Source organism: Quercus robur, chromosome 2, assembly GCF_932294415.1.
Source record: "Quercus robur chromosome 2, dhQueRobu3.1, whole genome shotgun sequence".
Classification (NCBI taxonomy): Eukaryota; Viridiplantae; Streptophyta; class Magnoliopsida; order Fagales; family Fagaceae; genus Quercus; species Quercus robur.
Genome location: NC_065535.1, coordinates 87330268 through 87402356, shown reverse-complemented (window position 1 = coordinate 87402356; position 72089 = coordinate 87330268). Strand labels below are relative to the sequence as shown.

Sequence of the window (72089 nt, the reverse complement as noted above, 5' to 3'; positions counted from 1 at the left end):
GCAAGGCTTAGGTATTTGTCAAGTCATTTTAAAGGAAGTTTACTTTTTTTAAAGGAAAGTTTACAAATAATTATTCTAATTTATGTATTTTTTTAATTGATTTTAAATTATATTCTATATATATATATATATATATATATTGAACTATTGAATTAAATCTATATATATTGAACTATTGAATTAAATCTCACCACATTATTTATATATTTTTAATAATAGAATAGATAGTTGCATAACATATACAAATACAATCACAATTGTAGGCCCCAAACCCCCTTTTAGACTTGAAAGCAACAATTTGACGATGGTGTAAAGTAAACACCACATTCTCTAGAGTCATCGGTCCCAATGAGAAACAACTCCAGCCATTACCAATTCAATAAAAGAAGGCTCTACCCCATGGACCAAGAGAGCTTTTTCCATAAAACACCTAGGTTCTTAATTTACAAGAAGTGGCATATGCCTTTTCCATGCAAGCATATGCCAGCATGAGGATGGCATATGCCTTCTCTCAACAAAAACCCTAATTTTCTTAAAATCACTCTCATTTTTATTTTGATTGATCCTCGTTTCCACCAACCCTAGAATTTCATAATTCTATAAAAATAAAAAACCTTTGCACACTTTTAGATATCATCTTTTGGTGATGAGTGCACTTTTAACAATGGTAAAAAAAGGAAGAGTTCTTTTGCATTTTCTACAGAAGGGTTTTTCTTGAATAAAAACGTCCCCTCAAAAGTGAATCTCCCAAAGTCGAGCCGTGGTGGTGATCAGCTGAAGCACTAGCCACTAATCAACTTTATACATACAATACAAGTACCTGATTGATCTGCCATGGTCCTTTCCTCCACCTGAATGTCTTATTTTCATTTTTACTTTACTATTTCGAATGCTAATAATGTATGATTTATGATTTCGGTTTGTTTTCTCTTATCTGCCATTCATTTCATCCTTTGCATGCTCACAATACCCAAATGGGTTGTTATTATCATTATTATAAGGCCAAAATATATCGTTGATTCCTAAAGTAAACTCATGAGCCATTTTAGCTTCTTAAGTTTGTAGTGGTCACTTTTAATCATTAACAAACTTAAAATGATCGTTTTTATTACCTAAAAAACTTAAAACAATTAATTTTAGTCCCAAATAAATTTAAAAACAATTGCTTTTAGCCTATTGACAATTAAGTGATGACGTGAAAAATTTTAATTTGACCAACACATCAAAGTGAATAAAATCAACCACTTTAAATTTTAAAGACTAATATCTCTCACATTAGCTAAAATTTAACGACCAACTTTAAGAATTTAACGACCAACTTTAAGCCTGTTATTGATGAGTCCAAATCTTCTATCTCACTTTTTCTTCTCCACTTTATACTCCACCAATAAAAACTTGCCACGTATTCACCTAATTAATCAAATACTACTATTAATTAATAACGGTAGTATTAATAAGTCAATAATGATAGTATTTAATTAATTAGGTGAATACGTGGCAAGTTTTTATTGGTGAAGTATAAAGTGGAGCAGGAAAAGTGGGACAGAAGATTTGGACTCGTTATTGATATCCTTCTTTTTGTTCGGAAGAATATGCATTGTAGCAAAATCTAGTCAATCCTAAAACAAGCAATAAAGTTTCTCACTAAACAATGGGTACATTTTATATAATACTTAAATTAATAATAAAAAAGGTACAGATTATAGTCCGCACTAAAATTCATTTTACTCTATTCACTTTTACTTAAACTAATATGTAACACGTGCTTACACATGAGGATTGTTGGGGACATATTTTTATGTAATTGGCATATCTTTTGACAAGACGCACTTTATTTGTATTTGGGTAAATCTAAGTAGGTTCAAGATAATCATTACAAGTGGTTAAATTGAAGACATGAAGACTACTCAAGAAAAGTGCAAATCTGCAGGCCTCGATACCTCCTCGATAAAAGCTCGATCTGTCGAGATTCATTAAAGCTCGATAGATGCTCTGATCGATTGAGCTTACGGGTTTTCAGATTATAGCCAACAATGTTTTTATTCTAAAAAACTATTTGTTTATGGGTTTGTATAATCCTTATTGGACTAGGAAAACCCAAGGTTTGTGTAAACCTATTTGGAATAGGAGAGCCCATTAATCTCCTATTTAAAGGAGGTGGGAAAAAGAAAAATCAAACCCTAGAGAGCTTCATAAGATTTTCTTTTTGAAACCCTAAGCCTCCTTCTACAAAAGAAAGAGTTCTTGCTGCGTTTCTTGTACGCCTTTGGGTTCTGTAACCAAGCAAAGTCTCTTACACCAACATTGAAGATCTTATTGGTGTTTCTATGTGAAGCTACTGTAAATCAACTACAACAATCAAAGAGTTACTGTGGAGTTAGTCACGTACTGGGATTCATGCAAAGGAATTAGTCATGTACTTGGGAGCTGTGCATCAGAAAAAGGAACTATCACTACAGAAAAAGTCCAATTGGGTATTGGGGTAAGGGTTCAACTATAGGTTGGTAAGGTACTTGGGATTCCTTTACTTGTAACCGCTTGTTGTGATAATAGTGAAGTTTCGAGAGTGGTGACCTGAAAATCACCCGGTGGGGTTTTTGCCGTTAGGTTTTCCCCATTCGTAAACAAATCACCGTGTTATTTATTTTCCGCTGCATATTTAGTTTATTGGTGAGTTGTTTGTGCTACCATGCGTTTGCATGATAAATTGATTGATTAATAACTTGGCTAATTAATTAATTAATTTCTATCACAATGGGTCATTCAGTTTGTGGCCTATCAAGTGGTATCAGAGCAGGCACATTCTGATTAGGGTTAATCTTTGCTGTGTGATCCATTGACCCCTGTTGTCATGGAAACTCTTAATTGTTTTGATTTGCATGATCTTATGTTGAATGATGATGATGATATTCAAGATGCCTATTGCAAGCTTTATAATTTTTGTATGAAATCTCTTGAATATTTTGCAAAATTTAAAAAGGTCAAGCTTGAAAAAGATGATTTGATTGCAAAATTGGATGAAGCCAAAAATTTGAATGAGAATTTTAAAAATCAAATTTCATCTCAGGTGGACAAAATTAAAAGTTTGGAAAAGCAACTAGTTGAATCTAAAACTGAAGTTGAAAAATTAACTAGTGCCAAACTTGTTGTTAAGCCTAACTCAAAAGAAAATGATTTTTATATTCCTCCATTTAAAAGGAATAATGAAGAGTTGAAGGCTAATATTGCTAGGATAGACAAAGGTAAAAATTCTGATGTTAACGCTGAAATTTCTAAACCTATGTCTAAAACTCCTCCTAGGAAGAATGAAAATTCTGAATTTGTCCCCACTTGTCATCATTGTCATATTGTTGGTCATATTAGGCCAAATTGTCATAATTTGTCAACCTCTAAGGTTAGACCTCCTCCTAGGAAGCATAGTAGTTCGCAAACTACTCATGTTTGTCACCATTGTGGTGCTTCCGGTCACACTTGTTCTAATTGTTTCAAGTTGTTTCCTCATAAGCGAGTGTCAAATAAGTCTCGTCCTTTGTCTAAAGGCTCTATACCTATTCTTGGTGAGTTATTAAAAGTTTTGAGCTTTTTAACTCAATTTCAGGGGAATTCTAATTCCTCTATGTCCTATATTAGTCATACTAGGACACGTGCCTTTTCATCTTCATGGCCAAAGACTCGTGCTGTGTGGGTGATAAAGGATCCTAAGACTTAATTGTCTTTTCTGTCTGTCCTCTACTTTAATTCTTTCTATCTAAAGTAGGACTCTCTTTGCTTGATTTCTTATCTGCTTTTAGAATCATGCTTTCATGCATCTGCACCCTTCTATCATGCCTTCATGCATATGCATATTTCTTTCATGCTTTCATGTTGTTTGTTTGTTTGTTTTCAGTTTTATTTATTTTGTTTTTGATATAAAAAAAAATTGAAAAAAAAAATACAAAAACAGTGTGTGTTTTGTGTACATTGGTACTTATGTACCTTGGATGGCCATTGAAACAAAGTCTTCTAAACTTTGTATCATTTATAGCTTAGATGAGCATTTCTATGCACAACTAAGCAAGTGAGTTTTGTGGCTCATGTTTGTGATGAGTACGATTAAGTTGTCTCTTAAACTTAACACGCATATCATTTTTTTTTACGGGAAGGACTAAAAAAATCCTAAGAGAAAGGCATAAATAACCATTTCATCACTGTTGCCCGCCAATCATAATAAGTCACTTGTATGCTTCGGCATAGCAAAAGTGCAGTGTCAATGACATTTGTGTGCTTAGGCATAGCAAAATTTGAATGTCAAATATCATTGGGTAATTCTTTTCTCTCTCTAATAAGCCCATGCATGATATGTTTAAAAGAAAAATATGCAAAGAAAAATCAAAAGCAAAAAGATCAAAAATGTTTTAAAAATGATTGCAAGCGTGTATTCTAGGAGATGTGGGAGTTATAGGATGTACCTCAAAGGTGATAGTCCCCATCAAGCAGTTATGATTGTATGTGAGTTAAAGTGATTTTTTCATATCTCAAATTGTCATAACATGCATACACTTATGCAATCTTGTGATGTTTTTCACACACAACACGCAATATTCTTTACTATTCTTGATACATGTGCAGGTACAATGTGATTTGGCCATCACAAGATTTTACATGTGTTAATGTATGCTCACTAAACTGTTTTGACTTGTTTTTGAAATATAAAATTGGTTAGACTTGTTTAGTGTGTGTGTGTGTGTTTTTGAAGATCCATGTGCTTAAAATTTTTATTGAGAGATGATTTTGAAAGTTTAATATGTTGATTTGATCATTGGTTGAGTTGCATGTTGAATTGCATTCATGTTTGTGTTTTTCACATCTCGAAAAACGGGTTTTAAAAGCTATCTCGACACCTCCTCGATACCTTGCTGTCTGTCGAGCTTCTTTAGCTTTTTCTTATCGCAATCTCGATAGCTTCTCAACACCTGGTGGATCGATTGAGAATGCTTCTGCCTCTTCGATAGCTTCTCGATACCTGGTGGATCGATCGAGATTTCTCCTACCTCCTCGACGGCTTCTCGACAGCTGGGTCGATTGATTGAAATTATGTTCTTGTGTCTTTGGTTTGTTCCTCGATACCTTCTCGACACTTGCATCTGTCGACGTTCTTTTCTCTCGACACCTATCTCGACACCTCTCGATCCATCGAGATTCCCTTGCATGCATTTCATTTTTCTTTGTTTTTCATTTTTTTCCTTTGTGTCCATAGCATCTTGTTTTTCTTTTTCTTGTAGGTCTATGGTTCCTTGTTCTCCTCGTTCCCTCTATGTCAATTTTCTGTTTGTCTCCGTCATGTCTGTCGGCTTTTTATACCCTTTAACAATCATGTCAAAAAGGGGGAGAAATTTGGGAATTGAATGTCATTCCTCAAGGAGAGTAATAGACTTAGGGAGAGAACTTCGTGTTAAAGGAAAGAAAGTTTTTGATGTAACTAACTTAGGGGGAAAGTTAGTTTGATACACATTGATATTGATATATTTTTCTTGTGTTGTGTATCTTTTGGTTTTGTAACCATTTACATACATCATGTGTTGTTTCTATATTTGATGATGATGTATGTGTTTCACTCTTTATCTCACATGTGTTGTTTCTTTTCTCTCTTTATACACATGTTTCTTGTTTATTTAACTTGTCATTATTTTCCACATGGTACCTTGATGTGTTTTGTTTAGTGCCTTTCAGGAAAGATAAGTTAAAGCCAAGTCAAGATTCCAAACCTTCTTCTTGCAGCAACTTCCAAGGTTCAGATATTTTAGACTAGGCTTATTTATTCTGTAATCTTGAGTAGAATGTATTCTGGACATTCAATGTACTCTTGTGATTTTGTCACGGATTGCCAAATGGGGAGATTGTTGAGGACATATTTTTATGTAATTGGCATATCCTTTGACAAAACGCACTTTATTTGTATTTGGGTAAATCTAAGTAGGTTCAAGATGATCATTACAAGTGGTTAAATTGAAAACATGAAGACTACTCAAGAATTGCTCAAGAAAAGTGCAAATCTGCAGGCCTCGATAGCTTCTCGATAGAAGCTCAATCTGTCGAGATTCATTAAAGCTCGATAGCTGCTCCGATCGATCGAGCTTACGGGTTTTCAGATTATAGCCAGCAATGTTTTTATTTTAAAAAGTTATTTGTTTATGGGTTTGTATAATCCTTATTGAACTAGGAAAACCCAAGGTTTGTGTAAACCTATTTGGAATAGGAGAGCCCATTAAGCTCCTATTTAAAGGAGGTGTGAAAAAGAAAAACCAAACCCTAGATAGCTTCATAAGATTTTCTTTTTGAAACCCTAAGCCTCCTCCTACAGAAGAAAGAGTTCTTGCTGCGTTTCTTGTACGCCTTTGGGTTCTGTAACCAAGCAAAGTCTCTTGCACCAACATTGAAGATCTTATTGGTGTTTCTATGTGAAGCTGTTGTAAATCAACTACAACAATCAAAGGGTTGTTGTGGAGTTAGTCACGTACTGGGATTCGTGCAAAGGAGTTAGTCACGAACTTGAGAGCCGTGCATCAGAAAGGGATACTTTCACTACAGAACAAGTCCAATTGGGTATTGGGGTAAGGGTTCAACTGTAGGTTGGTAAGATACTTGGGATTTTTTTACTTGTAACCGCTTGTTGTGATAATAGTTGAGTTTCGGGAGTGGTGACCTGAAAATCACCCGGTGGGGTTTTTGCCATTAGGTTTTCCCCATTCGTAAACAAATCACCGTGTTATTTATTTTCCGCTGCATATTTAGTTTATTGGTGATTTGTTTGTGCTAGCACGCGTTTGCATGATAAATTGATTAATTAATAACTTAGCTAATTAATTAATTAATTTCTATCACAAGAGGTCATTCAGTTTGTGGCCTATCAAGGATGATTAATTTAATTGATGCTATTGATGTTAGTTTGTGTTATTAAACATAAAATGTACCCATTAGTTAGACCAGGACATTTAGAGGTACTAATTAAAATGATTTTATGCTGCAATTTTTGTGATATTAGTTACACCAAGTTTCTCATTAAATTACTACTATGTATATAGTTTTGAAAATCACTATTAGATACTACATATACAATATCAATCCACAATCATTGTACGTGAAATTTTACTAAGTACAAAACAAAATAAAAAGAATAAATTGATCCAAAAGTATCTCCTAAATTGAACGATGATAGGTGCATAGGATTGTTCAGCTCAATTACAATTTTTTAGGTTCAAGACCTTCGCATACAAAATATCTTAACAGAAACAGTATAAAAAATATGCTAATTAATTTAGAGAAAAAATAATAGCAAAAATCTAAACAATTTAATCTTTATGGAAAGCTAACAAAAGCAAAATCCAATTTTGATTCTAATTGAATTTTCTCTAAACTTTGGTTTAATATATATATATATATATATATTACCTATTTAGTAATGGACCATACATAGTCATGGTATATTACATAAATAACTTATAAATTTGAATTATTTTTAGTTACACAAAAAAATGGCTCGTAAATATAAAATCATTTAAAATCTCTTTTCCTCTAATTTTATATATAGAGTTAAATATATTATTAGGTTTTTTTTATGGTTTATTTATATTGGACTCCTCATTTTCTACACTGAATTAATTCATTCAGAACAAAAATTTAAAAAAACTTAAATTAGATGGGACACGTGATGCAAAATTAAACTCTAATTAAAATCCAATTTTTACACTGAATTAACTCACTTAGCACAAAATTTTAAAACTTAGATTAGATGGAACATGTGACGCAAAATTAGACTCAAATTGAATTTCAATTTGAAATTTAATTAGATTTTCTCTCAGTTCTGACTATATATAAATTGTCAAATTAGTCTCTGTGGCGGGCCAAAATTGGATAAGTAAGATTTCAATCTCACACAATTAATTTGTAGAGATGGCATGTCAATCAACCTTGTTTACCCTTTTTAACAATTCTATGAAGTGATCTTGGAATGTATGTTTGATTTATATAAGCCAGGCAAAGTAAAACACCTTATGTCTAGGATTAATACAACAATGCTCCTCAGTTTTAGGTTGAGGTGTAGGTTAATACTTGTTCTTGAACTACAATGTTCCCACTCTCTCTCTTTTCTGCTTTGATTCTTGATCCCCTATCTTGTAGGGTTTCCTTTCCTTTATATAGTCATCCAGATTGCGTCCTAGCCTTCCACTTGGACAGCCAAAGCTTTTTCTTCAGATGCTTGTCCCATTAAGGCCTTATTAGAAGGTTTCTCTATTAGGTTGTGAGCTATGATAACATTATTCAGGAGTCATTCCACTATTAATGCGGCCAGCTAAGTTGGTGCAGAGCATTAAATGCGAAGGTAATGAATGTTTTACCTGTACCCTTCCTTCACCCACTCAATGACAAACCTTCCTTCCTTTCCTCAATCACGTGTTTGGTGGTCTTCATGGCCAGAACTCGACCCTTCTAGGAATGTACCCATATCCTCGAGTTTCTCGGGCACCCCAGTCTTCTCAGGTTTTGTGATTGTGTTATCATGTTTGCTCCAAGGCTTCCTTGACAATTAAAACCTTCCAAAGTGTACCCCTTTTGTCTTGACCTCTTCCTATTTATTCTTGTCCTTGGTTTGCATGCTCTTGTCCTTGGTTTCCCATTCTCCCATAGTCTCTATAGTTTAACTATTAACTTTTATCTTTTATCAAAAATTGGAATCTTAAATGCCTTAGCTTATTTATATTAGAAATTAAATTTTGAGATAGAAAAATCATGGCATAACGTGGATGTTCTGAAAAACTCGCATTTTGGCCATTTTCTGCACGGTGCCGAAGTCCGAGTTCCCACGCACCAACGCGTATGTACGTGGATATGTGCATACGCCTGCATTAATAATTGTGTTTTGTTATTATATCTTATCCATTGGATTTTGTTTAATATACCTAGCTCCCAGAATAAACAAACATATCTGGTTTCATATATGAAAAGAGAAAAATAAAGTTTTTATGTTTCCTTGCTTTTTCGGCTGACAAACTTTTTCATTGAGAAAACGAAGGTCCCATTTCATAACCGTGTTTAAACAATGAAAATTATTATTTAAATATTATAATATATATTTTTACACACTTTTTCATTTACAAATATTCTGACAAAACTTATCAATAATTGTGTTTTGTTATCATATCTTATCCATTGGATTTTGTTTAATATACCTTGCTCCCAGAATAAACAAACATATCTGGTTTCAAATATGAAAAGAGAAAAATAAAGTTTTTATGTTTCCTTGCTTTTTCGGCTGACAAACTTTTTCATTGAGAAAACAAAGGTCCCATTTGGTAATAACCGCGTTTAAACATCATAACATGTATTTTTACGTACTTTTTCACTTACACATATTTTCACAAACACAAAACATAGAGTGTGTTTGTTTGGAAGTGAAATAAGGTGGATGGAAAACTTTGAAGAGAAAATGGGAAAGAAAACTTTTTTGAGTGTGTTTGGTTGGGTGGAAAGAAAGGAAAATAAATGATGGGGTTCAGGTGTTTTCTCTACGGACCTACCAAAAAGTTTTCTCTCCAAAATGGAAAAAAAACTGAAGGGAGAAAATGAATCGCTTAATAGACAAAAATACCCCTATCCAATTTTTTTTTTCCTGGGCACGTTGCCTCTCTTTGCTCTTTTTTTTCTTTTCTTTGACAACTGGACTTTGCATTTTTTTTTTAATTAATTTTTTGCTTTCCTGGGCTGTGGTTGTGAGTGGGCACGTTGCCAATTTTTTTTTTCTTTTCTTTCCTGGATGTTGCTTCTTTTTTTTTTTTTCCTTGTGTGATAGTTGTTTTGTTTTTCTTTCTTCTTTTTTTTCTTTTTTTTGGTTTAACTAGACATGATTTTTTTTGGAACATGATTTTTATTTTTTAATAAATTGGGTGATTGCTTTTTTTTAGTTGTTTGTCACTTTTTTGTTTTAATTGATCATCATTTTTTAACAAGGGTGTATGAGTAAATTTATACAAACTCACTTTTTCTATCCCTCTATTTTTCCACTCCCAACCAAACAAAAAGGAGAGAAATTAAAATCTTTTCTACCCTCCCACTTTTCCACCCCTCCAACCAAACGGACCCTTAAACAACGTTAATAGAAATCTCTTACCAAACGGGTCCAAAGTGTCCACACAATTTCAGTTTCGCTTATCCCACATGGATTAAGGTGTGAGATTCTTATCTCAGCCAAAAAAAGAAGAAGAAAAAAGTGTGAGATTCTTATAATAAGCATAAGTGGGATTTTGGATGATATGGTGATGTCTCACCGAGTGATATGAGACAAAATTATAATTTTAATATCAAATATTGAAAATATGGTTGCTTTGATTCTCTTGAAACAAAGTGTTAAAATAGATTATCATTTTGTTTTTTCATAGAAAAAAAGTGGCGTTTCAAGATTTGACCAAGTGAGCGTTTGGATTCAGCGGATTCGGCGTCTGCGTTTTCCTCTTTTGCGTTTTCCCTCTTTTTTTTTTTTTTTTTTTTTTGCACGCGTAATGGGAGACAAAGGCTACTGTTCATGTACTGTGCATGAACAGTAGCCGAAAATTTTGACTTTTCAGCCATTTTCAGCACATCAGTGGGTCCCAAGGGACCCACAAACTTCACTTTTCAGCAATTTTTTTATTAAAAATGGGTCCCATAACACTATTCACACATTTAAAAATTATTTCGCTACAGTGTTTTCAGTTTCAGCAAAAATAAGCTCAATCCAAACGGACCCTTGAATTATTTCACTCTCTTAATAAAAAAATCCTAAAATTTCATGAATTAATGATGCGGTGAATTGAATTTGGGACTTCTGAATTACGGTCACTTCCCAACAGGGGCGAAGTCAGGAATTTTTGTTTGAGGGAATCAAGTTGTAGCACTAATATATTTATCAAGACAACTCTCCACACACACATATATACACACGCTTTTTTTATTATATAAACACACATATATGTACACACACTTTTTTATTTGATAAGTTATATATATACACACACCCAACAAAAAAGAAGAAGAAAGAGTTTAGTATTTTCAATCAAAATTATGTTTAATGGGGTGATCTTTCATAAAATTAATAAAATTCATTTTTACCATTTTTCATAGTGAAATTCTTAAAAAGTTTCATTTTCTATACAAATTATCAAATTTTATACTAATGTAAGTGAAAAATCATTTAATTGAACTAATGAAATTTTCAAAAACATGAATGATCCAAAACTTGAAAGAACAAGTTAGGCTTCAAACATATTTGAAACTATCTTGCTTTAACCGACTATGTGGCAACTAAAGAGACATTTCTCGTGTAATTTTAGTAACAAGATTTTTTTAATGAATCAATGACTTGTTAATCGCCACATAACAAGTTAAAAAAGATAAATTCAAACATGTTTGGTGTCAAATTTTATCAAATATTTAACAGATATAAGAGTACATTTTATAATAAAAAATAGAATTGCAAAAAATAAAGTTATGTCTCTATAACTATTAGATCAATTTTTTTTTTTTTAAGAGCGTCATTGGACTAATTCAAATACTTGGGGGGCCACCTCTTATTTTTGTATACTAACTTTTAAAAACATTAAAATAATTATATATATATATATATTTCAAAAAAATTTCAAAATTTTGGGGGCCATGGCCCCCCACCCTTCAACATAGCTCCGCCCGTACTTCCCAAATCAATAAGCCCACCACCATTTTAACTCATTATTTTATTCAAAATCATGATTGAAAATTTGGAAGATGCAACATGCTTAGTTGGCAATTTCCACAATTGCAAAAGGATGATCTACAACATAAAATCACAACTCAAAAATTAGATTTTATCCTATGGATATCACCATTAATTTTCATTCTTGGCCAAACTCTCTGACCCTTTGCTGCATCTTGGTCCATAGTTAAATTTTTTGATCAACCCAGCTGAATCATTTCTAACTTAAGAAGTAAAACTAAAAACTCCTTTCCAACAACGGGTAAAGCTAGCTATGACCTTCCTCTTTTTCTTTTTTCCCCTTCCTTTAACATTTGGTTGTGGCATGAGAAATATATGTGAGGTTGGAATTAGCTTTTTTTTTTTGTTGTCGTTAGTATATATATGTTGATCATATGAACATAAATATATGAGTTTCATAATTTATAAAATTGTGGTTTAAATAATGATATTTACATAAATTATATTTTACGAAGTTGAGACGTAAACTATGTCATTCTTTTCACACAATACTTACAGATTGAGATCATGTGCATATTTAAAGTTAGGTATTGCACCTGATGTAATTACGATGAATGGTTGAGAATGATAGTTGCAAAAAATAACTTTCAATCTCAACCATTGATTAAAAAATTAAAAAAAAAAAAAAAAAATTATGAGAGAAAGTAGGTGCATTGCACCCATCCTAATCCTTCCAATTGTGGAATATTTTATGAGTTGATGTAGCAGGCATTTTTTTGGCATGCATTGGTCTTCCCAAGGATTCAACAGCCTTTGCTCCAAAAAAAAAAAAAAAAAAGGATACAACAGCCAGACCACCAGTCCACCACTGCCCTAATCTTACTAGTTTGCACTCAGTAAAATATAAAGCTATAAAACAATATAAACTTCTCTAGCAATACCCAAGTAACAAAGTTCTCTCCCATCCTACCTAACTACTTGTGACCACACCATGGGTAAGCTATGAAAATTATTGAAGTTGGGTATGTACAATAATAAGTCTGCAGACAGGAAGTCAAATATATCTTCTTACATGACATTTTAAGACACAGTGGCAAAAACATTATCCTTCTTTACTGGGAAGCATCATTTTCAGTTCTTACCACATCGGCTGGCAGCAAGTTATATCTGTGGGAAGCATTATCTTTCTTATCTGGGAAGCATTATCTGGGAAGCATCACTCTCAATTCTAGGTAGCAGCCAGTAAGGGACCACGGCGACCTCTTATCTCTCTGGTTAATAGCTATGGAAAAATTTAATTTTGTTATAAAGACGAGCTTGTGGTAGGTACGGTCAACTTGTCCTGTCACAATATTCAATCATACACGCATTTGCAGAGACCCATATACACAGATGCTTGAATTTCTAGCCATGTTTTTTTTTGTTTTTTTGGTGCACATAAACTTCATTATCGCTTATCAAGCACTTGGCACCGACAGCCAGTGCCACATGCTCAGTCATTTTCTTCCTTTCCTGCTCCTGGTTAGGTGGGGCGTAGGGCCACCAGCTTCCCAACTGGATGTTAAACGATAGTTATTGCAAGTAATTAAACAAAAACTTAATGAAATGTGATATGTTTACAATATTTTTGTAATAAATTATAGGTGGTTAGTTGTTATTGATTCTAATTTGAACATACCATTCAAATTATTTTTCTATCCCACCAATAACAACTTATAACAACCTATCACATAAAATTTGTTGTGAAAATATTGTGAACATAATATTTCTCTAAACTTAATACAGGTTTAAATTTGAGATATGTAATATGAATAGAAAAATATAGAAATCTATTTGGAATATGAAATAATCCTAATACATTCTTTTTAGCTCTTTTACCCTTAATTTAAAACAAACAATTCTCCATTTAAATAATTTAATAAGTTGAGCGATTCAATATCCATTGATGATTTTATGAATCACCCACCTAAGAGGTTAGACAAGATTCCTCCAAACCATTTTGAAATAAAATTTTATCCACTTAGAAATATTAGAAAAACGGCTTGAAAATATAATGTCATGCATATATTATCACACAAATCGTTTCCCTCATAAGTGTCGAAGATGAGTATTGTAAGGACTGAATTTGGATTGGACCCGGTATAGGATTGAGTTTTAGCCCAACAAGCCCAAACAATAAATTTGTAGAGCATGGATGAAAGAACTAGTTCTATTCCAGAAGAAAGACAATAATGGTTGCTGATTTAAGAGCACTAAACACAAATAAGATAAGAAAATCTGTCTTCAACACGGCCTGAGGAGCTATGTTATAATGTCTTATTGATGAACAAAGTTACAAGAGTTCAAAGTATTATTACAAAGATTTCTTGGTTTTTCTGATCCCTTTCCTTTAGGCCACCTTCCTATGCTATATACTACAATCTTGGTATCATCTCTCCCATACACATGTAGGTTAGATTCTAGGAACTCCTTCTTGTCCCATCCAACACCTCCCAAAACCATCAACTAGTAGCTATAAGACTGCTTTACCACTATTCAGGTATCACATCCACATTAATGCGGCCAGAGAGTTAGTTGAGAGACATTTAATGTGGAGGTAGTAACTTTTGAGGATATTTGTTGCCTCCCTTTGCTCATCCCTTATCCAATGTCCGACTCCTAATTGTGATGCAACCTTGAAGAATGTCCAGGATGATAAGACATTCTTACTGACCTCAGATCTCCGTTTCCGATACGACTTTTCTCCTCGGACGTATTTTGGACTATTACATACAATCTTTATTTCTTCTTCTTATACCATTCCCATTATAACCTTATTTGACCATCCTCGGATTGGTTAATATCCTCGGATTGGGTCATAGGCCCAATTCATACAGTTTTAATAGTACCTTCTAGATAATTGGCCCCCACAAGTATTTATTCAGCACTCTGAGAGTATATTGATGTATAGTGATGGAGTCAAAAAAATTTCTAGGGAGAGTCAAGTTAAATATATCAATAATTTTTTAAATCCCCAAAATAACACACACACATTGATCAAATCAATTTTATTAAATTCAAGAAAATATTTTCTTCCATTAAGTAATGTATAATTATTATTTAAATTAGGGTAAAATACAAGTCATGTATAATCATTATTTAAATTAGGGTTAAAATACAAAAAACTATTGTTCAGATTTGGGCTAATGTGAGTTACTACTATATTTTCAAAAATATCCAATTTTCTACCTAAGAAAAAATGACACTTTGAAAATGCCCTAGCTTTTTATGCTTTCTTTTGTAGTTCTGGCTACTATTTATCTACCATTGGCTAGCTAGCTACTCTCTTGCACATATAATTGTCATACAATCACTATGAGATCTATCCAGTCAAGACAAGTTGTTGGGAGGAAGCAAATGACTTAAAGAAGCATAGAACTTTCAAACAGTGTAAAGTATCATTTGTGCTAAGGGAGAAAATTGGATATTTTTGAAAAGTTTTTGTAATATTTGGTATTAGTGTCCGTTTGGCATGATTAATTTTGCCAGCTTATTTTACTATTCAGCTTATTTTTGCTACTATTCATGGGCTCAACTGCACTTTTTGATACTATTCATGGGTCCCACTGTACTATTTCAACTAACTTTTACCTTTATCTATAGTACTTTCAGTAAAAAAATTTCAATTTCAGCAAAATAAGTGGATCCCAAACAGACCCTTAGTCAAAACTTCAAGATTGGTTTTTGTATTTTACTAATTAAAATATATTAATCACAATTGATATTATTTAAGCATTTTAAATTAAGTTTTTTTGGTTAAATACATTGAAGATTACACATTAAAATATAACAATAGTTTTAAGAAAAATAAAATGTATTCAAATCAATTAATTTGCGATAAATTAAATAGCAAATGTCACTTTTATATGCCTTAACAAGACCCAAACTTGAGTGATCTATCCATGACTAGGATGAAGCTTGGGTGAAGCTAAGTGAATGTCTGAATCGACTGATGTTGAAAAATCAATGTATGAGTTGGGATAGACGTGAAACGTCACTCAAACCCAAAGCCAAATGGTTCTCCTTGAAATGCGTTGAGGCATACTAATTGACGGGACATTTAGGAGTAAAGCACTATTTCTATGCAGGTCATGAGAGTGATTCCCAATAGGGAAATGGGAATATGTTCATGAACAAGTGCTTTTTCTTTATTTCCCTTTTCCCTTAGGTATAATTATTAATGTGTAAGAAAATTAGAATGAGAAAATGATAACAAATAAAAATAAAAATAAAGAAAGAGGAGAAAATGTGACTTTAAAGCATGTGTATTAACATTATCTTTAAGATTATAATTATCCCACCTTAGAAGAATTTGTTATCGGGTTAAGAGCAATTCATCTCTAGGATACATCAAAATCACAGTTGTAGACAGTTTTTCTTTGAAATGTCTTAGGAGAATATCTTACAATATTATGTATTTGAATATGATTTAACCCCTTAATTTATAAACAATATGAGTAATGGCTCTTCATTTGAATTGACACCTTTAGAGCATTCTCATCAGCTCTCTCATAAGAAATATCATTTTGACACACCAAAAACCTACTTTATCATTTTAGCACATCATTTTACAACATATCATTTATCAGATATTTTATACTTCAATTCTATACATTAAAATAATATTTATTACACATTAAAATAATATATTAAATCCTCCCTATCCCTATCACTATCACTATCATCATCATCATCACCAATGGCCACCACCGGTACAAACACCGATGGCCACCACCGGCAACAACACCGACGGCCACCACCGGCACAAACCCACATCCACCAACGCCACCTCAAAAAAAAAAACAAAAAAAGCACACAACCAGAGAGACCAAACCAAACAAACCCACATCCCAAACCCACCATCGACACAAACTCACATCCATCACCGGCACAAACCCACACCACCACCGGACATCCACCACCGGTACAAACCCACATCCATCAAATCAAACAAACCCACATCCCAAATCCACCGAATCAATTATAAAATTCAACAAACCGCATCCCATCCACCAAATCAAACAAACCCACATCCCAAACCGCCTCCATCGCTGTCACTAATGGAAGTTTTCACTTCTGGCCACCGTGTCCTTCACACTGGAGTTCCTCTTCGTCGCAAAGTGGGTCAGTGAACAGTGGCGAGCCTGGGTGGTCTCTGTCTCTCGACGTGGCAAGATCAGCGGGGAGAGATCGACGATGGCGAGATCAACGTGGTGAGATCGGCGTGGCGAGAGGGCGTGGTGAGAATGCTAGACAGAGAGAGTGAGAGATGTAGATAGAGAGAGACATCTGATAGGAGGAGAGAGAAAAAACGAATTAAATAAGCCAAACAGTGTTTGGCATTGATGTCCGTACCGTCTCATATTTGAGACAGTACTATAGCTATGTCTGAAATTTTTTGAGATTTGGAAGAGCTGATGAGGGATGGTTTTTGGTGTTTGGCACACCTGATGAGAGTGCTCTTATGAACGTCTTGACTTTTCATATTAATTCATAACCATTCAAAAATAATTATCTTTTAAAATCAATTAATTAAAAGAAACTTTCATGTGTTATGATCTAGTGTATCTTATCTTATTCAATGAAATTAAAAATAAAAAATAAAAATCAATGTCTAATGCACATGTGCCACATTTCCAAGTGCCAAGTGTACTTTACATCATGCACCCGCACGCGTTTTAAACTCATATGTCCATAAAAATTTTCAAAAATTTTATTTATATATACCTATCTTGTAAACTTTCTAAATGGTACAAGTTTTAGAAGATAAACAATACTTCCTTCATTTCATATCTCAATCTATACACAATATCTATATTCTTAACACATATCTCAATCTACACTATATATTTTTTTAACAATCAATCGCTTAGTTTGTTATTTTATTTGTTAGTATTCATGTTACTCTATATACCCACTAAAAAAAAATTCTAACTTTCAATGTGAGATAAGTCTTAAGACATAAATCCGCTCCCCTCCATACCACAACTTATTACACAAAATTTTGTAAACAAATAATCACTGTGATGTTTGGTTAGATTTTGGTGTAAATTACCCAAACTGGTACCATCGGGCCTTGTAGTCTAGTAGTACCCGGTTCCTCTTGTAACCGTTAACACGGGGGACTATCCCCCGTAATAAACAATTAGCCAGCCAAAAAAAAAAAAAAAAAAAAAAACCCCAAACTGGTAGTTTAATAAGTGTCCATAATCAATGTCAAATACACACTAAGTATCCATTTGGATACCGTTTATTTTGTTGAAAATTGAAAAAAGAAAAATGAAAACAATAAAAATAATAATAAAAAAGTTACTGTTCACGCGCGTTGCACAAAACGCACTTCTCAAATGCATATTAAGGGTCTGTTTAGGATCCTCTTATTTTGCTGAAACTGAAAGCTTTTCGTTAAAAGTACTGTACATAAAGATAAAAGTTAGCTGAAATAATATAAAGGAACCTATGAATAGTACCAAAAAGTGCAATGAGACCCATGAATAGTAGCAAAAATAAGTTGAATAGTAAAATAAGTTGGCAAAATTAATCATGTCAAACGAACACTTAAACAGCTTATTTAGTGTGCATTTGGATTGCGTTAACTGCGCATTTCTACGTTTGAAGTGGGACCCTTTTACACTGTGCACGTTCAGCCATTCACGCAATTTGTCCATCTTTGTTGGGACCCACGTGTACTGTGTAGTTTGTCAATTCACGCAGTTCAGCCATTGTGCACTGTGCACGTGTTTGTCCATTCACGCAGTTCAACCACTGTGCACTGTGCACGACTCTTTGCTGGGACCCACGTGTGTACTGTTTTATCTTATTTTAAAATTATTTGCTACAGTATTTTCAATTTTTAGCAAAATAAGCGATATTCAAATAGACCATTAGTTAAAATTAAAAACTTTTTATTGAAAATACTGTGGATAAAAACAAAAGTTAGCTGAAATAATATAATGGAATCCATAAATAGTATCAGAAAATACAATAAAATTTATAAATAATAATAAAAAAAACTAAATAGTAAAATAAATTAAGTTTTTAACTAATGCCAAGCAAACTAGTTATTCACTTTTTAGCCTTTTGAAGTTCCAAGGAAAAAAAAAAAGTTTAAAGAAAAAATAAAAATAATGTAGTGTTTGCTTTCAGCCTTATCCCAAATAGGATTGTGGAATAGACTCTCCTCTCAGTGACCCCACCACGCTGTCCGTGGGTCAAAACTCTAGACCGCAAGCGTACAAATTAGATTTGACTATGGTCTAGAACTACCCTCAAGTGATTGTCATGTATAGGTGATATTTTCGTAAGAGTACGGTGGTCATTAATTTCATGTCGATTATTTGTTTTGTACTAATATATATATATATATATATATTTATTTATATATATGATTGTATTTAACGAGAAGATCTATTGAACATAGAAATAGAATATATTGTGTTAATCTCGAGACGTTTTTATCATATATGAATTAATTAAATCGACCACCAACATAGTCTAATGGAACATCCCTAGGTTTATTATTTGTGCGTTTGGCTTCAATTTAGAAAATCAGTTTATTTTACTATTCAGTTTATTTTTATTATTATTTATAGGTCTCATTATACTTTTTGGTATTATTCATAAGTCTTACTATATTATTTTAGCTAACTTTTACTTTTGTTTACCATATTTTCAGCAAAAAAATTTTAATTTTAGTAAAATAAACGAATCTCAAATAGACCCTAAGTATTATCTAGGAATAAGGTCAAAATTAAATGAAAGAGAATAATAAGAGCATTTTTTTTTTTGCTAAACAGAAGAGTAAGAGCATTAGTACTGAAAGAGTACATTAATTTCATGTCATTTATTTGTTTTGTACTAATATATATATATATATATATATATATATAGATGATTGTATTTAACGAATATTTTTTTTTTTTTTTTTAGTCATTTAACGAAAAGATCTACTGAACATGGAATATATTGCGTTATCCTCATGACGTTTTTGTCGTATATGAATTAATTAAACCGACCACCAACATAGTCCAGGTACATCCATCCCTAGGTTTACTAGGTACTATCTAGGAATCTAGGGGTTAAAATTGAAGGGAGGAGGATAGGAAGAACAATAATTAGTATCGGTGGAAACAAATGGCTAAAATGCTATATTTAACAATCAAATAATAAAAGTGAACTGCATTAAAGCATCCACAACAATTATTATATAAAAAAAATACTATTTTGACATACTAAAAACTCACTTTATTATTTTACTACATTATTTTACAATATCTCATTTATCAGATGTTTTATCATTCAATTTTATATATTAAAATAATATTTACAACTCATCAAACACAATCAATAGCCACCACATTGTTGCTAACAACCAACAGCCACCACCACACAACCACCACATCCTCCACAACCTAAAACACAATTCAAAACAAACTCCTAGCCCACCAACACCAAATCGGAATCCCCACCACCACCACCACCACCTCAACCACAAACCCACCGCCTCCACACCCACTTCCAAACCCAAAACCTTCATAATCCAAGTCAACCCAAACTCCAAACCCACCATCCCCCCCCCCCCCCACACTCTCCGCTACCTCCACGCCACTCGCTCCCCTCAATTCCTCGGCCTCAAAACCACCGGCAACTTCGGCCTCCTCAAAGAGTCCGACTTTGGCTCCGGCCTTGTCATCACCGTCATCAACACCGACATTACTCCCAATCACAAAAGCTTCAACGACCAAGACCTTGGACCCATACCCACCCACCGCTGACCCATTCATCGGAACCCATAGTCTAGCCCATCCGAACCCACCCACCTCCGTCGGAACCAAACCCAGCCAACACAATCTGAACCCAAACATCACCGTCTAAACCCACCCATCAAACCACAACCCAAAAAAAAAAAAAAAAAAACAGAAAAACCATTGCTAGAGAGAGATCAGCGTGGAAGTGATCGTCGGCGTGGAAGAGTAGTGAGGGTGAGAGAACAAAATATGAGAGGTTGAGAGAGAGAGGAAAGGATTGGGGTTTGAGAAAAAAAAGAGAGGAAGAGACTGACGGAGAGATGAGAGAGAAAGATGAATAAAAAAATAATAAACCATATGCCATTCGATGTCCGTACTGTGCTAAACTTGTAAGGGAACTGTTCAATGTTGCAAAAATTTGACACATTTAACACATCTGATAAAGCTCCGTTTTTTGTGTTTGGTGTGCCAAATGTGCCATATTATAGCATTTAGCATTTATACAACAGCTGCTGTGGATGCTCTTAATAGAGAAAAAACTAAAAATTTTAGCTGTTGAGCTCCAGTGCACAGCCATCTTTGTGTGCACACTGTAGCTCAAAAGTTAAACAAAAAAACTACGTTTTATTAGCTTTTAGCTCTAATTACGTACTAGATGCCTTTTTTTTTTTTTTTTTTTTTTTTTTTTTTTTAAACTAGAGGCAACATTCTAAAAAATAAAAAACTAGAAGCGAATTTTTTTTTTTTTTACTTTTGTTTTTCTGTGCATGATTTTTTTTTTTAAATAAACTTTTGTTTTGCTTTCCTTTTGGTTGTACTTATTGTTATTGTAGTGGATATATTATTTTATTGTATTGTTTATATTATTTTAATATGTTGAATGTTAAAATAAAATCATTGATGTTGGGTGTTTTGTAAAGTGGAGTGGTAAAATAGATAAACTAACCTTTTGTAGTGCCAAATTGTTAAATTTTTGGCATCACTAATGTTATGCTCTAGCATCAAGGCACAAAAAGAGCTAGTAGCCGGTCTTGCAAAATCTTACAATTGTAAACCAAAATATATTATTTAAATCCCTTTTCACCTTTTATTTTATCTCTCCTTTCAGCCCTTTGTCTTTCAACTCCTCTCTCTTTCTTTTTCTCACAGTCACAATCACCCTTTCTCTCCGATGGCATTGCCGATGACCTTTTTTGGGTGAGATCATCGTGGTCAAGGGGCTGAGGATTGCTAATCGAATTTTAGTGGGTTTGCTTGGTGGGTCTGGGGCTGAGGATTGTGGTGGATTGGTGTGGTGAGCCGTGGGTTTCTGGCGGTGGAGATTGGCGAGTTCTTGTGGATTTCAAGCGATGGAGATCAGTGCGTTCTTGTGGGTTTATGACAGTGGAGATTAGTTGGGTTTCTGGGTTTCTAGATCGATCGATGTGTTCTTGTGGGTTTCTGATGGTGGAGATCAGTGTGGGTTTCTAAATCAGCAAGTTGTTGTGTGGGTTTATGGGTTGGTGGTTGTGTGTGTGGGTTTTGGTGGTTGGCATGGACTATTGTGGTTGTGGTGGTGGTTGCTGGCCGGTGGTCGGTGGTTTGCCAAGATGTGAGTGGCGGTGGTAGTGATGATGTGGTTGCCAGTTGCTTAGAGGAAGAGGGAGGAAGAGAGGAAGAGGAAGAATAAGAGAAATAGTAAAAAAAGAATAAAAAATAATATTTAAATAAAGTTGCAAAAAAAAAAAAAAAAGAGTTTGGGATGTTGGGTGTATTGTAAAATGGTATGGTATAATTGATAAAATAACTTTTTGAGATGGTAAAATAGAATAAGATAGAATTTCCGGATAAGAATGCTTTAAAAGTAAGACATTCTAAAGATGTTCATATTATAAAAATTACTTTAAAGCTTTTAAACACTTACATTTTTTTTTAATTAATGTAAAATGTTTAAATTATATCTGGAAGTTTTTGTAATAGAGTTTCTGTAGGGTCTCGTTTTTCAGCCCAATACCACACGGTGGGTGGGATCTTGGACCAGCGGGCCCAATACAATGAATTTGTAGAGAGTGGGCTAAAAGGCTAGGCCTTGGTGAACGGACAGTCGTTAGTCATGGTGTTCATAATGATCACACAGAGGTGAACTGAGCTTATCCAAGAAGAGTTTCTCCTCGGCACGGCCTAGGTGGCTCCAGTTCTTAGACCTGGTCCCAGCCCCCTTTCTGGACTGCTTCTTCCTCCTTTTATACTAGCTTTTTCCCCCCTCTCGAACGTCCACGTGTAGGTTTAGCTTTATAGGGCTAATACTTGTCTCATCAGCCCATACCCAAAGTGGTTGGGGGTGGTTGTAAAAGCTGAAAAGCATGGTTCTGTCAGGTGCAGAGTACTTAATTGCAGTAATGACAGTCTTTCCCTTGTTCTTTGTCGTTTAAGTACTTTTCCAGTTCGGCGAAATGACTCGGAATGTCATCACCAGGACCGAGTTGCTCCCTTTGCCCTCGGCTACATTTATGGCCGATGAGGGTCCTTCCCATGGCCGAGGAGGATCCTTCCCATGGCCAAGGGGTGGGCTTTCCTTGGATCGGGCCTTGGGCCTAGCGCAAACATTGACATGGGCTTCCCGGTTTTATACCCCCCACAGTTTCAATTACAGTAAACTATGTAAATGTATGTGTGTTTTCCATTTAAAAAAAAAAAAAAAGGAAAAGAAAAAGAAAAGGATTTAGATCCTCTAAATTTCCTAGGGTATTCTACCAAATAGATTTTCTTAAATCTTAACCATTCTTTAATGATTTAATGATCTAGATTTTGCCATATTAGCATTCTATTAATAATAATTTTAATTGTTTTGTTTGCAATATTATTTTATTATTTTAAGAGTATTATTAGTGAAATGCTAATATGTAAAAATCTAGACCCTTAAATCATAAAAAAGTTGTTAGAATTTAAAAAAAATTATTGGTAAAGTACCCTAAAAAATCTAGAACATTTATATATATAAAAAAATGTAAATAATATTAATATACCTCACATGGTAGAACGTGTTAGATTGACAGTTGGGGCTATCCATTTTTCCTATTATTGCATTTAGCTAGGAATTGTCAGGTGTAAATATTTATTATATGAAAGAAAAGTAAAAGTTTGGGGGGGGGGGGGGGTTACAATTAGCTTAATTGGTAAAATAAAGTTTCTTATGATTGAATAAGGATTTAGGGTTCGATCTTCGCTTTCACAAAAAATTGATTGGTGTCATGATCTGATGATAAAAAACTATTATCAAGAGCGAACACCAACCAAAAAAATAAAATATTTGATAAAATCTCTTTGACAACAATGTATACATTATTATTTAATTAAGAGCATTATTTATTATACACAAATTATTTTACACAAACGAAAAAAAAAAAAAAAAAGTTTATTCCCTTAACTATTACAGCAACCCCCTTCCAATCCCACCCTATTCTGCCCTCGGCCTGTCAAATATCCTTACTGCACAACTAGTTTTGCCTCAACTATCTGCCCTATTTACTAAGGGCGCGGATTACGTCCAGTGCCTCTAGTGCACTGGACCCGCTGCAATCATGACACATATCCATCTTTAGACACGTGTCATGATCGCAATGAATTCAGTGTCACAAGATACTAGAGGTAAGCTACACCCATTTACTAAATCTCTAGTGTAGCAATCAACAAATGTGGAAGGGAACTGCAGCAAATCCTATATAACTTCTATACTGGACATCTAGATATGGAAGCATATCTCTGTGTCAGCAGCAAGCTGGGAACCATTTTCATTACCATTTCCCAAGAAGTTGAAAGTTGTACAATTAAACTAGGGTGCCAGTGCCGCTGCAAGAACAATAGAACAACCATTGCAATAGCTAATATAGCAATATCTTAATCATAATTTTAGGAAATCGCAGTTTTAATAATTAGGATGAGTTTATAATAAAAAAAAGGGTTATGATAATGGGTACTTTTAGAGCAATTATTAATAAATCATTAACCCAGTGGGGTTGGCCAAGCAGTTCGGCGCTTGGTCTCAGAGTGCTTGTACTTGGCTCGACTAGGTGTGCTCCCTAGTTCGAGTCTTGCTACCTGCACTTTGAAAAGAATCCCTGGGCCAGTGCTTTACCCCTTCGTGGGCCGACCCGGCACGAACAGTGATTAGTCTCTGGTTGAAAGCTTTGAGGATACACTGTGAGAAACCAAAAAAAAAAAAAAAAAAAAAAATCATTCTAGAAAAGTTTTTATATTGCATTTATGGAAAATTAAAAAAGTTGTCAATACATTAAATTTTTTTTTTTTCCTTTTTCTATTAAAACTTTCTTAACATAGTTTACTAAAATATGCTCTTAAGACATTCGTTAACATTTTTCATAAAAAAATATTTGATCTAATAAGACATGAAGGAGCCAAAATTTTAATTTAAGGAAGGCAAGATTAAAAGACAAAGATGAAATAAAAAATTAAATATTTACTCAAAATCTTTATTTTCATACAATATATATTTTCATGCCTAATGTCAATTTATTCGTTTACCCTCAACTATTTTTCTTATTTTAAAATTCGTGCATGATATTTTTGTTGTTAATAATGTAATATATACCTTGATATAAATAAATAAAAAAAATAAAAAATATATATCTATATATAAAATGATATATACTGTAATCTTTTATTGTAGGTAGCATAATTAATAGTACACAAGTCAAAGTCAATCTCAAGTTTAGGCATTACTATTAAACAATTCAAGCTCAAACATATTACTATGTTTGTCAAGGTGGTTAGTATTAGAATTGATTTATATAAACTTAAAGTTTGTATTTATATAAACTTAAAATTGAATTTTGTAAGTTTGTAATAAATTCATAAGATGTCGTATTGTTACTTAATTTATTTGATAATATAAATAGTTACTTTGTAGTAAAAAGTTGGTAAATCTAAGTTTAATTATTAATTATTTGCATAAATTTGTGAAAGGGGAAAAATTTAGCTATGGTGTTTATTATATATAAAGAAATAATAGGTTGATTAAGTAACTTGTGAATGAGTTAAAGTTTGTTCGATAAAAAAATGAACTAAACTTGAACATGTAATCTAGCTTGGTGATAAGCTCAAGCTTGGGTCATGATAGATCGAAATAAAATTAAATGAAAAAAATCCTAGACTTCTAATAATGGGCTCTACTAGACTTGTTAATAGCCCTAGTTACTAGCTTTGGTTCAAGTCAAGAGAGAGACTTGGATTATCTTGGCTTGGCCAAGAGAGTTGCCAAAGTAAGTAATTAAGCTTCGTTTTGACAAGAACAATTGAATTATTTCATACCAATCCTAAACCAATACAATATACCTCCTTCTTCCACTTCACTTACAATTTCAAATTGTTCATATCCATTTGTACTAGCATTTTCATTAGGTTTGTATGTTTTGGGTATTTTTATAATTTCTTTTGATTTCTTTAGGCTTGATATGAAACAACTCCAAGAAAGGTAGTGTGACCCCCTCATGGGACCGAGGCCCCACGATTTGGATCGGGGTAGACCCACCTCAAGGCAATGCTCTTAATGGTGGTCAATAGAGGCTAGGGTACCATGTTAGCAGCATGGTGCTAATGTGCACCAAGAGGAAAAGAGAGAGAGGACCTTCTCTTTCAGTTCCTAAATTTCGCTTGAGATAATAGTTCTCTCTTTGTTGATGATGAAAGTGTGTTTTATTTCTTTTTAAATATCGAGGTTGATACATGAATAATATCTATATTATTTGGTTTTGAAAATGAAATGGCATGAATCTCTCTCTTTCTCTCTCTATATATATACATAATCTCATTAATTATTAGGATAGTTTACTATGAATTCAACTCTATTATCAACAATTTACTCTATTTAAATTCTATTGTTTAATGTTGATGGCCAATTCTATTTTAACCCAATATACATATTTTGTAACCTTTTTTTTTATTATCTCAAGTGTGCCCAAGCCCATGCATTTTAAATGGAGATTTAAGGGAATGTGGTTTAAAAGGTACAATAAGGCTTATTTAGGCTTTTTCATGAGCCCAAAACATAGATTTTGTTAAGTGGGCTAGGGCTCCTTGCAAAATCTGAGGACCCATGAAAGGAACCACATTCTGGCTTTTTTCAAGCAAAAATCATCCTATAAAGACAATTAAATAAATAAAATTTTAAGAACAAAAACATATTGGGTAAATAAAAATAAGTAAATATTTAACTTTAACATACTATGACAATGAGTCAATGAAATATTAAAAATTTATAACTATGATTATTATGTAAATGAATTAGATATTATCTTCAAATTATATTACCAAATTCAAGTGCAACTTAAAACTTTCACATTCTTGAGTAAAAGACAAGATTGATATTAAGTGAGAATTTTAATTTAATGCTAAAAGTTGATTTATAAGAAAAAGCTCAAGATAATTGTGTGTCATTAACAACAACTCATAAAATTGATTGTAATTATTTTTCCACAAGAAGAGTCATCCAACTTTGCATATTACCATTTTAAAAAGCAAGGGAAAAAAAAAAAAAAAAAAAAAAAGCTAACTTCTCTCTTAAAAGAAAAGAAAAGGGAATAGGTTGGATACGAGTTTACCTGTTTCCTTAAGCTTTGTTTTTTCCTTAAGATCAAGTCAGGTTAATGAATTCGTACCCAATTTTGTGAGATTCCATCTTCTCTTTATGATAAGTTTCTATACTCTCATTAATGATTAAAATAGTTTATTATGGATTAAATCTAGTTTATTCTATGTCAAATTCTATTAAATTTCAACTTAAATTTTTTTTTTCTATTATAAATTTTTCATGGCCAATTGGTGACATGGTTTGATAAAAGTTAGGTTAATGAGGGGACTAGAATAAAATGAGCACAGCCCATTTTAACATATAACCCATGGCCCATATTTCCCAGCCATAGGTGACAAACTCACAGGTCCAATCTCAGAAACCCAACTCTCAAGAAACCAAAAAAGCAAAGGAATTAGGAATCAGCAAAAGCCCCCAGTAGTGTGAGTTGTTGTGACTCGAAATCCAAGCCATGGCTCTCGAAGCTTACGCCTCTCGAAACCCAGACGCAGTCCACGCCGACGTGCTCTCTAAAGCCAGACAAGCTTGCTACAAGGTCCTTCCTCTTTCTCCCTTCTTCTTCTTCTCTCTCTTTTTTATATTCTTTGTTTTCTTGTTTGGGTTTTCATATTTTGTTTGTTTTGTATTGTATATGATAAACTCCTCAGGCTCGCGATGCTTTCTACGCGTGTTTGGATAAGGAATCCAATAAGAGACCCACTGAAATCGCTTCCGTCGGGCTCTTATACCCATCTGAATGCAAAAACTCCAGGGCCGAGTTTGACAAACACTGCCGTGCTTCTTGGGTAAACCCCAAAACAAAAGTGTCAAATTTTAGTGCCATTGTTTCATGGGGATTTTAATGTTTTATTATTGTTATTGTTTTGTTTTTTTTGGAATGGTAGGTGAAGCATTTTGATAGGCAGTACTGTCGGAACAGGAGGGTGCAGAGGCTTTTGGATGACAAGGACTCGAGGCGAGGTCCGTTGATGCTTCCACAGCCTTATACTTTTAAATCCTCATAGAATTACGACTTTTTATGACCATTTGGCTTTCTGGGTCTTCTTTAAAACGTGCTAGTTTTGTTGGGTTTTGATGGATTTGCACTTGTACAGTTATCAAACAATAGGATTTGCATTTTCTGGATTGTTATCAAAGTATATGATGCTTGCCTTTAAATCTGAATTGTGATGTTTCTTTATATTTAACAGATTTTTTTTAATAGTTTTGATTGCCTTGTTTTATTTTATTGAGTTTACCATTGGTTTGAGCTTTTGGAGGAAAAAAGTTTTGTAGGAGTAGGGAGTATTTTAAGTGAATAATGCCCTTATTAGGTTGAGTTTTATCGATTTTGGCAGGGGTTTAAATCTTGACTTGGCCCCTAAAGAAGATGGAAGCTAATATCATTGTCTGTTACTGCCTTACTTGGTGAAATCTTGCATACCTTATTCAGCTTAGAGGAAGGGCTCTATAATGATATAAGGAGTCTGTTATTGTTTGGCATATTTTGTTGTTGCCAATGATTGGAATGTTGTGTATATTGAGATGTATTCCTTCTGTAAAGACAAAACGCATTTGTATTTTATGATGTTAATTTTACTTCAATTGTTGCTATGCTCTTCATGTTGTCCATCTCTTACATGGTTCTGGTGCAACTTACCTATTAAGGCAATTCAATGGAAACCTGTATATCTCTTATTTCCATTGCCCGTGTAGCTGTCACATAGCTTTGTTGAGTTGGTTTAGTATTGAGTCCTTGTGAGGTGTGTGCAGTTGTCCACTGCTTTGACATTATTCTTCTCCTTTTTATACGTATACTTTCAGTCATTCCATTAATTTGTTTGGTTTCATGCTTTTAAAATTCTTTCTTTGTCAGTTATTTTGAGGGGAACTAAAGGCACATTATCAAAATTAAATATATGAGCCAATGCCAGTAATGATATTTAGATGGAGAAGATGGACTTCTTGTCTAATTATGCCAATGATGTCATATTTGTTTATTTATTTATTATAAACGTTTTTAAGTTTCACACACTCATGAGTTTTGAACCTCACACTCCACCCATACTTGTGAGAAGAGGGAAGTACCATCTGAACCAGGGTTCATTGGCCCATTAGGTCATCTGAATGTCAAATGCAGCTCATGGAAACCATTCCTCATCCTCCCCCCCCCCCCAAAATTTCATTAGTGTGAGTAGTTCAAAGTAAAATAAAAAAGATCTGTTTTATAAGGTATAATTAATCTAGTGACATGGTCTAGGTTTAAGCCAAAAATTTGTTCTTAAAAATAAATGATACTGGGAGCCCAACCAAACTGTGACCATATATCTTGATATAATCTGAACTATCTTTCTATGTAAACTTTACTATTTGGTTTTGTTGCATGGACCATGTCACTATATTAATTTAGAACTTTGAAGCGAGGGTGGAATCAGGCTTCTATTTTTGCGGTTTTCTAATTTTTTGGGTTTTGGAAAGTTCCAGCAAAGAATCGAGTTTTAAATGCATTGTAGTGCACTTTTTTACCTTAATTTATCAAAAATAGATACTCAGCAATTGTTTAATTGAACTTTGCTTTCTAGAGATTATTGGAATTCCTGTAGAAACTATAAAGCTATTATACCCACCTTTCCAAAATGATTGTGATATTATTTAATTTCCTCTTTTTTATTTTTCATTAATTTATTTGGGAGATGATTGCTTGTCCGAACATATTATGCTGCATCAATTACTTCTCGACTTAGTTCCTAATTCTTTTAGATTCCTAGGTTTGGAGAATGCTGAAGGCATTCTTTACAATACTGCTGCTTGTATTGATGGCCATGAGGGGGGAATTAATGAAAGTGACATGAATGAGTGTTGGATTTGATGATTAGGTAGGTTACACATTCTTTGCTAATGATTTGTATTTGACTTTAAATATTTGTGCATTGTCAATCTGCCCTTGTTAGGTTGTTTAAAACGTCTGCTTATGTTACAAATGAGAAGATTAAAAATTTGAGTATGACCAAGGGGGGTTTTCATGTTCATGAAAGTTGGGATTATGGACCAGGAAGATGTCCTTAACTCCTTATCCGGAGGAAACACAAGGAAGGGAGCATCAGCTGCCGATTGAGGTTGAAATTAAATGACATAGGAATGCACTTAGTTACTCTAGGAATTCCTGTTAGATATAAACCTCGTCATCAATATCTCTATTGATGCTGTTCAGGGAGATGTTAAAAAAGTTGTGATGGACTCTTTCCTTTTAGACATAGCTGCACTTATTTGCTTGCTGTGACACTTACATGGAAAGCCTAGCTTGCGTTTTCAGAAATTATCAAGAGCGGTATGTGACCAATATATATATGACAACTTTGTATGTTGCTCTACAAACTGAATATGTAGGCTGAGGAAAATTATTGAATACTTTGGGAGTATTATAATGCATACTCCCCACTTTCACATAAATTGTAGATCACATCATAAATTTAATTAGTAGGACTTATAGTTATGTGAGAGGAGGGAATACGCATTTATGGTGCTCCGGGAGTACCAAATAATTATCCGTAGACTGAGTATGTATGACAACTTTGTATGTTGCTCTACAAATTGATTAGGCATTGATGATTTTGAATGTGACCAATTTGAAAGTGAAGACACTGAATCCTTCCTGCCTGATAGAAGTTGTGACTTGGGTGTTTTCTTTTGGCAGCTCTACTAAGAGGATAGTCTTAAACAAACTAGTCTATAATTATGTGATTAAAAAAGATTTGATTATTAAGAAGTCCTAGGCTCTTAGCTTAATAAATTGACAGAAAACATGCTTTCTTTGCAGCATTTAATTTATAGGATGGTGAATAGAGCTTGTCAGGAAAGACAACTCAACAGAAATGCCTAAATTAATGACTCAGGATTCACATGATTCCTAACCAAATGCTAGGTCTGTGACATGCAGAGGAACAGAATGCCACTTCGTGTTCAACACCGGCCACATCTTTTTTCCTGCCACTGTTAGGGGACTCTTATGTAATAGAAGGGTTGCATAATTGGGGCATGAGTGGTAATACAGTAGGGTATAGAACTGGTAGAAAAAAAAAATGTCATTTAAGGAAATAACAAAGAGTCTATTTATTTAAAAAAAGAAAAGAAAAAAGAAGATGAAGCAATAGAGAGTATGATCTATAAATAGAATAACAAAAAATAATACATATGACCGACATTGATTAATCTATTGAGGATTCATAGTAGACCTCAAAATTTTGGATTAAGGCTTCGTTATTATTGTTGTAGAGGTATAATAGGAGGGTACTCTCTTGTTGAATTGGAAAAAAAAATTGTTTTGAATTTCTTGATAATTTTTTTACAGGTAAATTTCTAGATAAATTATGCAGCCTTATCCTTTTGTTTCCTTTCTAAATGTCACTAATTTGTTTATTTGACCTTTCTCTAGGGTTAAGAACAAGCCAAATAAAGTCTAGTATCAAACATTCAAGATTGTTCATTTAATTTTATTTCAAATACTAGTAAAGTTTATGCTTATTACCAAATTAGATTACATGTTAAAACTTAGTTCATTTTCTTATTGAACAAACTCAAGCTCGTTCACAAGCCATTAAAAATTTTACCCACTAAAATCTATGCTAATAGTTAAGAACTAAATTATAGTTGAAATTATATTATTTGAGTTAATTAGATAGAATAATTTTTTGTCTATGAATTTATATAAATTAGATTCACTAACCTCATACTATTTAAAATTATATATAAATTTTTATTGCGAATAGGACTATTTATATTATTAAAAAAATCATAAATATTTGATATTTTATGAAGTTTTTTACAAACATACATTATCCGATATTAAGTCTATATGAAATAAGTATACTTTAAAACATATATACGTATAAACATATAATATTACATATATACTTAATTGAGTCCCGGAAAGAGCTTTGTAGTTTAACTTAGTTGGCACTTCCTAGTATTTCCAATAAAATCATTCAAGTTCAAATTTTCCCTACCCCAATTACTATTAAATTTAAAATAAATAAATAAATAAAAACAACAACATACTTATTTATATTCATTTATTTAACAAACAAGTCAAGATTAAGTTCAAGTTTAGGCTCGATTATTAAACAAACCAAACTCAATAATAATGTATTTGGGAACTTGAGACTTAAGGGTTTTTATTTATTATTTATTTTAAGGCAAGTTTAATTTATTCATAAACAATTTGGTTCATTTATAGTCATGTTTGTATCTATGATGTCTATGCGCTTTGCTTTTCATAACCAGCTCCCCCTAACAGAGCTTCAAGTATCAAGGATTAGGCCCAAAGCGAGTTTTTAGAGGTTATTTGCATGTTCATATGTTATGATATGAATATACCACATTAATTCGTTATGTATGGATGATGAGATTCCATTGATACAGAACCAATTCCAATAGACTTATTGGAGGGTCCCATTGGCGTGCATCCAGTAGGAATTGAACCTACGAATTCGCCAATTATGAGTTGGGCGTTTTAACCATTCAGCCATGGATGCTTAGCGGGGATCCTCGTACATGGGTCCACTCAGCCATCTCCCCAAATTGAAAGAAAAAGGATAATTACTAGATTATATTACACAAAAACGATATGTTTCCAGCTTCAAGTATCAAGGATGAGGCCCAAAGCAAACTTTTAGAGATTGTTTGCATGTACAAACGATATGTTTCCTTTTTCTTGGACCCCAAATTTAAGAGCCTATATTATATGGCGTAAGAGAGTGTCGTCTGGGTTGAAGTTTAGATGATTAAGGGTCTGTTTGGTACATGTATTTAAATAACAGTTTTTTAACAATATTGAACGTATTTTCACACACTTTTTTACCTACACGTATTTATAAAAAATACAAATGACGTTACTAGAATAACATTACCGAATGGACTCTAAAGTTTGAGAAATTGAGACAGAGGATGGGCCTTCTTTCTTTGTACTTGTCCAATTTAGTTATAGCCATTTGACCGTACTCACTTGCAAATATAGGCTTTTCGCTGATTCACATGAAACTATGAAAGCTTCTGTGCATTTTGCTTGCTCTCTCTCTCTCTCTCTCTCTCTCTCTCTCTCTCTCTCTCTCCTTTATTATTTATTTTTTTTTGGGCCTTGGATATGTAACATCTTCTACAACCATGGGCTAAAATCTGGGCTCGTTTTACATACAAATTATGATAGTCAACCCAGTACAGGTATACAGCCACCTTTTAATGATTATTCCATCGTAAAATTAATTATAACATTTACCCATTTAATTTTCCATATTACCCTTAAATTTGATTTGACCTGAATTCTTTTTCTCTGCCATTTGTAAACTCTGATATATTTTAGAACAGAGGGAATGCATTTTACTAGTAAGTAATTTTGATTTGTAGTCCAAAATTTGCGTAATTTAGGCACCAACTGTGTGTTACACATCATTCTAAAAAAAAAAAACTGTGTTACACAGGTAGTTGTACCATGTGTATAAATTTTTAAGAAAAATTTAACATGATGTGACCTAGTGTTTCTTGCCCCAAGTGTAGGGTGCTAAGATTTTCTATTTTTAGTGTTATCCAGTGTAATGGTGAATGGGCTACGCATATGGATACGGTTCAATTGAGAACAATCATTCCATGGAAATATATTAGAAATTTAGAATTAGAGTAGAATTCTGTTCAAAATTTTCCTCTTAGGACCCCACTTTTTTGGTATTTAACATTTGGCAATGACTCATTGTTCTTAGCAAATAACACTCATTCGACATTGGGTAATGACTCATTGTACTTTAGTAATTAAAAGAAATGGGCAGTTGATTTTTTTTTTTTTAATTTATTATATATTATGCCTCGAATAAAGTTGTCTAGACACTTTTTTCTTTTGCAAATTGATAGAAAAATCTCCAACCCGACAAGATATACATCCATTAATTAATGGGCTGAATTCCTTACCTCCATTTTTTTATTATCAAAGAGAGTAGTATTATAAAGCTAAAAAAAAAAACCCATTGTATTTGTAGGTTATATTTGAGTTAAGACCTAGTTTTCAAATTTCATGGCCTTTAATGTATCTCTTAGTTTCTCCAAAAATAATTGTGAGAGAAGGCAACAGATTATGTCCATTTGGGATAGCTTTTATTTATTAGCTTTTTTTTTTTTTTTTTGATTGATTATCTTATTTAGTTGAAAAATATGCTGGGTAAAAGTACAATTGTGCCTAAAATAAAAGTAAGACTTTAAAAAGCAGTATATAAGAAAGTTTTTAATTAAAAAAAAAAAAAAAACTTAATTATAAGCTTAATCAAACAAGCTCTTAAACAACTATTATTGACCTTGAAAAAGAAAGCCAAATACCAGCTAGCATGTTATAATTCTTTATCTCTGGATAGTCACTATAAATTTTTGCAGACTGTTTCTTTGATCTGAACTTGCAGTTTGTTTAAAATTTTCCTTTGTGAATGACATAGAAATAATTGCTTAAGCTGTCTTATTGAAGTAATTAAATGTATGGGCAAAATGATTTTAAAGTTTCTCGTGGCAGATATTATATGAGGCAGGCAATATTCTACGTTGCATTGATACATAGTTAGCCACACACACACACAAAAAGAAAAAAAGAGATAGTAGTGGAGTACATGTCTCTCTTATGTGTAAATTTATCACAAGGCTATGGCTCATAATTGTGCAGTCTTAAGGTCAAATGTGTGTTCATTTCAGTTTGAAGTTTGATCCTTTTTTTTTAATAAACAATTTTGTTTTATGTGATCCAATAATCTAAACAATTCTACAATGTTTTTTGATGTCTCCAGCTGTTAAATATATTCCAGTGAATTTTTCAATATGTTCTTACAATAAATGAAGTAACATTTCACCTACTTATAGAGTACTTTATAGTGGTAGACTTGTCTTTGACAACTATGTCACACAACACAAGTCTCCCATCTACTTCTTTCTTAAATTTCTTTTCCTTTGAATTGGAGGCAAAGCTTTTTATTTTTTATTTTGCTTATTTTATTTCTTCTTTTAAACAAATTTTCCCATGGTTGATGCTCTCTGTGTTTTGGAGTTATTAGGTTCTTTTTTAGAGGTGTTGTTTGTTTGTGGTTTCTTATATATTTAATATTCTCTTGCTGAAACCCAAATTTGCAGATCTCAACTCTCAACTGTCTCATTTATTTATTATTCTTACTTTTTTTTTTTGATGGGTATTCTTACTATCTTTTTGTTTATTGCTTAAAGCATTTCTCACAACTTTGTCACTATGTAGTCTGGATAGCGACCTCATTGTTTTGGGAGTTTGCACTTCTTGCTTTGTTTGCTTTCATTTTCATGCTAGATATACACTACCTATTGTGATGCACTTGGGGTTTGCCCATAACCCCTATGATTTATCAATTTATGATTTCTATCCATTGTCAGTTACGATAACAATTATAACAAAAAAGTCATACATAGCTGAAAAAAGTTTAAGGAACAAGAAAAAAGTATAAATTGAGATATCAATTGGAAGTTAAAATTTGGTACTGGTTTTAAGATTTTGCTAAACATGATGGTAATTTATTGAACCACTTAGGTGTGTGGAAATTAAGGGCAGCTTTTAGGAAATTTGTTACTGATAATAGTTGTTGATGCGTTCTTTTTATTAGAAGAATAGTTTAATGATTAATTTCATAATAAATTTTTTATTAGTTTAAGGATTTGAATTTTTTTTTTTCATTTTCAATTTTACTAGGGCTAAAGGAACATACTAAGAGCACTCACGTTAATAAATGTATAAATAGCATAAGGGGTCAATTTTGCAACTTTAACCCCAAAAATCACCTACATCAATTTAGCTAAAATTGTGTAAAAATTTCCATTGTATTTGCATCTATTTTCTAATACTTTCTTTACTCAGAGAGAGAGAGAGAGAGAGAGAGAGAGAGAGAGAGAGAGAGAGAGAGAGAGAGAGAGAGAGAGAGAGAGAGAGAGAGAGAGAGAGAGAGAGAGAGAGAGAGAGAGAGAGAGAGAGAGAGAGAGAGAGAGAAATAATATTTCAATAAAATATAGTGTAAAATAAATAATTATATAAATGTTTTTGAAAAGTAGTAAAAAAAAAAAAATTATGCTAAAATTGAAAAGTAGTAATAAACTATTTTAAACAATTTTTTATGAAAAAAGTGATTAACTTATTTGATAAATTTTTTAATTTTTCATAAAATTTTCTCAAATTAATGATTAATGTGTGCTTTAAAAACATATATTAACTGGAATTTTTTTTTTTTTTTTTTGGTTGAGAGAAACCGGACCCATTTAATAAACCAATAAAAAAAGATTTTCTAGAACGTCCACAAGTGCCAACTATATTAGGAATTTTGGAGGAGAAAAGAAAAAAAGAAAAAAGTTTTGTATAGATTTACAGGTGGATTTCACGTAAGAGTGACGTCATCATTCCCAGCGTACGTGTAGGTGTAGGCTTAAGGTTTGGCCAAAATAGAGGTAAAGCGTGCAGCACGCGCAGTACAAAAGTATGAAAGTGGGATCCACACGCTAAAATTGTACACCCTGCAGGCTATGGGACCGTGCCCGACATACGCTTTGACCGTGCTTGCTTATGCAAATTTCAAGAGATTCAAAACTATTAAATTCCAGTCCTGTTAGGTACAATAAAATAAAATAAAAAATTGTAAAAATCTTATCAAAAAAAAAATTTATAAAAATAAATAAATCATCGAGTTTTTCACATTTTTAGTCTTACTCATATTAACATATTTGAGATAATGCTCGACTCAATCCATCACAACATAAAAACATATGAATAGTGTGAAAAGGTTTATGAAAACTTTTAGTGTTGAGATTGTTTCTTTAAAATCAAATCAAAAATACATTTTTCATAAGTCACAACCTCACAATCAAACTCCAAACTTCAAAAAATTGAAATTGAGCACCATTATAACAATGAAGTCAAAAAAATTTCAAGGAAACCAAGTTAAATATATCAAGAAATTTTAAACCACTAAAAAATATGTTCCGTAATATATGTATAAAGTATGTTTGTAAAGTGATTTAATAGATGTTATTTTCTCGTATATATAACCCAAAAAAAAAAAAAAAACTTCAACTTAGTCCTTACATAACTCAAAACACTTTTTCATCAAGTAAGTTAATAAATTGTGAATTGTCTTCTAAATCAAATTGATCATAGTTAATATTCTTCAAACATTTTAGATCAAATTTTTTTTTTTGTTAAATAATTTAGAGATTACAATGTTAGAGTCTAATATAGGATGTATTTGGATACTGCTTATTTTGCTGAAAACTGAAAATACTGTAGCAAATTTAAATGATTTTTAAATATGTGAATAGTGCCGTGAAATCCATTTTTAATGAAAGTTTTATTGAAAAAAGAGATTTGTTGTAGGTCCCGTGAACAGTACACGGACCCATTGGAAAAGCATTAAATGCTCTTAAAAAAAATGCCAAAACATAGATGCTCAACGTTATCATTAATATCCCCTCAAAAAAAAAAAAAAACAAACGTTATCATTAATATCCAAACGGATACATAGTATTAAAACTAATTGACATATAAAAGTTTAATTAATGTGAAATAATTTAAATTATAAATGTCACTTTACATGCCTAAACCTATTTAAGTCAATATATTTAAATATGATGATAACAAAAACTCAAGGAAAAAATTATTTTTCATAAATGATATGTGCAATAATGATCTCTAACTGCCAATAACAAAAACCACAATCGTCCTCTCTTTTGGAAATAAAAAAATGAAAATACAATGTCCCTATCCTCAAAATGCAATAGAGTTTTGTTAAAGAAGACTTCTATTAAAGAATTTTACTTATTTAAAATTAAAAAAAAAAAAAAAAAAACATGTATCTTTAACAGATTTTTATTTAATAAGTTCTGTATGGTTTGAGAGTAATAAAAAGAGAAAATGATGCATCAATGTTTTACATGAATTTAGTACAATCTTTTAAAATTTAAGGGGGTCATAGATAAATTTAATAACATTTTCTTTAGTAGGAGATGTGTATTTCCAAAAGCGAGGGAGGCACTGCCCCATAACCTCCTCCTTCTACCCTAATTGTGCATTGACATATGTATCATCACTCTCAAACCATTTGAGTCTTACAAATTGTGGGATTAATATATTTTGAGAGAGATAATGTATATGCCAAATACATGAGATAATTATTACTGCACTATACACACCTCCAATAGCCCACAATCATTGCATTTCACAAGCCCGCATCAGTAGTACTGCCATCTCCATATGAATCCTTTCCACCAGCCCTCCATTGACAACACATGGATCCTCACTATGTTACTACTTACGGCCGTCCCATAGGGACTCCGTACAAGGGTAGGGGAGCCCAAGGGGGGGGGGGGTGGTGGTGGTGAGAGGAAATTGTCCCTTCTTTCCCTCTAAACATATTCAAGTCAAATATAAGATAAATATTTGAATCATTAATCAATATTTCTAAAGGTTAAAACTTATCAAATGAGGTCTAATTGTATTTGCTTTCAATTCATAAATTTAATGTATTCAGATAATAATGGGGCTTGCTATTGTATATTTTTGCTTTTCCTTTTTTAGAACACGTGATTTTTGTGTTTTAAGTTATAGGTGGAGAATTTGAAATTTTAATATCTCGAAACACCACGAAATGTCAATTATTTGATCCTCATCAAAATCTACATTGAATCCCTTAAAAACTAATGGATGTAAACAAATAATGCACTCTTCCACTAAATGGGGTGGAATGCTTGTATGCCTAACCCAGGGATGGAGGGAGACTTGGACAAGGGGGGGCAATGGCCCCCCCTAATTTTTCAAAAAATTAAATACATAGGTACCAATTTTAACAATTTTGTCCTTAACAATATCATTAATTCTTTTTAGAGTACTACTATATTTACAAACTTTTCTACAATGTTTTTACAAACTGTTGAGGTAGTAAATTTTTATTGGATTTTATCTGGGTCCATCACTTATATTACATTTTTACTTACTAATAACCATTCACCACATTAACAATTTGTAAAAAAGTTTGTAACTTTAACATTTTCCTCATTTTAAAGGCTAGATCTAAAATCTAAAACAAAATAAACAAGCCCAAAAAATTACCCAACAACAAATATTACCAATAATAAAGCTAAAAACAATTAAGCTCAATCAATCAATTTTACCAAAAACAAATAACCTGGCCCTTTAAAAATTTTTAAACAAAATAATTTTGTTCATACCTAGACGCGCACATAAAAACCACAAATAAATAAATAAAAAATCACCAACTGTTAAGCAATAGAGCCGGAGGCTAGAGTCACCACACGCAACCAATAACAAAACCACCCCTCTAACTTCAAGTCCTGGTTCCATCGATCCTTGGCCTAACCTATATGTAGAACAGATGCTTTATTCAGCAATATGGGGTGCCCTTGTGTAACTTCGTAAAGTATTTCTTATACAATTAACTATTTTTTTCCAAATTTGAGGGATCAATATATTTTGAGAGAGATAATGTATATGCCAAATACATGAGATAATTATTACTGCACTATACACACCTCCAATAGCTCACAATCATTGCATTACACAAGCTCGCATCAGCAGTACTGCCATCTCCATATGAATCCTTTTCACCAGCCCTCCATTGACAACACATGGATCCTCATTATGTTACTACTTACTGCCCTCCCATAGGGACACCATGCAAGGGCAGGGGAGCCCAAGGGGGGGGGGGGGGGTGGGTGTTGGTGAGAGGAAATTGCCCCTTCTCTCCCTCTAAACATATTCAAGTCAAATATAAGATAAATATTTACTTTACCTTTGGTTTGGATTCAATTTGAATCATTAATCAATATATCTAAAGGTTAAAACTTATCAAATGAGGTCTAATTGTATTTGTTTTCAATTCATAAATTTAATGTATTCAGATAATAATGGGGCTTGCTATTGTATTTTTTTGCGTTTCGTTTTTAGAACACGTGATTTTTGTGTTTTAAGTTACAGTTGGAGAATTTGAAATTTTAATATCTCAAAACACCACGAAATGTCAATTATTTTATCCTCATCAAAATCTGCATTGAATCCCTTACAAACTAATGGATGTAAACAAATAATGCGCTCTTCCACTAAATGGGGTGGAATGCTTGTATGCCTAACCCAAGGATGGAGGGAGACTTGGACAAGGGGGGGCAATGGCCCCGCCTAATTTTTCAAAAAATTAAATACATAGGTACCAATTTTAACAATTTTGTTATATAAAATTACACTTTGCCCCCTTAACAATATCATTAATTCTTTTAAGAGTACTATTATAGTTACAAACTTTTCTAGAATATTTTTACAAATTGGTAAGGTAGTAAATTTTTATTGGTTTATATCTGGGTCCATCACTTATATTACATTTTTACTTACTAATAACCACTCACCATATTAACAATTTGTAAAAAAGTTTGTAACTTTAACATTTTCCTCATTTTAAAGGCTAGATCTAAAATTTAAAACAAAATAAACAAGCCCAAAAAATTACCCAATAACAAAAATTACCAATAATAAATCTAAAAACAATTAAACTCAATCAACCAATTTTATTAAAAACAAATAACCTGGCCTTTTAAAAAATTTGAAACAAAATAATTTTGTTCATACCTAGACACACATAAAAACCACAAAAAAAAAAAAAAAAAAATTATCGGCTGTTAAGCAATAGAGTCGGAGGTTAGAGTCACCGCACACAACCAACAGCAAAGCCACCTCTCTAACTTCAAGTCTTGACTCCACCCCTAGCCTAACTTATGCAGAGTAGGTGCTCTATTCAGCAAATATGGGGTGCCCCTGTGTAACTTCGTAAAGTATTTCTTATACAATTAACTATTTTTTTCCAAATTTGACTCATAGCAACTCTCATGTTCGACGTACAATGTCATATAATTAGACCACGAATTACAAATGGCTGAAAAGTTTTATTGCTATTTTGCGAGGCAATAATGCAAATTTTCCCTATTCGGCTGAAAAATATTAAACGATGTTATATTATTTAAATAAATTATAACTTTTTAAACAATTCAGTTAAACCCCAAAGGGATAAAGGATAAATATATAAATAACCATAATTTTGTTTTTGTTTTTGTAAATTCTGTCTGTTCTGGTATGACTCCAAGATAAGGAAGATCAGATGCACTCACTCCCCCTTGCATGCGCCCGACAACAGAGCACACCACCTCACTCAAACTACATATACTTCCCCACACGCAACTCTTGTCTTTCTGCACATTTTCATTTCTCAGTCAGTATTAGGTTTATGTAAGATAGAATTTATTACAATCCCAGTTGATAGTTTTCTGAAACATGCACCAAGTGGGGCGGTCAAACTGGTGGTGTTTGGAATCAAAGAATAATTGATGTAGACCTCCATACATATAACTAGCAAGTCAGAGGTCGAAACATTTATGTTGTACTTATTTGAACCCCAAAAAAAAAGAAAAAAAAAAGAGAGGAAACCCAGAAGAAAAAGTACAGTACTCTCCGTAATCAAATTACAGTTGATATGATTGAGCTGATATAAAGGCCAATGATACCTTATATCGTGAATACGGATACTCAATGAGCTCTGCAATCGGTTTTTTTTTTTTAGAATAGCAATGAGTTTTCCTTTCTTTCTTTTTTCTTTTAATAAATAATTCAAAGATCGATGATAGTGGGCTACAATAAGATTAGCTTCCACTCACCTAACTCTCCGTACCCCCAGTTTTGAACCTTTTTTTGTTTTTTCCTTTAATGGTATTATTAACTTTCTTGTTTTTTTTTTGTTTTCGTAATCATTAAATGGTGATACTTTCCTTAATGGTATTATCTTCCACGTAATAAAATTAGGTTTTTGCAATACATGCCTCAAGTGATAAACTTGAAACAGGCTCGTCAAAACTCCTTTCTTTTTTTTTTCTTTTTCTTTTTTCTTTTTTTTTTTAAGAAAAAAAAGAACGAAAGAATTCTTCTGCTCATAATCACTATTTTATTTGATAGACAGGGGCAAAGACAAAGAGGATTGGGGCGGGGTAGGCAGGAACGAAGTTAGAACTTTGAGTTAGGGGAGGTTGACTTTACTGTTGACTATGTGCAGCAGTTTCAACTTGGCTCTAACTTTGTTACTACTTAACTGCTAAGATTTTTTATTTTTTATTTTATTTTTGTATGTGGGTAAGAACAAAATTATTTTTGATAGAATGTTTTAAAGGGCATGGTTGTTTATTTTGGGATAAAATTGGTTAATTGAACTTAATTTTTTTAGTTTTACTATTGGTAATTTTTATTGTTAAGCTATTTTTGTGGGCTTGTATATTTTGTTTTAGATTTTAGATCTGTAAATTTTTTTATGGTCACTAAAATGAGGAAAATGCTAGAAATACAAGTTTTTATTTATTTATTTTTATAAATTACTAATATGATAAGTGGTTACTAGTAAATAAAAAAATGATGTGAGTGGTGGACTCATTATGCGAACTAATAAAAATTTGCTATCAAAACAGTTTGAAAAAATGTTGTAAAAAAGTTTGTGGGTATAGTATTACGCTTAAAAAAATTAATAATATTATTTAAGGGAAACAAAAATGTAATTTATATAACAAAAGTGCTAAAATTAATACACACATATAATAATATATATATATTTTTAAATTGGGGTGGGGGTGGGGGGGGGGGTGGTGGTGGTGGTGGGCCATTGCCCCCGGTCCAATGATAATTCCATCCAATGGGTGTGGTGTGGGGGGGGGGGGGGGGGATGAAATTGCACCCCACCCTTAGGGTGTAAAAAGAAAAACCATGTCCCCTTACATCAATTATTATTATTTTGACAAGTAAGGGTATCTAGACTTCTTCAAACATCTGACTATTCACTCGGATGTATGCAGTTCCCTTATTATAGGGAGGAATCCCATGGGGGTGACCCCAAGGTGCTAGCAAGGGGTTTTGAATTTAGGATCTCATGAATATCATGAGACTTAAAGAGCCACTAAGTCAACTCCTTAAGAGATGGTTGATTTGAATCCTAAATGTTTTTATTGAAAATACTAAGAGATGTCAGTTGTGTTACAAAACATATAACTCTTATATTAATTATTAAAAAAATTATATAAAAAACCCCCTTAGAATTATTAACATCACTTTTATAAGTACTTAAGTAGTAGGATTTAAAAATTACTTCTCTCTTTTAACTAAACCCAACAAATTGTTCTACTACATTTTTATATATTTAGGATTCAACTCACATTTGTGATCAATTTGTGAACTGTTAATTGTTACAAATGTTACTATTATTATCCGGTTCTTTCTCCTTTCATTTCCTTTTTTAGAAATTATTTGGCAATCGCACAACACCATTTTTAGCCCTCTCATACACATATTTTGTATGATTAGAGATCAAAGTTACGGAATTTATAAGAAAAAAAAAATTGAGCATTGTGATTTTAAAAATAAAATAAATAAATCAAAGCACATATAAATACATTTATATATTTTTAATGCTTCTAAATTGGTTTATTTTCTTAATTTTCTCTTAAATAGTTAAAGTTCATTATATTAGATTAAAATTTTGAATTATTGGTTGCAATTCTTTTATCATTTTATATATACACACACTAAATAACTTTAAAGATCACTTATGGTATTTTAAATTGTAGTGAGTATACAAATATTTTTAGCTTGATATTAGACATGTAAACAAATTAAATAAGAATTTAGTATCTCCAATCAAAGTTACACTCAATAATGATATTTCATTGAATAAAGTTCACCTATTATCATCTCTTTAGTGAAATTCTTAAAAAATTTATTTGCATTATAAATTGCCAAATTGTTTACTAAAAAAATTAATAGAACCACTGAAATCTTTGAAACCATAAATGATTAAAAACTTTAGCTAATATTAGAGAAAATGTTACCATAAAAAATGAATCAAGGAAAAAAAAAAAGACATGTTGTCAACTCAATGATAATATATGTATCTTTGCCCATGCTTGTACTAAAATACTACCATTTAGTATTCAAATGAAGGATTTTTTATTTTTAAATTAGTGCTAAATATTATATATATAGTCATAAGGTTCGGTTGACGAGTGCCTTAAGGTAGTGATTAATTAAGGATGAAGTTATTATTATAGTCAATCAGCTTTTTGGGTGTAATCACACGTAGATCAATTAAAGAAGTATTTATTTATTTGTTTTTATTGCTTTTTAATATAGTGAGAGTCAATAGATTGCCACTTAACAAAAGCATAATAACACCTGTTAACAAAAACATGATAACATCCGTTAACAAAAGTCATGTGACATGTGTGTCATTTATAACATTTGCTTCTTCTCCATTCAAATCTTGACTCTGGCACTTGTGAACGTTACAAGTCCCAGTTATATATTCCACATGGCGAAACATCAAAATGATCTTCATCTATTTGTTCAAGCACATGAAACAAGACTGTTCATAAGTCTTTTTTTTTTCCTTTTTTTTATAAGAACTGTTCATAAGTCTAGTTATATATATATATATATATATATATATATATTCCACATCGCTGACCGTCAAAAATGATCTCCATCCGTTTAATCAAGCACATGAAACAAAGACATATGGATTTAGTAAACCATACCACCACCAATCTATAATGTTTTTTTAACTTCTCCTTGAGGTATATCTGCCTCCCTACCTACTTTACCCCTGCACTTGTCTGGATAGTGGATACAACGTATGTTTCAAAGATTTCCTCAATTTTTTTGGCAATTAATCATTTCTTTTAGAGAGATACTACGTCTACAATATTTTTACAACATTTTTACAACAAATCATGGGTGGTTAGTTGTTATTGGTTCAAATTTAAAACTAACACTAAGATTACTTTTTTGCCCCAACAAAAACAACCAGTAACAACTTGCCACTTAGGATTTGTTGTAAAAATATTGTAGAAATGTTGTAGACATAGCATTTCTCTTTCTTTTAACATACGGGCAACTCCAATTGAACTGCTTCATTCATTGTTGAAGCAATTAGACCTCCTCGTCAGCAACCCAATTTAACTTTCTTTCTTTTTTTTTTCGTAATCATTAAATGGTGTTACTTTCCTTAATGGTATTATCTTCCACGTAATGAGATTACGTTTTTGCTATACACGCCTGATGCCTCAAGTGATAAACCTGAAAACATGCTCATCAAAACTCCTTTCTTTTTATTTATTTATTTTTTAAAAGAAAAAAGAGAAAGAAAGAATTCTTATGCTTATAATCACAATTTTATTTGATCCACAAGGGCAAAGACAAAGAGGAAATTGCACCTGCACCCCCTAGGGCGTAAAAAGTAAAACCTTGTCCCCTTACATCTATTATTATTATTATTATTATTATATATTTTGACAAACGAGGGTATCTAGACATCTTCGAATATCTGACTATTTATTTGAGTGTATTTAGTCCTCTTATTACAGGGAAGAATCTCATAGGAGTGATCTCAAGGTGCTGACAAACGGTTTCAAACCTAGGATCTTATGAATATCATGAAACCTTAGGAACTACTAAGTCAACACCTTAGGAAATGGTTGATTTGAATCCTAAATTTTATTATTGGAAATACTAAGATGTGCTAGTTGCGTTACAAGACTCATAACTCTTATATTAATTATTAAAAAAAATTATATAAAAAACCCTCTTAGAATTATTAACATCACTTTTATAAGTACTTAAGTAGTAGGATTTAAATACTACTTCTCTCTTTTAACTAAACCCAACAAATTGTTCTACTACATTTTTATATATTTAGGATTCAACTCACATTTGTGATCAATTTGTGAACTGTTAATTGTTACAAATGTGATTATTATTATCCGGTTCTTTTTTCCTTTCATTTTTTTTTTTAGAAATTATTTTGGCAATCGCACAACACCATTTTTAGCCCTCTCATACACATTTTGTATGATTAGAGATCAAAGTTACGGACTTTATAAGAAAAAAAAAATATTGAGCATTGTGAATTTTTTTAAAAATAAATCAAAGCACATATAAATATATTTATAGATTTTCAATGCTACTAAATTGGTTTTTTTCTTAATTTTTTCTTAAATAGTTAAAGTTCATTATATTTAGATTAAAATTTTGAATTATTGGTTGCAATTCTTTTATCATTATATATCTATATATATACACACGCTAAATAAGTTTAAAGATCACTTATGGTATTTTAAATTGTAGTGAGTACACAAATATTTTTAGTTTGATATTAGACATGTAAAAAAATTAAATAAGAAATTAAAATCTCAAATCAAAGTTACACTCAATAATGATATTTCATAAAATAAAATTAATCTATTATCATCTCCTTAGTGAAATTCTTAAAAAATTTATTTACATTATAAATTACCTAATTGTTTACTTAAAAAATTAATAGAACCAATGAAATCTTTGAAACCACAAATGATTCAAAACTTTAGCTAATATAAGAGAAAATGTTACCATAAAAAATGAAATGAAGGAAAAAAAAAAAAAAGCACCTTGTCAACTCAATGATAATATATGTATCTTTGCCCATGCTTGTACTAAAAAACCATTTAGTATTCAAATGAAGGATTTTTTTATTTTTAAATTAGTGCCAAATATTATATATATATATATATATATATATATATATATAGCCATAGGGTTAGGTTAACGAGCCTTAATGTAATGATTAATTAAGGATGAAGTTATTATTGTAGTCAATCAGTTTAACAAAGTATATGTTTATTTGTTTTTATTGTATTTTAACATAGTGAGACTAAATAGATTTCTCTTTAACGAAAGCATGATGGCACTTGTTAACAAAAGTCATGCGCATTCATATGTGTGTCATTTATAATGTTTACTTCTTCTCCATTCAAATCTTGACTCTGGAACTTGTGAACATTACAAGTCCTAGTTCTATATTCCACATCGTGAAACATCAAAATGACCTTCATCTATTTGTTCAAGCACATGAAACAAGACTGTTCATAAATGATCTCCATCGCTGACGATAAAAAATGATCTCCATCCGTTTAATCAAGCAAATGAAACAAAGACTAATGGATTTAGTAAACCATACCACCACCAATCTTTAATGTTTTTCTAACTTCTCCTTGAGGTATATGATATCTGCATTCTTTACCCATGCAATTGTCTGGATACAACGTATGTTTCAAAAATTTCCTCAATTTTTTTGGCACATACATCATTGTTCTTTTAACATACTGGTCAACTCCAATTGAACTGCTTCATTCATTGTTGAAGCAATTAGACCTCCTCGTCAGCAACCCAATAGAGATTTCCAATCCCAAACCTGGTTAGTAAACCACTTCATTTCAGGCTTGTTTGTAGGTGAACTAGTTTATATGAGCTTATTGACTTACTGAATTTAAGTTATAAGGCCGTAGTTTAATTTGGCCAACAGCTTTCTCGTTGTAACCATAAAATTTATTAAAAAAAAAGAAAAGAAAGTATTTCAATATAAACAACAAATGAATCCTCCACCTCTTGTTGTTAACCATTGAATTTATAATATATTTCAATCAGTTTATCTACAATGATGTGGTCAATCCTTGTGTAGTTGATGAGTTCTCCGACACTCGGTGGCAGATAAAACAAAAAAATATGAGCTAATGAGATGCCCCAACCCCACCTTGCCCTTAAAAAAACATGAAGATGAAGCAAATAGACAATATAATAATATAAGGAATGCCATTCGTGGCCAAGAGTGAGCCTCACCTCACCTCACCTCACAAACAGACCAACTTTTGTACCTCTCTGCCGATGGCTTTTCAAAACCCCATTTGTTTATCACAAACGAACACAACCAAAAGCGACACGCCGTTGACTTGAACTCTAATTCACCCCTTGCACTTATAATTAACTTTTCTATTCATAGACCAACCCATAACTAAACACAAAGCAAACAGCTTTATTAGCAAAAAGTAGTAGTACTACTAAAAACAAAAACCAAATAAATTAAAACCAAAGACACCACTCCTTTTGAGATAAAGACCACACCCTGCTGATGATCCATAAAATATTAAAACGTAATTATTACTTTGATGAGTTTAAATTCTCTAATGATGATTTCATAATAACATCATGGCCTCGTATTGAAAACGCTTCCATTTAACGTTTTGAACATGATAGAAGAACCAAATCAGTATCACATTAAAAAAAAAAACAAAACAAAATTACATTGGAAAAATAAAAAACATAAAGGGAAATAAAATTAACACGAACCTAAACCCAACAAAGATAAACAAGAGGTGGTGATACTTGGTGAAGTTAGCTTTAGCCAAAGTCTACGTAAATACGGCGTCGTTGAACACTCTGTAGCTGAAACCTTATTTTCGTAGACTTTGACTGCCATTGAAAAATCCTTTTTTTTTTTTTCTTTTTCTTTTTTTTGTTGTTGCAGTTGAAAAGTCAGTTAACGCCATTTTTAAGGCTTGGAAACTGACGTGTTGTCCTTAACGGAAGCGTCACCGCCGCCGTTACCCATAGTAGCTGATTGCACGGTCAACACGGACATGCTTGGCGAGGATGGTCCCTCACCGTTGGATTGGAGAAGTGGGTTGTTGTTAATGTTGTTGTTGTGGTTGTTGATCATGGCGTTCCTGGAGTGACACGTGGCCGTGGAGATAGCAGTGGCAAGAGAGATGGGCATGAGGCAAAGACCCTTGCCTTGTAAGTATTGCATGGCGGAGCCCATGTCTTCTTCCATGAGCTTAGCTACTTGGTGCTCCGTCACCGTTAGGCTGTCGTTAGATGGCGCCGTTTGGTTGCCGTTAGAGTTGCGACCGAGGGCCCCACTATTGGCACCCGCTTGGATACAGTCACCGCCACCCTACAAAGACAAAAAAAAAAAAAAACACCAAAGGTGTATGATTATTGATTAGAGTTTTAGTTAGAGAAGGAAAAAGGAAAAGGAAAATGAAAAAGAGATAGATAGGGAAAAAAGGGTTCGAGTGTGAAAAGCTTATTTGTTGAGAGAGAGAGAGAGGGGAATCTGAGAAAGTGGGCACGCGTGCTACTTTTGTTTTGTCCTTTTGTGGTGTGTTGAGTGATTGATTGGAGAGTTTGCCAACGTGGAGAGCTAGGTGGTGGGTAATGTGGTGGTGGGTGCTATGTTACAGGAACCATAACTGTTTTGTGTTTATCAACATTTTCCGCATTTTTATTCATTTCTTGTTTTGGAATGCATCTTATGTTCTTTTTTTTTTCTTTTTTTTTTTTTTTTAAATCTTAAAATATCAAAAAGGGTTTTGGTTTGGTTTGCCAACATAATTAAAAACCACTATATGACATTATCATCCATCATCGAGTTACAGTTCCGTTCCTTACAGTTCCGTTCCTGACGTACTATAACCTAAGCATTCAATTGAATAATTCCACTATATGATTGTATTTACGCACTATAACTTAAGTTTTCAATTGAATAATTCAATTATATGATTGTATTGAGCTATACAGTTCTGTTCCTTACGTACTATAACTTAAGCTTTAATTGAATAATTCATTTATATGATGGTATTGAGTTATAGTGTCTCATTAAAAATTTAAAAAAAAAAAAAACTATACGCGAAAAATAGTGTGATTTTTTCAGAGTTCTTAAATAAAATGATATAATTTATTAGATAATGTAATTGGATAGTTGAATTATAAGAATTTTAGAGTGGTATTTTGATTGAAATACCTCAGAAGACATATCAGCAACAAGGGGAGCAACAGCAGCTGCACCGCCCAATCTACTCATGCTCAGAACCTGTATCCGGGGAGAGAGACACACACATAAGGAAAGAAAATTTAATTAAAGCTATGGAATTTTTTTTAGTTTCAGAAACCCCATACATACAACTTAATAAAAAATTAATCATCATCTAAAAAACAATGTCAACACAGGGAATCATCCCTATTATTTTAATATAATATCCACAACAAGTACAGAATATAAGAAGGAGAAAGTAGAGAAGGGCATCCTTTAACCTTGACTTGAAGCTGGAGGAATTTCACGTAGTCTATGATCTCATCCAGCATTGAAGCCTTGTCTGTCTGTCATTCCAAAACCCCAGATCAATATCTTTTATTTTTTTATTTAATTCCATTAATTTAATTTAATCAGATCACATATCGAATTTTTTTTTTAAAAAAGAACAATATAAACAAACTAAAATATTCTTTTCCAAATAATAAAGTGTCAATTAATGCTTCAAATACTAATCTAGCCCTAAAGTAGGGGTTAGGAACCAACCACACCTTTTCAGGTTCTTTAATTTTTTTTTTGAATTATGCATTGAAAAAATATAAATATAATAAAAAAGATATTTTGCTAAGCCTACCTCATTAGTAAGTTTTTTATAAATAAAAAAAGTTAATGACAAGAATAATACTTGCTTTATTTATCATCACTACAAAAAAAAAAAGAAAAAGAAAAAAAAATGCCAAGTTTTATTATATGCGAAACTGAATACTAAAACTGAATGACGAAAATGACCCAATAAAATCTCAATAAATATTCCCATGAAGTTCACTGTTACCGCCGGTTACGGAGCCCATAGTCAGAATTGGGAACTGAGAAGCTATGTATATATATTTAAAAATTGTGATATTTAATATGCTTATCTTTAATTATTAAATAATAAACAAATAAAATAATTTAATGGGTTTTGTTCGTATTACCTTGTTGGCATTCGGAACCAGTTCCTGCAGGGCTTTCATTCTCTCTGCAATTCTCTCCCTCCGTAACTGCCAGCATCACAAAAAAACCACCCACAGTTTCAGAGAAGAATAACAAAACAAAACCCAATGTGTTTCCGTTTTGTTGCTCAGAATAACGTAAAAGAAAAGAAAACAAAAATTGATGTATTTTCACACTTTTCATTTGTACGACAAAAAAAAAACAAAAACCAAAACCAAAAACAAATACGATATTCTTTATTATTTTTAGTAAAGCAGTGAACAGTGGTGGTTAATAGTATTAAAGAGATGAAACAAAAAACTCAATTATTAGCTTTCATTTTCAGGACAACCAAAAAGTCAGTCAGTAAAAAAAAAAAAAAAAAAAAAAAAAAAAACGTACTCTTTCGGCGATGCTATGTGGGTCAGTGGCTTGACCACGCCTAGCCCTAACCCTCTGTCTTGGTTGAGCCGGTGCACTTCCGGCTGACCCACTTGCTGGACCTTGGTTCATCACTCCACTCGGAGCCCCGTAGTTCTGACCCTGAACCTGTCCACCCTATCAAATAACCAATTTTTTTTTTTAAATGAATAAATAAATAAAAATCAACAAATTAAATTGTTACTATGTTCTTAAAAGTGAACGTACCTGAGGATGGTGAAAATGCTGAGCCTGGTTCGGAGTCTGACCCGGCCCGTGTAAAGATCCAGTGAACCCGTTATACAGAGCTTGAACCGAACCCTCACCTCCCTGGTAAATTAAACAAAAACACCCTCATAATTCACCACTATTTTACATTAATACCACTCAAAGCACAAACGGTTACTGTAAACTCAAACTCAAAAGAGTCAAAACTCACCGTATTGGGAGACTTGAAAGACGAGGACCCATCAACGACGTCGTCGGAGGCACCCAAAGAAAGCGGCATCTGAATCAGACCAGACTCGCCGGCTCCGGCGCCGGCACCGCGAGACATGAAGAGTTGCTGCTGGAGCATGATGGCAGCGGCGGCAGCTGCGGCGGAGGACTTAGTAACGCCGGAAATCTGATGGTTACGGAGCTTGGAAGCGAGGGTGGAAGAGTCATGGTCGAACTGGTAAGGAACATTGTTGTCAGGGTTAGACGGTGGCGTTTCTTCGGAGAGGTCTCTGGGCTTGAGGTCCCACGGGGTTTTGGGGTTGAGCTCAGGCCAAGCACACGAAGGGATGGTAGAGAACATTTGCTCCAAGAAGTCATCGTGGGTGTTGTTGGGGTCGAAGTGTGAGTTCTGGAGGTGTTGAATCTGAGAGTTTTGGATCTGTTGTGGCTGTTGTTGATGTTGATGTTGTTGTTGTTGATGATGATGATGATTTTGGAGGTCTTGGAGTGAGATTTGAGTTGCGTTTAAGAGGGAGTTCATTCCTTGCATTTCTCTGCTACAAGGTTGCATATCTGAGAAACTGTTTGTGTTGGAATATGAGAGAGAGAGAGAGAGAGCTGTGAATGTTTGGCTGGGTCTCTAGGGGAATGAGAAGTGATTGAAACAAAGAGCAGGCATTTTGGGTTTATGAATGTTTTGGGGAGCTGATCCAAGTTGTTGTGTTGTGTTGTGTTGTGTGATGGATGGATGGGTTTCTCTATCTTTCTCTTTTTTCTCTTTCTCTTCCCTGGGGTGTTGTTGTCTGGGGATATTAAATAGCAAAAGTAGCTAGGGATTGTTTGTTTTTGGTTTTTTTTGGCCAGATGTCTTCTTGTTTGGGTTTTGCTTTGCTATGCTTTGTTTGTTTCTTTTATATTTTTTAAGGTGTGGTTTGGGAACTTTGGGCTATTTGGTCATACTCAAGGGTCATATGTGGGTGCTAAATACTACTAATATTTATCCAGCCAAAAAAAAGAAAAACTACTAATATATATATATATTTGGATGAACCTAAATACTACTAATATGTTCATTGGCTCTTCAAGCGTTTTAATTTCCAATCAAACAAAATGATTGAGTTAGGCTTTTTTTAGGAAAGTTTATTTTTTTCCCTTTATTAAAGCTTCAAGATTATTTATTTAATTGTTCATCAAAAGATTATTTATTTAATTTTATTTAGAGTCAAGTTCAAACTCAAATGCTTTCTCTCACTTGTAACTTACATGTGAGAGAAAGCATTTGTGAATAGCTTGGGTTCTGTTTGGAAAAAAAAATTTATATATTAATTTAATTTTTTTTTTTTGAGGATGCGTATAGGTTATTTTAGACCATGCAACTCTTAATCTTTTAAAAGGAAAATATCTATATGCATAATGCATTCACTTAAAATTTAAAGAGGCTGATGGTTTAATGGTTTGATGGCATTCCTTGCCTTCAATACGGTCTTAAATCTTAAATTGTAACAATAAGTTAATGATATAAAAATTTTCATAAATGTTAAACTGACATATTGTGGTTGGAGCATAAAAAAATAGTATAAATGGTGTGATTGTGTGAAATTAATGTTAGTCAAACCATGACTAATTGGAATCTTAGGATGATGTAAGAAAAGATTATTAAAGAATAAGAAAACGAAGAAGTTGTGTTTATTATATATGTGAAAAAAAAATCAAGTAAACAAGCTCTAGCTTGTTCAACAAGAATATAACCAATCTTGGACATATAGTCTAGTTTGATCATGAACTTGAACTCAACTTATATTTGAAATTAAATTAAATAAACAAACTTGAACTTTTAATACTCAATATAGCTTTTTGATAGTCTTATCTTATTTGCCATATAAATATAATGCTAAGTTGAAATCATAGAAACAATCGGTCCATGAATTTCATATATATATATATATATATATATATTAGATAATTTGATAATTAGAGATGAAAATTAAAAAAAAAATTGGTAAATTGAAAATTTAAACTATAGCCACTAGAAATATCAAGATTTCATATTCGAGGCCCCTTAAAAACTTGATTCACGCCCCACAATATCCGCGTGGGTCTTAGTATATTTTTCCTTCACTACCAAGGGTTTCGCATGGGTCGGCCAGTCCCGTTAGGTTTCGCTTTCGAAGTTGATAGTTGATAGTTGATGGTCAAAAACACCCTCGTATGATGTCACACGCGGCCATTTCGAATAGTTATAGTTATCTTTTCTCATCTATTTGAAAAAGGATCTTTTCTTATAACAGACAAGCACCTCATAATTACTCTTCTACTGTTAATCACGAACTGTGATGATGAAGTGTCAATTTGCTAAAGCAAGTAAACCTTTTTTAAACGAGCCAATATAAGAAAAAATAATTTTTTTAATGGCGATAAAAATAAATAAAAAAAAGTAAGCAGCAATTTCACAATAAATTTTAAATGATAGGTTATTATGAATAGGTAAAAAATTAATTTAACTTACAGGTTCAAATTAAAATTAATAACGTGGGTTCCAGTTAACTCAACTGGTAAAGTCTCTGATGGTTGTATAAGAGATCTGGGGTTCAATCCTCGCCTTGGTCTGATGATAGAGCGGACGCCATAGGTTGAAACTCTCTCTCAAAAAAATTAAAAATTAAAATTAATAGCAACTTATTAATTATGATTTGTTGTAAAAATATTGTGAAAATATTATATACGTAGAACTTCTCGAAGAAAAATTGTAAATTCATGTATAAGTGATAAATAACCACTCAAGTCAAAAATTATGGCAAAAAGTTGTAGAATGGTTTGCCATCCTTAAACCACTCCTAATATAATCGGCCAAGTGGGGTTATTAACATGACCCACTTCCCACATATTTAGCCGCCACACACGAGTTGGTTTTTTTCTCTTTTTGCCTCAAACTATTGCTCCAATTTCGGCGAGGCCGATGGATATGATCAAACTCTCACTCTCAGTGAGACCACGAGGAGAGATAACCACAACATAACAATACTTTCATTGAGTCAGCGACCATTGGTTGGTGTGGAAGCTTAGAAATTAGAATTGAGACGCAAAATAAAAACGAGGGACTAGCACACTAGTTCATATTAGTTGCTTGTATATGCACAACTTGGAGTAGACTTATTTACAAAGTAAAACTAAAAATTATGTTTGAAGAGTCAAAAGTTTGAAGAAATTAAGTGGCTCTACTAATTGACAAGTGCGGCTGACTATTTGAACTATGGGATGACGAGTTGAATTAGGCAGCCCAAGGTCAAACATGGATTTAGAATTTCTTTTGCTGATATAATTAGCTCAAACAAGAAGTTGTCTAGTCCATTTTGGAATGTATACCTTTGTATAGGCCATAAAAAGCCAAAATTATCTTCATATAGCTAATAATTTTCCAACTAGTCTCACTAAAAATAAATATTTAAAAAAAAAAAAAGTGTTTGACTCTTAGAGTTAGGGTTATACCTTCCTCTGCTATATCCTATGAATAGGAATGAGATTGGTGACATTGTCATTATCTGTATTCAAGGGAATCAATTATATTCCTATCCAAAAAAAAAAAAAAAAGAGGAGTCAATTATGAATTGGAATATGTATATATTTGCTTAAAAAGTGTTTAGTGAAAAATATTATGCTTTTTGATGTAGACTAATACATCTGAAGATTATTGATTCAATTCTCTTTTGAATTGAACCTCTTAACTTTATATTCTTTTATTATAAGTAGCTTCTTAATATTATTATTTGTAATTGGATATCATTCTTTCATATAAAATTGTATGAAACTCCATAGGAAATTGTCGTACAGAATTGAGAATTTTAAAGACCTAACTTTTGTACTAAAAAAATGAATAAAAATAAAACAATTGTATTTTCTTTATAATATGCTTATAGCTTTATTCTCAGTATTTATGAAATAACTTTTACTTTCCTTAAAAGTTTGAAAATCTTGAATATTAAAATTTAAAACATTTAAAACTTTTTCCTTTTCTTTTGAGATGAAGAAGTTCATAAGTTTGGGGGGCCAAAGCCAAAAGGAATAAAAAAATTTAATTAACTTTCTAAAGGGCTTAAATGAACGCGGGGCTTCTGCTATAAAGTGAGTTTGGTCTCAAGAGGAGGAGAAATAGAAGATTCAAGCTAGTGACATGTTTCTTGAGACGTGGTTCCTAGTTAATTGATCAACCATTTGGGTTATCCTAATTACTTTAATCAAACTTAAGGTCTGTTTGGATACCATTTATTACTGAAAACATTATAGTAAAATAATTTTTGAATGTGTGAATAGTACTGTGAAACCCAGTTTTAAAGTTGTTTTTGCTGGAAAAAAAGTACTTGCGGGTCCCGTGAACAGTGCACGAAACCCACATATCAAAACGCAAACACTCAATTCATTTCATTTCAGCAACGTCCAAACGGATACCTAGTGTCTTTGGCAAACCACAAAATTAACCATTTTGATGGCATATTGATAAACTATCTAAAGTTAAGCTATTGAAAAATAGCATATTTAATTATTTAATTTAACAAGTTGAATAAAAAATAAAATTACTTTTTTTTAGAAGGAAAAAATAAAATTACTTCAAAATTGTATTAGTATTATTTTATATCTAATTTGTCTAGATTTACTTTAGAACCAATTTGGTGGAATTTTAGATGAGAAAATACCAAATCTGAAACAAGTTTTTTGTCCCCTTTTCCTTTTTAATGGAAATATGCATGTATTAACATCAAATTTTTTTTGGTGTGGGGAATGTGCACTTAATTGAACCAAAAAAGCAAACTGAAAATTAAAAAGCAGTTATATTATGCATAACTGATCAGGTATCATGATATGTCAAAACAGTACACCTTCTAAGACTCTATTTTAGATCTAGACTAGAGAAAGTCTATGATTATGGTTATTCTTTCATTTTCAATTTGAACTTGTCATGGTACTTTTTTGTGTGTGTGTGTGTGGAGAAGATTGTCATAGTACATTGTATGTCACTTGCTATCGTTTTTTTTTTTTTTTTTTTTTTTGTCATAGTGCATTATATGTCCCTTAGTATCGATTTTTTATGGTTAATGCAGTTGACTAGTTGCAAGAGTATACGAATTTATTGGACCAAGGCAATAATGTTGCATTATATAAGTAACAAATTCATTACTATTAGTCTATTAGTATTAAGGACTATGATTATCTCTTGATAAACCCTATATATATATTCGGAAATAGTAAGGATAAAATGTGGATACCAATATTCACATTTTAAGAATGTCCACATTTTACACATAATATGTACAAAGTGTGTATATACTATTAGTGTGAAACAATAATTTTCCATACATGTAGGAAACATTGATCCCAGAGAGAGATTAGGCAATGCAGGCTAATTGGGTTCTTTAACATGATTAAAACTTAATACAAATATAATAAAGTATAATACTCGAGTTTGCATAATATTGGGCCAGGAAATGCCCTCTTTATGAGTATGCGTGATAAATGACAATGCACTTCTTTCTCAATTTTTTTTTTAAATATTTTTTAAAATTTAGATATTTATTAAACAAAGAAAGAAGATGAACAAATAACAATGTTTTGCAATGCTTTGAACATAGAGCAAGGAAAAGGAATTTAGAAGACTAGGATTTTTTCCCTCAAATTACAAGCAGAGGCCCACCAGGCTAATGAATGAGTTAGAGTTAAAAACTATTAAAACATGATTTTCTCTCCAAAAAGAAAAAGAATTCAAGATACACAAAATTTCATCGACCCTCGAGGCAGCAATGAGGAGCTTCAAAGAGGATCAGATCAATAACAATAAGCAAATCACCCTCCAAAATAATTTTAGAGAAATCAATATGTTTTAAATTACGGACAGCCATAAAAATTCACAGTTTTCTATCGAAACAAATAGTCTGTAATACTTTTTCTTAAATATCATATTGTATAATTGGCAAACTCTATAGATGACATATGCTATGTTAATATTATAATTATTTTTCTTAATATTTTTTTGGTAGCTATAAAGACAAGACAAAGGAAGTTCTCCCAATTGTTTAGTATTTTCGATTTAAAAAAAAAAAGAAAAAAGTTCAGTATTTAATACGTTGGAAGTTGGAACTACTCAAGGTATTGTCCTATTCGGCTATTCCCAACTTCAAAAATGACTTTCCCAACTAAACTATTTATGCATCAGACACAGCTTGTATTCAGTGCATTAGTGTATTGGACATGTATCTGCATCCTAATGTGTTTAGTGCAACTGATGCATTGGACACAAGGTCTCCTTTAGCAAGAGTGACTGGAAATAATCTCCCAATCCCTGCTCTCTTTTACACATCTTCGTTCGTTGACAATGATTCTCTTTTCTAAGTCATTATGTATGAAGGCAAGGACAATTGAATTAAACAAAATCAAGATTCGAATTACTCGAGATTTATGATATAACACAAGATTTCAGTCTATGTACAAATGATCACCATATATAAGATCTAATAAGTACTACTAAACCCAAATAGATTATACAAATAGAAATCTCTGGGAATTTTTAGCCGCTCGATTCGAACCTTGTTTGCTGAGACCACGACCCAAATGATAATAGTATTTGATAGTAACAATAGAATAATGACTACCATGAGATCTAAGTACTACAGCTAACTAAAAATTGAGCAATGTTGTCATAGTCATATCCCATTTTGGATACGATCTTAGTTGTTCAAGACCATATTCATTGTATATGAAATATATATAGATTACACTATTTGGTGAGAGATCTCAAAAAATTAATTGAAAATTGTTTGAAAATCTGCTAAACCAATTAAATTGGAATTAGAAAGACATGCTAGTATATATGACTTCTCTCATCATTATTTTTGTCCATGGGAAATTTCAGAGAAGGTCGAATTTCATAACAAAGTGCAATTTCTCAAAATAATACTATACCACTATGCCTTGAATATTTTACCTGTTTATTTTTCCAACATAGCTAAACAGACAAATTCTAAGTCTCATGACTCACCACAACATGGACCACACTAACGAATTGTTCAAGATTCGGTTCAGCATTATAAAATATATAAAACATAAACAAAGGATAAAGCTGGATGTTACTTAATTAATAAATACATAAAATTGTACCTGAAACACTCCATTATGTATATATAATCTTTTGAATCCTGTATTTTAATGTGTTTCACATTACTAATAATTTTATTTATTTATAATTGATTGATAGTTAGGAAGTGGGGATTTGAATCTTACAACTCCATTGAAATTATTAGAAAGTGTAATAATTATCATACATAAATATACATATCTAATGCACTGTTACATTACATTTTGGTAATCTAACATTATCCTTTTTTTTTTTTTAATGTGTACGTTGGCAAATGCACCATTACATTACATTTTTACCATATATTTTTCATACTTACAAAATTTTAATGTGATTAGAAATCAAAAGCTATCATATCTTAAAAAATAAAAAATAAAAAAAAATTAACTTTCATATTTTTTATATTATTATATATAAAACATAAGTTTATAAATCAAATAATAAATAACATCTAATTAACTCAAAATTTGATGTGTGTATTTAGAATCAAAAGAATGTATAAGCTAATTATAAGTATGTAATTTAAAATATTTATCCAATAAAAAATCAATCAATCAATATATATAAAAAAAAAGACCTCATGTGAGAGTGCATGAAGTCTTGCCACGTGGCACTTTAATGTTGCATTTAACATTTTTTACCTCTTTTCATTAAGTTTTTCTACTGTTACCTAATAGATCATAGTAACTTATTTTTACTATTATATAAATTTAGCAATTATTACCTCTTTTTATTAAGTTTTTTTTACTGTTACCCAATATATCATAGTAACTTCTTTTTACTATTATATATATAAAATTTGGGTTGTTCTTGACAATTAGACCAATTAGACCAAAAGTTATTCATTACAAAATGGACTACCTTTTAAAAGTAGACCAAACCTTATGAAAAACTCAAGGACAATTATTACCTTACATATCATGACCCAAGTTTGACCCTTCTCACGTGTAAATCAAAACAAAAACTCTTACCCTCTTACAAACTCTCTTCCTCCTTCCTCACTTGATACTTCTAGAAAATCTCATTCTCATGAAATCATGTCTCCATTTTTCCCCAATTTCAATTCAATATACTTTTGCTATTAATAATGTTCTACGCAATTTATGCAGACAAATTCTCTGTCATCGACCAGTGCAACAAAAATATATATAAATCTTGAGATCCCTGAGGTTGCTGAAATAATTGACAAGTGCATATTTCTAAAATTTATTAACGGTGAACCAAAAATTGGGTCATCTCCAGTTCGTCTAAGTCCGGAAAGGTTGTCCTAATATAAAAAGGTCGTCCAGCATAAGGTCATCCAAACTAAAGAAGGTCGTCCAGCATGGAAACACCTGGACGACCCCTCAACACTTAGAAAATCTTCAAAATGAATTTATATACAAAAACTTATAATTCGAACCACATTCTACTATTTTGAAGTATGAACAAAATCCTTGTTCATCACTTTAACTTCCGACTAAGTTCTTAACTTATAATGACAGTTGTAGAAAATAAGATTAAATCTTCTAACTTCTAACGTTGTGGAAGTTAAGTCTGAACCTTCTAACTTTCATACACGTTGAGAAAGTTACCAAACAAGTAACCACTCCAAATCTCACTATATAAGGACTTATCCACATCAAATGAAGGTAAATTTTTCACTACTCCTAAAGTTGGAATTCTCGAGCTCTAAGAGGGAAAACTAACTTAAGCATTGGAGGGTTCTTGGCCGGTTCACCCCGGTCACCTTTGATCTTGTGTTCTTTCTTTTCTGACCTTCCAAGCAATTACTAGCCCATTGAAGCCTAGAGCATTCAACATACTGATTTTTTGTTCATCATCATTTATAATAACAAAAAGTCTAATAAATAGCATATACTATCTCACTAAATGCCATTAAGTTAATATTTTCTTTAAAAAAAATTGAATGATAAGAATGGTAAAAAACATGATCCTATACAAGAAATACCAAAAGTACATGCAAAACAATTTTCATAGGAGGATTTTTATTTAAATAATATGAAGACAATAGTAAAGATAAAATGTATTGAATGAGATCCTATGAAACAGATTTGTTAATCATTTAAGATTATACTCATCATTTACGTAAAAAATAATGATACATCATATTATTTACATTAGAAAAATAATACATATTAATTTCAAAGTTCATTGCAAGATGTGAACTGCTAGGGTATTGCAACAATAAGTAACATTGATACAACAATGGGTTGATATTACATTTTGTAGGTACTTTGTGAAAGGAATGTCAAACCACAAGCAGGATCATTTAGGTGTGCAAAATGTGGAACAAAAACAAATCTTTCTATCCCAAAGTTAGAGGCACTCACATTAACTATATATTCTCCAAATATTTATAATATATTTATCTCACTATAACTACTATATATATACAATTGCAAACTACTTCAGTACTTAATTCAAATTGAAGTTTTTGATGCAACTAACAAAACAAATTTTGTGATATTTGATTGAAATGCTGAGTGTAAGGACACAATTTGTAACGACCCATAATAGTGTTGGGTTCGCGCGTAAAAAGACCCAGACAATATCATTTATAGAGCGTGGGTTTGAAAGGCTAGGCCTTGATCACCAGACGGTGGATTTTTCGTGGTGTTCATACATAGTTAAATCGTGTTCGCTCTAGGAGTCTTTCTCCTGGAGGCGGGCTGGGAGGCTCTGGTTTTTGGCCATTTTTCCCAGCCTCTCTCTCTCTGGATTGCTTACTTTTTCTTTTATACTAGCCTGTATCCCTTATCCAACGTCCACGTGTGGGTTCGACTTTCCAGGACTGATACTTGTCTCATCAGCCCATACCCAGAGTGGTTAGGGGTAGTTGTAAAAGCAGAAAAGTATGGCTCTGTCAGGTGCAAAGTATTGAATGGCAGTAAGGGCAGCTTTTCCTTTGTCCTTGGTCGTTATACTATCCAGCGTATCCTTCTTTATTGACATAGATATTTTAGATTTTTTCCCAAACTGTTCCTATATCGTCTTTGCCATTCCTTCTAGGGGGACCTCGGATATGCCGAGGACAGAATCATCATCGGCTGTATCTCAAGACTATTTGGACTTTTATTACCTATCCTCGGCTATACCTATCCTCGGCTCGGGCCTTGGGCCCCAATGTAAAAATGGGCCAAGGCCACAAATTATTGGATCCCACAATAGCCCCTCAAAATCCTGCTGTCCGACTTTTTGGTCGGAGAGGAGGGTTTTGGTAATGCCAAGCCTTTATTACGGCTCGTTTAGCTCTGCCCTTCATTAATGTTGGTGTCTCTTCATCTACTTAAGAAATACGCCGGGTTACGAGACATTCTTTTAGATTTACACACGATGCGCTCCCGTCGTTTCAATGTACGAGGCACGTCTTTAATAAATTGCCTTTACGAGGCCAATCAAATCTGACAGTTACAGATGACATTGGGGAGCTAAACAGATGCTACCTTACTTGCAGATCTTCTTGGAGATATGTACAGATTAAATGCCACTGAATTCACCTTCCATATAAGAAACTGTTGAAGGCTAAAATTTCACATTCCATGAAAAGTAAAGAAGGCCCAATTCAAGCAGCAAGAAGAATCAACATTAAGGCCCTATTTATGTTCAGATTTCCAGCAAAAAGGTCATTAAAAAGTCCAGCAAAATTCAGTGAAAGAACTGGGCCGGGATACCCAGAGGCTACCAGAGGGCCGGGATACCCAGAGGCTGCCAGACGCCCGGGATTCTCAGGTAATGCAGGACAGCTACTGTAGGATTGAGACAACTCAAGAAAGGTACCACGAAATACAAGAAATGAAGAACAGAGATGTCCTTCTCAAGTACCCAGTGGTGCAGCAAAGAATCAGAAAGTATAAAACAAACATTCATGAACAAAGGAGCTGTACCACAAGAAACCAAGAATGAGAAAATCATACGTAGAAGCAATTGGAAGAGAACTTTCAACCCAGCAGTAAAAGATTCCAACTATTTGGGAATAATGACAGCAAGGAAATACAACCGCAGCTGAGTCTGAAAAGTGAGAAATCTTGAAGGAAGAGAGATTGAAGGCTAGGACGCCCCGGAATGGAAAGTCAGCAAGTGACTTTTAGAGAAACAGTATTAAAAGATGAAAACCATGAGAAAAAAGAGAAGAGACCAGCTCCTAAGAAAATGACACAGCACGAGCTCTGAGGGGCAAAAGAGAGAAATCACTAGTACCTCAGAACCCTAGAAAACACGCTATAAAAGGAAGAGAAAACCCATGTTGAAGGGGGGGGGGGGGATTTTCAGTAGGAAGAATATCATAACATAGTCATTAGAACTCTGTAAAATTTAAGAAAAACAGAGGAATGTCTCCCGGTATCCCAGAAACAGCCACTATAGCACATACTTGGATTCAAAAGGATTCAAACTTTGCAAGTCTTAGAGGCTTGAATAGCCATCAAAGTCTGTAATTTTTGAGCTTATTTGAACCTTGTATCACGTCTTAGTGAGCACATTTGTAATCCACAATCAAGAAAAATAATGAAATATCTCATATTGATTTGAGAATTTCTAATAATTACTTTGCATATTTCTTTACTGCTTCTTGCTGCTCAATACATATATATTCTTGCTTGTAAAGCTGAGTCCTTGCCCAAGCAAAGCCACTCAGACTTGAGTTCCAAATCCCACAAGTCTTGTGCAAAGCATAAGTCTGTGAGAATTGGGGCCAGGATCCTCGTGGCTGAATCATTCTCATGAAATTCATTTACACATATGTATATGTATTAATATATATATATATATATATATATATATATATCATAATCTAAGAAACTAACAATTATTTGAAAATATGTGCATTGTATAGTTGTTCTTGTGTAGGACCTATAGAGGTAAAAGGAAAGGACAAAACTTCATTGCATAACAAGCATGGAGAAAGATTGTATAGTGCAGAGAACCAGAGATTCTGGGTTCTTACAGGCTTAATACGCCCCGGGATCCCACGACAGTATGTCCCGGGATCCCACGACAGTACGCCCGGGGTACCAAGTGAAGGAATTCTTTAAAATGTTTATACGATAAAAGATAAGTCTTAAATATTCTATTTCAATCTCTTTCTCATTGTGAATATTATGAACATCTATTTTACTTATTTTGTAAGAGTAAAGGGTCATTTTATGATACTAAAACACTTATAATGGTATTTTATTGCTTAGGAGGAATAGCATTTTTGCCTTGAGGAGATTTATGTGACTTGCGCATAACTTGGTTCGTAATCAGCCCCCATTTAGTTGTGGTGAACCAAGCCCAGTCCACCAAAACACAACTATTTGGCCCAGGATCCTTGGGCCTGTGTGCTAAAGAAAAAAACACTCTTACAGAAGCCAAATGAGAGGGTACTCCCTTCGCGTAAAGACTCTTTAACCTTCCTAAAGCCTCAACCCTCAAGTTGTGTTTTAAGTCTTACTTATCAGCATAGCCACAGCTTATAGTGTGACACATTTGAAATAGAAGTGGGGATGAAAAGATCATATCCTTCTCAGAAGCGTTCTGTCCCTCCGAAGCTTAAGATAGCTCAGTCAGGACAGGGATGACAGAGACTTAAGATACCTCTCGTACTCCCTTCAACCAAAATCCGAAGCAAGGGCTCGTTGCGTCAAACTTTTGGTGCGACTGAGCTGGGGTCACCCATTATCAGTACCAGCCGCTCCCTTATGAGTATAGCTAACATGGCACCAGCGTGTTAGGAGTCAGGACTGACGCAGGGACAAAGTATCCCTGCTTCTTCCTCTCTTCCTTCACTGGTGCCTCCTTTTGCCTCCCCTTCTTCTTCTTTCCTATCACTAGATCCATCCTGGTGCTTTTCCTTCTTCCTCTTCTTCTCCTCTTCCACCAAGGAAGGTCCTCCTCTCAATATGGGTGCTACTGGAGCAGAATTTGGAAAGACTTGGGAACAGAGCTTAAAAAGACTTCTGGCTGTTTGTTTGTTTTGTTTTTTTTTTATGGCTTTTGTAATTCGTTTCCTATATAGGCTTGTTTAAGCCCTTCATTGTACGCTGTAATACCTCTTTATATTAATAAAAGTCATCATTGCTTTATTTCATATATTCTATCTCTTCTTTTTGAAATGGTTATGCCGTGAATGGACGTACTACCCTGTGACTTCTTTTTTATTTTTATACTTTGAACGATGCTTAGGGCCGAAATCCCAGTTAATAAAAAGACCTTGCTCTGTGCTTATTGAAACTGTCCGGCATAATAATGCCGATTTGAATAAATGATACTTAGGGCAGAAATCCTTACCAAGAAGAAAAGAAAAAGATATTATGATGAGCTTTTTAGAGCTGTCTGGCATAATAACGCTGACCTAAGAAAACAATACTTAGAGCCGAAATCCCTTACCAAGAAAAAAGATGTTATTATGAACTTATTAGAGGTATCTTGTACAATAATACCGACCTGAAAATGGGTTGTATACCCCAAACTTGAATGAGATGATGGTTGAATGCTCGATGCCGTGTAGGAAGTAATCATCCGAGAATATATAACCCAAAATGAACAGCCCCCGCAGGTCGCCGAGTAATAGGGCGTTCCGCCCTCTTCCTAATAACTTTCATAACCTTAACCTTTTCTGGTATTTGGTCCGAGAACTAAGCGACTTAGAATTCTTCTTAAGTAGCTGACTTTTCCATAGGTTTGAGTTCAAGGAACATGCAATACCTTAGTTCTGTCCCAAACTTAGATATTTTAAGTAGTTGGTTTCCCCATAGGTTTGAGTCCGAGAACCATGCAATACCTTGGTTCTGTCCAAAACTTAGTTATTTTAAGTAGTTGGTTTCCCCATAGGTTTGAGTCCGAGGACCATGTAATGCCTTGGTTCTGTCCAAAACTTGATATTTAAGTGGTTGGTTTCCCCATAGGTTTGAGTCTGAGGACCATGCAATACCTTGGTTCTGTCCAAAACTTGATATTTAAGTAGTTGGCTTCCCCATAGGTTTGAGTCCGAGGACCATGCAATACCTTAATTCTGTCCAAAACTTGATTTTGATAAGTAGTTGGTTTCCCCATAGGTTTGAGTCCGAGGACCATGCAATACATTGGTTCTGTCCAAAACTTGATATTTAAGTAGTTGATTTCCCCATAGGTTTGAGTCCGAGGACCATGCAATACCTTGGTTCTGTCCAAAACTTGATATTTAAGTAGTTGGTTTCCTCATAGGTTTGAGTCCGAGGACCATGCAATATCTTGGTTCTGTCCAAAACTTGATATTTAAGTAGTTGGCTTCCCCATAGGTTTGAGTTCGAGGACCATGCAATACCTTGATTCTGTCCAAAACTTGATTTTGATAAGTAGTTGGTTTCCCCATAGGTTTGAGTCCGAGGACCATGCAATACCTTGGTTCTGTCCAAAACTTGATATTTAAGTAGTTGGTTTCCCCATAGGTTTGAGTCCGAGGACCATGCAATACCATGGTTCTGTCCAAAACTTGATATTTAAGTAGTTGGTTTCCCCATAGGTTTGAGTCCGAGGACCATGCAATACCTTGGTTCTGTTCGAAACTTGATTTCTAAGTAGTTGGTTTCCCCATAGGTTTGAGTCCGAGGACCATGCAATACCTTGGTTCTGTCAAAAACTTGATATTTATAGTAGTTGGTTTCCCCATAGGTTTGAGTCCGAGGACCATGCAATACCTTGGTTCTGTCCAAAACTTGATATTTATAGTAGTTGGTTTCCCCATAGGTTTGAGTCCGAGGACTATGCAATACCTTGGTTCTGTCCAAAACTTGATTTCTAAGTAGTTGGTTTCCCCATAGGTTTGAATCCAAGGACCATGCAATACCTTGGTTCTGTCCAAAACTTGATTTCTAAGCAGTTGGTTTCCCCATAGGTTTGAGTCTAAGGACCATGCAATACCTTGGTTCTGTCAAAAACTTGATTTCTAAGTAGTTGGTTTCCCCATAGGTTTGAGTCCGAGGACCATGCAATACCTTGGTTCTGTCCAAAACTTGATATTTATAGTAGTTGGTTTCCCCATAGGTTTGAGTCTGAGGACCATGCAATACCTTGGTTCTGTCCAAAACTTGATTTCTAAGTAGTTGGTTTCCCCATAGGTTTGAGTCCGAGGACCATGCAATACCTTGGTTCTGTCCAAAACTTGATTTCTAAGTAGTTGGTTTCTCCATAGGTTTGAGTCCGAGGACCATGTAATACCTTGGTTTTGTCCAAAACTTGATTTCTAAGTAGTTGGTTTCCCCATAGGTTTGAGTCCGAGGACCATGCAATACCTTGGTTCTGTCCAAAACTTGATTTGTTGGGGGAATTAACCCTTCGGCTATGGCGCGGGACCTTGGTTTAGGGGGATTAGCTCCTCGGCCAAGCCCCTAGAACCATCCGTGCTGCTGACGCTACGAAGCGCAGCCCCTAGTGAAGAAACGTAGCCCCTAGTGGAACTTTGTGCTAAAAACACTACACCCGGCTGTTGGAAATGATGTGAGTGATTGTCTCAACCCACCACCTGTTCCAAGGCACAAGCCTTTCCCACAGATGGAGCCAATTGTAAGGACACAATTTGTAACGACCCATAATAGTGTTGGGTTCGCGCATAAAAGGCCCAAACAATATCATTTATAGAGCGTGGGTTTGAAAGGCTAGGCCTTGGTCACCAGACGGTGGATTTTTCGTGGTGTTCATACATAGTTAAATCGTGTTCGCTCTAGGAGTCTTTCTCCTGGAGGCGGGCTGGGAGGCTCTGGTTTTTGGCCATTTTTCCCAGCCTCTCTCTCTAGATTGCTTACCTTTTCTTTTATACTAGCCTGTATCCCTTATCCAACGTCCACGTGTGGGTTCGACTTTCCAAGACTGATACTTGTCCCATCAGCCCATACCCAGAGTGGTTGGGGGTAGTTGTAAAAGCAGAAAAGTATGGCTCTGTCAGGTGCAGAGTATTGAATGGTAGTAAGGGCAGCTTTCCCTTTGTCCTTGGTCGTTATACTATCCAGCGTATCCTTCTTTATTGATATAGATATTTTAGATTTTTTCCCAAACTGTTCCTATACCGTCTTTGCCCTTCCTTCCAGGGGGACCTCGGATATGCCGAGGACAGAATCATCCTCGGTTGTGTCTCAAGACTATTTGGACTTTTATTACCTATCCTCGGCTTGGGCCTTGAGCCCCAATGTAAAAATGGGCTAGGGCCACAAATTATTGGACCCCACACCAAGAAAATCCTAAATAAATCTACAAGAGATTTTGCTGAAAAATAAATTGAGGTACAACTTATTTAAATTATTGTAAAACTATTGATATTGGAGAAGGAATCCCACGTGATTTAAAAAAAAAAAAATTAGGAAAAAAAGGATTTTCCTACTTCATTTGAATGAATTCAATCTAAAAGATGGTTTTGAAAATTATACAGTTCCTAAGATTTTTGATGCACCTTCAAATGACAAAAAGGTATGAAAGAAAAAAAAAATACGCAATCCAATATGCTATATTAATTCTTTTTACTGCACTATTCCAAAATTAAGAAAAATAAAAAAATAAAAACATTTACAAAAAACTGTCACAACATTGAAATTTAACATAAATGCAAATACCTACGAAAAATCTTAGCGACAAAGTCCAAGCTTTGTAAAATCCAATCAAGAATCTTTTGGTGTCAATTCATTAGTAATTAACATAAATGATGCAACAAAAGTAAAAAGTGATGAAAACTCAAAAATTGAATAAATATGGATAGACTAAACTTCAAATGTTGAAGATGGAGAAAGTGATAATGATAACAAGCATCACCATACCGCAATAACAAAGCATTGAAGAAACAATATATATATATATATATATATTTCATAATGAAGCTTTTTATTACATCACATAATAAAAATCAATAATATAGAATGAATTAATATGCTTTTATCAACTTTTATTATACAATATTACTCCAAAGTTGTTTTAATTATTGCTCATTACTTGAACAAAATAATTGTAATAGATGTATGTGTGCAATTTATAATTGTTACTTTTTATGATGAACTCATTACTAACAAAGTTTTATAGTAAATATGCTATAATATATGTATAATATTTTCCAAAAACAAATTTACATAAAATATTATAACATTATCCGTGCATTGCACAGACAACTTACTAGTTAGTATTAAATGGTGTAACATTAAAATAAAGTTACACAATTAATGTTTGTTGAGGTCTAAAAAAAGGTCATAATAAAATAAGCCCAAAACAGAAGAACAAGTTGTGAGAGTGTCTTTTTCCGGATACTCAGGCCCAAGGATCCCGAGCCTGAATGAAAAAGAAAGGATTTGGTGGACCGGGCCTTGACTCACCGCAGCTAACAAGCTGTTTAAGAATCAAGTGAATGCAGAGAATACTCCTGACAACATACAGAAAAAATGACAAACAAGGATATCGAAGAGTGCCAAAAAATTAACAACGTAAGTTCAGAAGGAAAGAAAAACAGGATTAGCAAGACGATAAAAAAAAAAAAAAAGGTGCTGTGGGGATCCCGGGAATTATGAAACAGTATTTCATTAAGACATTATCTGTTTGATTACAGAAAGCTCACTAGGACATGATACAAGGTCCAATCAAGCTCAAAAATTGCAGCCTTGAATGGCTATTTCAGCCTTCAAAACTTGCGAAGTTTGATTCTCGTTGAATCCGAGTATGTGCCATAGTTGCCTTTACAGGATATCGGGAAGCAGTATTTGTTTTCCCTTAGTATTTTCTTTCTGCACAGATTTTCTGATAGTTTTTTCCTAGAGAATCTCTTCTTTCTTGTGTTTCTTTCTTTTTTTCTTGCTGCCTTCTTCACAACCCGTCCCCTCCTTTTATAATGGAGTTTTCTGGGCGTCCCGGGGAACCATTGGTTCCCCTGTTTTGCTTTCTTGCGAACAGAGCACGTCTTGTCCCTGTTGTCTTGGTAAGTCCTTTTTCCGTTTCTTCTCATTCTTTCCTTGTCTCAGTTCTGATCCTTTTGAAAGCTTCTGGTTGGCTATCTTCTTTGGGAGTGCTGAGGTATGCCCTTCTCGGCATCCCCACTTTTGGCGCCTTCTGCTTTTCCTTTTCTTTCCTATTTGGGCGGAATCCCGTCCTGCTTTTTTAAAGATCGTTTGTTGTCATCCTTCTTCCCTGTCTTGGTTCCCCGAGGATTCTTCTGTCTGTGCCGTGAGAAGTCGCTCGCGCTTTTTGTTTTTCTTGTTTTCTTCTTTTCTTTTCTCTGTCTTCTTTCTATCGAGCTGTCCCGATCTTCCTTCTTCTTTGTGCCTGAAAGGATCCGCGCCTATTGATGGTGCCTGAGGATTCTTGCTTCTTATATTTTGCCGTGATCTTTTTTTTTGGATGCTTTTCTTTTCTGGGCTTCGGGATCCTCTGGGCCTTTCGTATAATTCCTTTGGACTTGGCTTGGGTTTTCCTTCTGGGCTTAACTCATTCTTTTTGGGCTTAGCTTATTCTTTCTTGGGCTTATTTTACTATGATCTCTTTTTTTAGACCTCAACACAAGTCAAGCCCAAAAGGAAAAATTCAAGCTAAGCCCAAAGCAATAGATACGGATGACTCATGGGGGAATAAAAGGAAGGCCCAGAGGATCCTGAAGCCTAGAAAAGAAAGAAGCATCCAAAAAAGAGACCACGGCAAAGTATAGAGAAGCAAGGATCCTCAATAAGCGCAGATTCCTTCAAGCACAAATAAAAAAGAAGACCGGGACAGATCGATAGAAAGAAGACAGAAAAAAGAAAACAAGAAAACAAAAGAACGCAAGCGACCCTTCATGGCACAGACAGAAGAGGCGTTGGGGAACCAAGACAGGGAAGAAGAATGATAACAAAACGATTTTAAAAAGGCAGAACAGGATTCCGTCCAAATAGGAAAGAAACGGAAAAGTAGAAGGCGCCAGAAGTGGGGATGCCGAGAAGGGCATACCTCAGCACGTCCCAAAGAGGATGGCCAACCAGAAGCTTTCGAAGGAATCAGAACCAAGAGAAGGAAAGAATGAGAGAAAACGGAAAAGGGACTTACCGAGACGATGGGGACAGAACATGCTCTGTTTGCAAAAGAACAAAACAGGGGAACCAACGGTTTCTTAGGACGCCCAGAAAACTCCATTATAAAAGGAGGGGATGGGTTGTGAAGAAGGCAGCGAGAAAAAAAGAAAGAAACACAAGAAAGAAGAAATTCTCTAGGAAAAACTATCAGAAAAATCTGTGCAGAAAGAAAATACTAAGGGAAAACAAATACTGCTTCCCGATATCCTGTAAAAGCCACTATTGCACATACTCGGATTCAACGAGAATCAAACTTTGCAAGTTTTGGAGGCTGAAATAGCCATTCAAGGCTGCAATTTTTGAGCTTGATTGGACCATGTATCACGTCCTAGTGAGCTTTCTGTAATCAAACAGATAATGTATTAATGAAATACTGTTTCATAATTCCCAGGATCCCCACAGCACTTTTTTTTTATCGTCTTGCTAATCCTGTTTTTCTTTCTTTTTGAACTTACGTTGTTAATTTTTGGCACTCTTCGATATCCTTGTTTGTCATTTTTTCTGTATATTGTCAGGAGTATTCTCTGCATTCACTTGATTCTTAAACAGCTTGTTAGCTGCGGTGAATCAAGGCCCGGTCTACCAAATCCTTTCCTTTTCATTCAAGCCCGGGATCCTTGGGCCTGAGTATCCCGAAAAAGGCACCCTCACATTTTGGCGACTCCGCTGGGGACTGGGCAAAGAAGAAGGAAGAAACAACCCCTTCACAGAGAATGCCTCCAAGACAAAGAAACAGCAAATGAACTAATGTGCCACCTACAGCCTCTGAGCCTGTAGGAGAAAACGAGGAAGTCTCCAGGCAAGGAGGTGGGATACCCTTGGTAGAACAGGAGGTTGTGTCAGAACAAAGACACGCAAGACAGGAACCAGACCTAATAGCCAGGATGACAACAATGTTAAAGGATCTGGAGCAAGAAGTTCGTCTTCTCAAAGAAGGCAGGACACAGGAAATCAGAGACAATATTCCCCCTATTGGCCACCAAGATGGGACACAGCCAGAAGGAGGGTCAGCAGTGGGAGGAAGAGCCAACCCTCAGTACTTGACACTGGCAGACGTCAATGCCCTCCTGGAGCAAGAAAGGGAAAAACTCTCAGGGATCCCCAAGCAATTCTCTCGGGATCCCCCGTTCCCTCCAGAACTTCTTGGCAAACCATATCCTAAGGGATACGAACTCCCAAAGTTCCATCCTTTCGATGGGAGGAATGGAAGTGCCGTGGAACATGTGAGCAGGTTTGTCCACACTATGGGCCCCTATGCAGGAGACAAAGAATTATGTCTAAGGGAATTTGCCAAATCCTTAGTGGATAGGGCATACACT

The 72089-nt window shown here is 33.5% G+C and overlaps 2 protein-coding genes across 3 annotated transcripts; one reads left to right on the top strand and one right to left on the bottom strand.

Moving 5' to 3' along the window:
* The first annotated feature begins 27410 nt into the window (after nucleotides 1-27410).
* LOC126715605 (cytochrome c oxidase assembly factor 6) lies at nucleotides 27411-28670 on the top strand. 2 transcript variants are annotated; one of them, XM_050416296.1, is made up of 4 exons: nucleotides 27411-27608; nucleotides 27721-27858; nucleotides 27958-28033; nucleotides 28411-28670. In XM_050416296.1, exons 1-4 carry the CDS (start codon nucleotides 27525-27527, stop codon nucleotides 28416-28418), a joined length of 306 nt encoding a protein of 101 aa, XP_050272253.1. In that variant the 5' UTR covers nucleotides 27411-27524; the 3' UTR covers nucleotides 28419-28670. The 2 variants fall into 2 exon arrangements, with proteins under 2 accessions (XP_050272253.1, XP_050272252.1); XM_050416295.1 differs by lacking the exon at nucleotides 28411-28670 and having other exon boundaries at nucleotides 27958-28253.
* Nucleotides 28671-48109: 19439 nt separating this feature from the next.
* On the bottom strand, nucleotides 48110-52480 carry LOC126715604 (bHLH transcription factor RHL1-like). The gene is made up of 7 exons (XM_050416294.1): nucleotides 51623-52480; nucleotides 51412-51513; nucleotides 51166-51321; nucleotides 50766-50831; nucleotides 50073-50138; nucleotides 49783-49851; nucleotides 48110-48933 (listed from the first exon to the last, which is right to left on the bottom strand). The coding sequence occupies exons 1-7, from the start codon at nucleotides 52190-52192 to the stop codon at nucleotides 48529-48531; spliced, it is 1434 nt and encodes a 477-aa protein (XP_050272251.1). The 5' UTR covers nucleotides 52193-52480; the 3' UTR covers nucleotides 48110-48528.
* Nucleotides 52481-72089: the final 19609 nt, after the last annotated feature.

Coding starts and splice junctions, on each gene's coding strand:
- LOC126715605 (XM_050416295.1), top strand. CDS start 27,525: ATGGCTCTCGAAGCTTACGCCTCTCGAAACCCAGACGCAGTCCACGCC. Junction 27,609..27,720: donor CCAGACAAGCTTGCTACAAG/GTCCTTCCTCTT, acceptor TAAACTCCTCAG/GCTCGCGATGCTTTCTACGC. Junction 27,859..27,957: donor AACACTGCCGTGCTTCTTGG/GTAAACCCCAAA, acceptor TTGGAATGGTAG/GTGAAGCATTTTGATAGGCA.
- LOC126715604 (XM_050416294.1), bottom strand. CDS start 52,192: ATGCAACCTTGTAGCAGAGAAATGCAAGGAATGAACTCCCTCTTAAAC. Junction 50,832..51,165: donor CACATAGCATCGCCGAAAGA/GTACGTTTTTTT, acceptor TGATGCTGGCAG/TTACGGAGGGAGAGAATTGC. Junction 49,852..50,072: donor TCCTCCAGCTTCAAGTCAAG/GTTAAAGGATGC, acceptor CCCCGGATACAG/GTTCTGAGCATGAGTAGATT.